Source organism: Dendrobates tinctorius, unplaced genomic scaffold, assembly GCF_039654945.1.
Source record: "Dendrobates tinctorius isolate UK_male_01 unplaced genomic scaffold, ASM3965494v1 ptg000095l, whole genome shotgun sequence".
NCBI lineage: Eukaryota > Metazoa > Chordata > Amphibia > Anura > Dendrobatidae > Dendrobates > Dendrobates tinctorius.
The window spans coordinates 26,921,297-26,993,385 of NW_027361763.1; positions in this window are offsets into that span (position 1 = coordinate 26,921,297).

Genomic DNA, 72,089 nt, shown 5'->3' on the forward strand with positions numbered 1-72,089 from the left:
AGCACTCAGGTATATTCTGAAGACAGAGCAAAAGATCAACAGATCAGAGACAAAAATGGAATTCAGCTCACCCCCGGCCGGGGATGGCAGAACTCCCAAAAAACAAGGCAAAACAAAAACAAAACTGAAGAGCACAAAGCAGAGCAGAAAAACTTAGCTTTGAGAAGCAGGAATCAGACTGGTCTCCAAGAATCCAGCAGGAAATTCACCAGCCAGGAAGAAGGGTGTCGGCAGCCTTATATCCAGTCCTCAATTCCAGCCACCCAGTCATCATCTAGCTGCCCAGGTGTTTGATAATCAGCCTCACTACCTTCCTTTACCAGAGGAGGGAGTTCATCAGACCTCAATGGTGAATGGAAAAATGAACTCACAACAGTTGGGGTCAATGTAAATCTCTGTATATATTTCCAGAGTCACAAACAGATTCTCACTGGCTCAGTATGGATTAGACCAGAGAGTAAAAAGCAGTAAATGGGTAATGTATCACAAGCGTACAGCTGTATACAGTGTTGGGGTAATCTTAAATCTCCAAATATATTTCCGGAGTAACAGACAGATGTTCACAGGTTCAGTGTTGTGAGCTCATTTTCTCATTCACCTTTGATGTCCAATGAACTCCCTCTGCTGGTGAAAAGAGGTGGTGAAACTGATTTGGATGGGAGAGACCTGTCACCTGAACAGGTGGATTGCGATTGGACATCAGGAATCTCTGAGTGGATATAAGGCAGCCGACGCCCTGCAGGGCTGCTGGTGATTTCTCCTGCTCTGAGTCCTGGCCTCCAGTTCAGTTCCTGTCTTCTAAAGCTAAGTTTTGTTCTTCTATTGTTCCATGAGATTTTGTCTGATTTACTTAGTTTTTTGTTCAGCAAGCCCCAACCGTGGCTTTGCTGAATTTCCATTTTGTCCCTGATCGGTTTAATCTCTTTTTGCTCTGTCTTCAGAATATATCGGAGTGCTGATATAGGGATTTTGAAGTCTAGTGACTTCAGGGCTGTTTTTCCTATCAGACGTGTTGGGACATTTTTGGTAGGGTTTTTCGCGGATTGCAGCCAGCATCTTTTCTGTCCTGTCCAATCTAGTTAGTTGGGCCCCATTGTTTGCTCTGCCGGTCTTTCTGTCTGTGTTTGTGTTTTCATCTTTTTTCACCGACAATACATATTGGGGGCTGTCTATTGCTTTGGGGTCTGCTGTGGGGCAGCTTAGATTTCCCCTTTCTTTCTTTAGGCTTATTTAGCTCTCTGGCTGTGACGAGGCGTCTAGGACCACCGTAGACACGCTCCACGGCTACTGTTAGTTGTTGTGAATAGGATCAGGGGTCTGCAATCCGCTAGCTACCAACCTCTCCGGTTTTCTGGACTTAGCTTGCATTTTTGTTTTTTCCTCCTCCGGTGAATCACCAGCCATACCGCAGACTCTAGGGTACTCAATAGCAGGAAAGAATTGTAAAAAAAAAAAAAAGAAAAAAAAAAGGTGTCAGAATTTTTTTTAGTATGTATATTTTTTCCTCTTTTTCTCTGGGGCAGTAGGAGGAATTTTTTCTTAATGGAGATTAACCCCTTCACCCCCAAGGGTGGTTTGCACGTTCATGACCGGGCCAATTTTTACAATTCTGACCACTGTACCTTTATGAGGTCATAACTCTGGAACGCTTCCATGGATCCCGGTGATACTGACATTGTTTTCTCGTGACATATTGTACTTCATGTTAGTGGTAAAATTTCATTCAAACAACTTGCGTTTATTTGTGAGAAAAACGGAAATTTGGCGAAAATTTTGAAAATTTCGCAATTTTCCAACTTTGAATTTTTATGCCCTTAAATCACAGAGATACGGCACACAAAAAACTTGATAACTAACATTTCCCACATGTTTACTTTACATCAGCACAATTTTGGAACCAAAATTTTTTTTTGTTAGGAAGTTATAAGGGTTAAAAGTTGACCAGCGATTTCTCATTTTTACAACACCATTTTATTTTTAGGACCACATCACATTTGAAGCCACTTTGAGGGGTCTATATGATAGAAAATACCCAAAAGTGACACCATTCTAAAAACTGCACCCCTTAAGGTGCTCAAAACCACATTCAAGAAGTTCATTAACCCTTTAGGTGCGTCACAGGAATATTTTTTGAATATTTTAAAAAAATGAACATCTAACTTTTTTTCATAAAAAAATACTTCAGGTTCAATTTTTTTTATTTTACCAAGGGTAACAGGAGAAATTGGACTGCAAAAGTTATTGTGCAATTTGTCCTGAGTACGCTGATACCTGATATGTGGGGGGGAACGACTGTTTCGGCACATGGCAGAGCTCAGAATGGAAGGAGCGCGTTTGACTTTTTCAATGCAAAATTGGCTGGAATTCAGATTGGACGCCATGTCACGTTTAGTGTTGAGCATTCCGATACCGCAAGTATCGGGTATCGGCCGATATTAGCGGTATCGGAATTCCGATACTTAATTCCGATACTTTTTTCATATCGGATTCCGGGATCGGAATCGGAATCGGAAGTTCCCATCATGCTATGAGCCTGCTTGCTTTGATTAAGCCAATGGGAATCCTCCGAAGTGTGGGCACATCCTGTTAGGCATGTAGGCATGTTAACTATTGGCATGGCTGTGATTGGCTGCCGAAATGATGTCATGATGCACTATAAAAGCCACCGCAGCCGCCATTTCTGGTCACTCTGCTGTGAATTCAGTTAGGGACAGGCTGCTGTAGAAGACTGTGAGGGACAGTTAGAAATAGCGATTCCACCAAACATCTAGTGCTTTACCCAGGCTACATAAACCACCACTGTAGCGTTCTTTGCCCTAGCAGCAGTGTTCACAGCTGTCTGCAAGGGCTGTGTGAGTGCAGCTCACGCTGTGGAGTGGGTCCTGCAGCCACGTCAGGCTGTAGGCCACCCAGTGTGATCACTGCTGCCTCATACATCTTTTATTTTTTGAGCTGCATTTTTTACATAATTTCAATCTAGTGTGCTTCCATCCGTATCCATATACGTTGGTTGCAAACACTAGTAGTAGACAGCGGAGCCTTTCTGCAGCCTTTCAGTGCTAGTGTCCACTTTGCTGCACTGTTCACGGCTGTCTGAGAGGTCTCTGACTGTGTGTGAGTGCAGCTCACGCTGAGTAGTGTGTCCTGCAGCTACGTCTGGCTGTAGGACGCTCAGCGTGCGTCACTGCCTCACACATATTTTTATTTGAGTGCAGCTCATTTTTTCTTCTATTAGTGTGCATCCATCCGTCTCCATCTACGGTGGTTGCAAACACTATATAGGAGTACACAGCGGAGCCTTTCTGCAGCCTGTCAGTGCCAGTGCCCACTTAGCTGCACTGTTGACGGCTGTCTGAGAGGTCTCTGACTGTGTGTGAGTGCAGCTCACGCTGAGTAGAGTGTCCTGCAGCTACGTCTGGTTGTAGGACGCTCAACGTGCGTCACTGCCTCACACATATTTGTCTTTGAGTGCAGCTCATTTTTTCTTCTCCTATTAGTGTGCATCCATCCGTATCCATCAACATTGGTTGGTTGCAAACACTATATAGGAGTAGATAGAGGAGCCTTTTTTTCTGGCTTGTGCCCTGCCGGCGCAGCCAGATTAGTATTACCCAATTTTTTGGGAGCCTCATCTTTTGCATTGTAGGTTACCTGCCTGCATTGTAATAGCTCCAAAAAGTTGGTGATACTATCAGTTTAAATTCTTTGTTCACATACTTTGAGTTTGTTTCAAACAAAGAAACCACATAAAAAGTTCACCAAACACTACATTTTGAACTTGTGTAGGCCACATCAGCTCCTATTAAAGTCTAGTCCACACACACACACTTCATAAAATTAGTGTTTCTTGTACCTGTAACCAGCTGTTCAGGAATAAGCACACTAAGGCCCCCCTTTGTACTTTTTTGCCTATCTTAAGCAGTCTTGCAAGATGAAGAAGGCAGGGAGTAAGGCGCGGGGGCGTGGGCGTGGGCGTGGAGTTTCAGCAGGGAGAGGACGTGGGGATTCTGCAGGGAGAGGATGTGGGGATTCTACAGGTAGAGGACGTGGGGATTCTGGGCCTGCTGCGGGCACCAGTGGATCAGCATCCCCCAGTTTTAGCAGGCAACAGTCCTTTATGCGCAGCTTTGTAGGACCTCAACGTACCCCACTGCTGCGGGAGGAACAAATTGAAGCCGTTGTCGGATGGATGGCAGCTAACGCATCGACTTCAATTACTTCCGCATCCTCTCAGGGTCAGAGCACCGAAGAGCAACCATCTGTCTCTTCACCACCTGCCAAAGTGCCCAGGCAGTCAGAGAGACATGGACAGGAGCCATCACAGTCTCTACTTCTGTTCTCGGAATCTGTTGGCTTGGAAAGAGGGGGCCAGCCAAGCAGCATTCCTGAATGTGAAGAAGAGGGAGTATGCAGTGATGCGCAACTTCTTTGTCCCTCTGAATCTGAAGAGGCGAGTGGGCCAGTGCCTATGGTCAGCACACCTCAGTACGCATCAGATGATGACGAGACTCAGTTGCCACTTTCTGGTGCGTACGGTGCTGGCGAGACAACCCCGGAGAAGCAGCTGTTTGAAGAGGGGAGGGAAGATGATGAGGTCCTTGACCCATCATGGCGTGAGCAACAGGAAGGTGGTGGGAGCAGCTCGGAGGAAGAGATTCCCCTACCGGCCAAAACAGGAGGCAGAGGGAGGGGGAAGACTTGGTTGCCTGTACCCTCCACTTCGGCACCCGTTAGGAGCATTCCTCCTTCCAAAGGCAAACCGGGCGCTCACAAGAGTTGCAGTGCGTGGTCCTTTTTTGACACAGTTGCAGATGACATTTGCTTTGTCAAATGCAAGCTGTGTCATCAGAGAGTCAAAAGAGGGAGAAATGTCAGCAACCTCAATACCACAAATATGTGGAAACATGTGCGCACCAAGCACGAGTTGGAGTTGCAGAGACACCCTGAAGACGTAGGCCAACGTACAGCACCACCTACCACCTCTTCAGTTCGTGTTGGGCCCTCTTCCTCCAGCTTACACACTGCTGGTTCGGCTTCCTCACAGGATCGCCAAGGAAGAACCTCTGCCACTGTTGTCCGGAGACCCTGTCAGATTACACCCATAGCAGCACGTTCCCATCCATCACAGCCATCGGTAGCACAGGCATGGGATAAAAGGCGCCCTTACTCGGCAAACCATCCCCGAGCACAGTCTCTGAATGCTGGCATTGCCAAACTTCTGGCAGTTGAAATGCTGTCATTCAGGCTGGTGGACACTGACACCTTCCGGGACTTAATGGCATTGGCAGTCCCCCAATACAACGTGCCCAGCCGCTTTTATTTCAGCAGGCGAGCCGTCCCTGCCCTGCAGAAACATGTTGAGGGCAAAATAAAACATGCGCTACTAAACGCCGTTAGTAGCAAGGTCCACCTGACCACCGATGCGTGGACCAGTAACCATGGACAGGGACGATACCTTTCCCTCACTGCCCACTGGGTCAATGTTGTGGAGCCGGGTACGGATCTGGAGAGTGGCGCTGTACGTGTTCTTCCAACGCCACGGATTGCAGGACTCCAGTCTGTACACATAGACTCCTCCTCCTACTCAAGTTCCTCAGAAACAGCAGAGCAGGAGCCTGTTACGACCGATATGAGCACAGCCGTGGCCAAACGTCAACAGGCTGTACTCAAATTAATTTCTTTGGGGAATCGAAGCCACACAGCGCAGGAGCTCTGGAATGCTATCAAGCTGGAGAGCGATGTGTGGTTTGGGCCAGCGAATCTCCAGCCGGGCTTGGTAGTGTGTGACAATGGCCGAAATCTGGTGGCAGCTCTTGGCCTAGGCAACCTCACACACATCCCATGTCTGGCACATGTTCTTAACTTGGTCGTGCAGAGCTTTCTGAGGGACTATCCGGATCTTGCTGCACTGTTGCACAAGGTCCGCATAGAGTGCGCTCACTTGCGACGTTCCAGCACGGCAAGATCGCGCCTCGCTGCTCTGCAGCGACGATTTGGCCTTCCGGAACATCGCATCATATGTGACCTACCCACCCGGTGGAATTCAACGTTACATATGTTGGAGCGGTTGTGTGAGCAGCAGGCAGCAGTCATGGAGTACCAGCTGCATCAGGCGCAAACAAGTCGCACTGTGCGCCGTTCACACTTCAGCACCATTGAGTGGGCCTCTATGAAGGACATCTGCCTCGTTTTGCGTGCCTTCGATGAATCCACGCGGATGGCGAGTGCAGATGATGCACTAGTCAGCATGACTGTCCCCCTTATCTGCCTGCTTCAACAAACACTGCAAGCACTAAGGGATGAGGTTTCAGAAGAGGTGGAGGATGAGGAGTCCCAAATGCCATCTGCTTCTGGACAGTCTGCGCTACGTGTTTCCTCACAAAGGCCTAGGCAGGGGACACTTTGTGAGGAGGATGAGGAGGAGTCGATGGAGGAGGAAGACATCTCTCCAGAGGAGGGAGGTACACAAACCTCTACTCAGTATGTACAGCGAGGGTGGGGTGATGCAGAGCAGGCCGAGGTCACGCCTCAAACAGGGGACAGCGGTTCTTTGGCAGTTGGGAGTCTGCAGCACATGGTTGATTTCATGCTGCAGTGCCTGAGAAACGACCGCCGCATCGCCCACATTCTCGTCTCGGCTGATTATTGGGTGTACACCCTCCTAGATCCTCGCTACCGGGACAGCGTACAAAGGCTCATACCAACGTTGAACCGGGAGCGTAAAATGCGGGAGTACGAAGAGTCACTGGTGCAGTCCATAATGTTTTCCATTCCACCCGACAGCATTGTTGCTAGTGCTTTACAAAGCAGCTCTGTGCGTCGAGGCAGTGGAGGAAACTCTGCACAAAGAGGGAGCAGAGGCAGTGCCGCAGCACAAGGCAAGACCACTATGGCCCAAATGTGGCAAAGTTTTGTGTGTCCACCACAATTGTCTACACCATCAGCGACGCCTCGAGTCAGCAGGAGGCAACGCTTCCGTCAGATGGTGTCAGACTACATGTCTTGCCCTGTCGCTGTACTCCCAGATGGCTCTTCCCCCTTCAAGTTTTGGGTCTCTAAGCTGGATACATGGCCAGAGCTTAGCCAGTATGCATTGGAGGTGCTGGCTTGCCCTGCTGCCAGTGTATTATCGGAACGTGTCTTTAGTGCCGCAGGTGGTGTACTAACAGACCGTCGCACGCGACTATCTTCCGATAATGTTGACCGGCTGACTTTTCTGAAAATGAACAAGGCCTGGATCTCCAAAGACTTTGCCATTCCTCTTACAGACTAAATTAGTGGTTGGCAACTGTATCCAGGTCTGCTGGTGTGTTCATTTTTCTACCACCTGAACTATAATCCCTGTGCTTCAACACAGCCAGTTGTCGGTCAGATGTGTCGTCTGCACAGAGAAACACACTAGCTCCTGTGTTAGTGGGGTTCAGTAATGCCAGCTGATCCCCTGCTGTGTGGACGGCAGAGTCACCAGCTCCATCAACATTCAAACCACTACTGATTTTTAACCGTGCCCAACTTAGGTCTCTGGCTCCACTGTCTCTACTATTTCCCCTGACCTCCAACCCCGCCATCTACATCTCTGAAGTGGCGTCAGCACAATCTACACTTGTTCCTGTGTTCCTGTGGCTCAGTCCCATCAGTTTATCCCCTGATGTGTGTCCGGCAAGGTCTCCTGCTCTGTCCACATTCCCATAACCAGTAGTGGGAATGAGGACAGAGCTGGCGAACTTGCCGGACAAACATCAGGGGATCAACTGATGGGACTGAGCACCAGTAACACAGGAACGAGTGTAGATTGTGCTGACGCCACTTCAGAGATGTAGCTGGCGGGGTTGGAGGCCAGGGTAAATAGTAGAGACAGTGGAGCCAGAGGCCTAAGTGGAGCATGGTTAGAATCAGTAGTAGTCCACAACCTCCATAAAAACCGATGCCCATTGGCCTCTGCATGCGGCATGCGTAATCCTGGGCTCCAACAGCGTCAGTTGGTGTTCAGAAGTGTCGTCTCCACAGAGCCAAACACATTCGTTCAAGTGTTAGTGGGGTTCAGCACTGCCAGCTGTTCCCCTGCTGTGGAGATGGCAAGTCTCCTGCTGCCTTCACCTGCCAAAATCCAGTAGGCCCCAGCCTGCTCCTCGCCTAATCCTGGGCTCCAACAGCGTCAGTTGGTGTTCAGAAGTGTCGTCTCCACAGAGCCAAACACATTCGTTCAAGTGTTAGTGGTGTTCAGCACTGCCAGCTGTTCCCCTGCTGTGGAGATGGCAAGTCTCCTGCTGCCTTCACCTGCCAAAATCCAGTAGGCCCCAGCCTGCTCCTCGCCTAATCCTGGGCTCCAACAGCGTCAGTTGGTGTTCAGAAGTGTCGTCTCCACAGAGCCAAACACATTCGTTCAAGTGTTAGTGGGGTTCAGCACTGCCAGCTGTTCCCCTGCTGTGGAGATGGCAAGTCTCCTGCTGCCTTCACCTGCCAAAATCCAGTAGGCCCCAGCCTGCTCCTCGCCTAATCCTGGGCTCCAACAGCGTCAGTTGGTGTTCAGAAGTGTCGTCTCCACAGAGCCAAACACATTCGTTCAAGTGTTAGTGGTGTTCAGCACTGCCAGCTGTTCCCCTGCTGTGGAGATGGCAAGTCTCCTGCTGCCTTCACCTGCCAAAATCCAGTAGGCCCCAGCCTGCTCCTCGCCTAATCCTGGGCTCCAACAGCGTCAGTTGGTGTTCAGAAGTGTCGTCTCCACAGAGCCAAACACATTCGTTCAAGTGTTAGTGGTGTTCAGCACTGCCAGCTGTTCCCCTGCTGTGGAGATGGCAAGTCTCCTGCTGCCTTCACCTGCCAAAATCCAGTAGGCCCCAGCCTGCTCCTCGCCTAATCCTGGGCTCCAACAGCGTCAGTTGGTGTTCAGAAGTGTCGTCTCCACAGAGCCAAACACATTCGTTCAAGTGTTAGTGGGTTTCAGCACTGCCAGCTGTTCCCCTGCTGTGGAGATGGCAAGTCTCCTGCTGCCTTCACCTGCCAAAATCCAGTAGGCCCCAGCCTGCTCCTCGCCTAATCCTGGGCTCCAACAGCGTCAGTTGGTGTTCAGAAGTGTCGTCTCCACAGAGCCAAACACATTCGTTCAAGTGTTAGTGGGTTTCAGCACTGCCAGCTGTTCCCCTGCTGTGGAGATGGCAAGTCTCCTGCTGCCTTCACCTGCCAAAATCCAGTAGGCCCCAGCCTGCTCCTCGCCTAATCCTGGGCTCCAACAGCGTCAGTTGGTGTTCAGAAGTGTCGTCTCCACAGAGCCAAACACATTCGTTCAAGTGTTAGTGGGGTTCAGCACTGCCAGCTGTTCCCCTGCTGTGGAGATGGCAAGTCTCCTGCTGCCTTCACCTGCCAAAATCCAGTAGGCCCCAGCCTGCTCCTCGCCTAATCCTGGGCTCCAACAGCGTCAGTTGGTGTTCAGAAGTGTCGTCTCCACAGAGCCAAACACATTCGTTCAAGTGTTAGTGGGTTTCAGCACTGCCAGCTGTTCCCCTGCTGTGGAGATGGCAAGTCTCCTGCTGCCTTCACCTGCCAAAATCCAGTAGGCCCCAGCCTGCTCCTCGCCTAATCCTGGGCTCCAACAGCGTCAGTTGGTGTTCAGAAGTGTCGTCTCCACAGAGCCAAACACATTCGTTCAAGTGTTAGTGGGGTTCAGCACTGCCAGCTGTTCCCCTGCTGTGGAGATGGCAAGTCTCCTGCTGCCTTCACCTGCCAAAATCCAGTAGGCCCCAGCCTGCTCCTCGCCTAATCCTGGGCTCCAACAGCGTCAGTTGGTGTTCAGAAGTGTCGTCTCCACAGAGCCAAACACATTCGTTCAAGTGTTAGTGGTGTTCAGCACTGCCAGCTGTTCCCCTGCTGTGGAGATGGCAAGTCTCCTGCTGCCTTCACCTGCCAAAATCCAGTAGGCCCCAGCCTGCTCCTCGCCTAATCCTGGGCTCCAACAGCGTCAGTTGGTGTTCAGAAGTGTCGTCTCCACAGAGCCAAACACATTCGTTCAAGTGTTAGTGGTGTTCAGCACTGCCAGCTGTTCCCCTGCTGTGGAGATGGCAAGTCTCCTGCTGCCTTCACCTGCCAAAATCCAGTAGGCCCCAGCCTGCTCCTCGCCTAATCCTGGGCTCCAACAGCGTCAGTTGGTGTTCAGAAGTGTCGTCTCCACAGAGCCAAACACATTCGTTCAAGTGTTAGTGGTGTTCAGCACTGCCAGCTGTTCCCCTGCTGTGGAGATGGCAAGTCTCCTGCTGCCTTCACCTGCCAAAATCCAGTAGGCCCCAGCCTGCTCCTCGCCTAATCCTGGGCTCCAACAGCGTCAGTTGGTGTTCAGAAGTGTCGTCTCCACAGAGCCAAACACATTCGTTCAAGTGTTAGTGGTGTTCAGCACTGCCAGCTGTTCCCCTGCTGTGGAGATGGCAAGTCTCCTGCTGCCTTCACCTGCCAAAATCCAGTAGGCCCCAGCCTGCTCCTCGCCTAATCCTGGGCTCCAACAGCGTCAGTTGGTGTTCAGAAGTGTCGTCTCCACAGAGCCAAACACATTCGTTCAAGTGTTAGTGGGTTTCAGCACTGCCAGCTGTTCCCCTGCTGTGGAGATGGCAAGTCTCCTGCTGCCTTCACTTGCCAAAATCCAGTAGGCCCCAGCCTGCTCCTCGCCTAATCCTGGGCTCCAACAGCGTCAGTTGGTGTTCAGAAGTGTCGTCTCCACAGAGCCAAACACATTCGTTCAAGTGTTAGTGGGGTTCAGCACTGCCAGCTGTTCCCCTGCTGTGGAGATGGCAAGTCTCCTGCTGCCTTCACCTGCCAAAATCCAGTAGGCCCCAGCCTGCTCCTCCCCTAATCCTGGGCTCCAACAGCGTCAGTTGGTGTTCAGAAGTGTCGTCTCCACAGAGCCAAACACATTCGTTCAAGTGTTAGTGGGTTTCAGCACTGCCAGCTGTTCCCCTGCTGTGGAGATGGCAAGTCTCCTGCTGCCTTCACCTGCCAAAATCCAGTAGGCCCCAGCCTGCTCCTCGCCTAATCCTGGGCTCCAACAGCGTCAGTTGGTGTTCAGAAGTGTCGTCTCCACAGAGCCAAACACATTCGTTCAAGTGTTAGTGGGGTTCAGCACTGCCAGCTGTTCCCCTGCTGTGGAGATGGCAAGTCTCCTGCTGCCTTCACCTGCCAAAATCCAGTAGGCCCCAGCCTGCTCCTCGCCTAATCCTGGGCTCCAACAGCGTCAGTTGGTGTTCAGAAGTGTCGTCTCCACAGAGCCAAACACATTCGTTCAAGTGTTAGTGGTGTTCAGCACTGCCAGCTGTTCCCCTGCTGTGGAGATGGCAAGTCTCCTGCTGCCTTCACCTGCCAAAATCCAGTAGGCCCCAGCCTGCTCCTCGCCTAATCCTGGGCTCCAACAGCGTCAGTTGGTGTTCAGAAGTGTCGTCTCCACAGAGCCAAACACATTCGTTCAAGTGTTAGTGGGGTTCAGCACTGCCAGCTGTTCCCCTGCTGTGGAGATGGCAAGTCTCCTGCTGCCTTCACCTGCCAAAATCCAGTAGGCCCCAGCCTGCTCCTCGCCTAATCCTGGGCTCCAACAGCGTCAGTTGGTGTTCAGAAGTGTCGTCTCCACAGAGCCAAACACATTCGTTCAAGTGTTAGTGGGGTTCAGCACTGCCAGCTGTTCCCCTGCTGTGGAGATGGCAGTCTCTCCTGCTGTCTCCGCATTACAAAGACAGTAGGCCTCTGCCTACACCCTCCTATTTCCTGGGCTTCAACACAGCCAGTTGTAGTTCGGAAGTGCCGTCCACACGGAAAGAGATACTTGCTCCCGTGTCTCAGTGGGGTTCAGTAACGTCAGCTGATCCCCTGCTGTGTGGATGGCAGTCTCTCCTGCTGTCACCTCATTCAAAATACAGTAGGCCTCTGCCTACACCCTCCTATTTCCTGGGCTTCAACACAGCCAGTTGTAGTTCGGAAGTGCCGTCCACACGGAAAGAGATACTTGCTCCCGTGTCTCAGTGGGGTTCAGTAACGTCAGCTGATCCCCTGCTGTGTGGATGGCAGTCTCTCCTGCTGTCACCTCATTCAAAATACAGTAGGCCTCTGCCTACACCCTCCTATTTCCTGGGCTTCAACACAGCCAGTTGTAGTTCGGAAGTGCCGTCCACACGGAAAGAGATACTTGCTCCCGTGTCTCAGTGGGGTTCAGTAACGTCAGCTGATCCCCTGCTGTGTGGATGGCAGTCTCTCCTGCTGTCACCTCATTCAAAATACAGTAGGCCTCTGCCTGCACCCTCCTATTTCCTGGGCTTCAACACAGCCAGTTGTAGTTCGGAAGTGCCGTCCACACGGAAAGAGATACTTGCTCCCGTGTCTCAGTGGGGTTCAGTAACGTCAGCTGATCCCCTGCTGTGTGGATGGCAGTCTCTCCTGCTGTCACCTCATTCAAAATACAGTAGGCCTCTGCCTACACCCTCCTATTTCCTGGGCTTCAACACAGCCAGTTGTAGTTCGGAAGTGCCGTCCACACGGAAAGAGATACTTGCTCCCGTGTCTCAGTGGGGTTCAGTAACGTCAGCTGATCCCCTGCTGTGTGGATGGCAGTCTCTCCTGCTGTCACCTCATTCAAAATACAGTAGGCCTCTGCCTACACCCTCCTATTTCCTGGGCTTCAACACAGCCAGTTGTAGTTCGGAAGTGCCGTCCACACGGAAAGAGACACTTGCTCCCGTGTCTCAGTGGGGTTCAGTAACGTCAGCTGATCCCCTGCTTTGTGGATGGCAGTCTCTCCTGCTGTCACCTCATTCAAAATACAGTAGGCCTCTGCCTACACCCTCCTATTTCCTGGGCTTCAACACAGCCAGTTGTAGTTCGGAAGTGCCGTCCACACGGAAAGAGACACTTGCTCCCGTGTCTCAGTGGGGTTCAGTAACGTCAGCTGATCCCCTGCTGTGTGGATGGCAGTCTCTCCTGCTGTCACCTCATTCAAAATACAGTAGGCCTCTGCCTACACCCTCCTATTTCCTGGGCTTCAACACAGCCAGTTGTAGTTCGGAAGTGCCGTCCACACGGAAAGAGATACTTGCTCCCGTGTCTCAGTGGGGTTCAGTAACGTCAGCTGATCCCCTGCTGTGTGGATGGCAGTCTCTCCTGCTGTCACCTCATTCAAAATACAGTAGGCCTCTGCCTACACCCTCCTATTTCCTGGGCTTCAACACAGCCAGTTGTAGTTCGGAAGTGCCGTCCACACGGAAAGAGACACTTGCTCCCGTGTCTCAGTGGGGTTCAGTAACGTCAGCTGATCCCCTGCTTTGTGGATGGCAGTCTCTCCTGCTGTCACCTCATTCAAAATACAGTAGGCCTCTGCCTACACCCTCCTATTTCCTGGGCTTCAACACAGCCAGTTGTAGTTCGGAAGTGCCGTCCACACGGAAAGAGACACTTGCTCCCGTGTCTCAGTGGGGTTCAGTAACGTCAGCTGATCCCCTGCTTTGTGGATGGCAGTCTCTCCTGCTGTCACCTCATTCAAAATACAGTAGGCCTCTGCCTACACCCTCCTATTTCCTGGGCTTCAACACAGCCAGTTGTAGTTCGGAAGTGCCGTCCACACGGAAAGAGATACTTGCTCCCGTGTCTCAGTGGGGTTCAGTAACGTCAGCTGATCCCCTGCTTTGTGGATGGCAGTCTCTCCTGCTGTCACCTCATTCAAAATACAGTAGGCCTCTGCCTACACCCTCCTATTTCCTGGGCTTCAACACAGCCAGTTGTAGTTCGGAAGTGCCGTCCACACGGAAAGAGACACTTGCTCCCGTGTCTCAGTGGGGTTCAGTAACGTCAGCTGATCCCCTGCTTTGTGGATGGCAGTCTCTCCTGCTGTCACCTCATTCAAAATACAGTAGGCCTCTGCCTACACCCTCCTATTTCCTGGGCTTCAACACAGCCAGTTGTAGTTCGGAAGTGCCGTCCACACGGAAAGAGATACTTGCTCCCGTGTCTCAGTGGGGTTCAGTAACGTCAGCTGATCCCCTGCTGTGTGGATGGCAGTCTCTCCTGCTGTCACCTCATTCAAAATACAGTAGGCCTCTGCCTACACCCTCCTATTTCCTGGGCTTCAACACGGCCAGTTGTAGCTCGGAAGTGCCGTCCACACGGAAAGAGATACTTGCTCCCGTGTCTCAGTGGGGTTCAGTAATGTCAGCTGATCCCCTGCTGTGTGGATGGCAGTCTCTCCTGCTGTCACCTCATTCAAAATACAGTAGGCCTCTGCCTACACCCTCCTATTTCCTGGGCTTCAACACAGCCAGTTGTAGTTCGGAAGTGCCGTCCACACGGAAAGAGACACTTGCTCCCGTGTCTCAGTGGGGTTCAGTAACGTCAGCTGATCCCCTGCTGTGTAGATGGCAAAGTCTCCTGCTGCCTACACAGTCATACCACTACTGATTTTTAACCGTGCTCCAATTAGGCCTGTGGCTCCACTGTCTCTCGTATTTCCCCTGTCCTCCAACCCTGCCAGTTACAGCTCCGAAGTGGCGTCAGCACAATCCACACTTGTTCCTGTGTTACAGGTGTTCAGTCCGGTCAGTTAATCCCCTGATGTGTGTCCGGCAATGTCGCCTGCTCTGTCCACATTCCCATTATGGGAATGTGGACAGAGCAGGCGACATTGCCGGACACACATCAGGGGATTAACTGACCGGACTGAACACCTGTAACACAGGAACAAGTGTGGATTGTGCAGACGCCACTTCGGAGCTGTAACTGGCGGGGTTGGAGGACAGGGGAAATACGAAAATCAGTGAAGCCACAGGCCTAAGTGGAGCTTGGTTCAAATTAGTAGTCTACAACCGATCTTAAAATTTCTTCAATGCAGCCTCAGCCTGCTCCGTGCTTGTCCCTGGGCTTCAACACAGCCAGTTGTTGCTCGGAAGTGCCGTCTTCACAGAGTAAAACACTAGCTCCTGTGTTTGTGGGGTTCAGTAACGTCAGCTGTTCCCCTTTTGTTTTGATGGCAATCTGTCCTGCTGCCTCCCAATTGACAGCACATCAGGCCTCAGCCTGCTAAGTGCTTGTCCTGGGCTCCAACATCGCCAGTTGCTGCTCATAACTGACTTTGGCACGGGTACTCCCTCCTGCCCAGCTTGGTTCCAGCCCTGCCTGCTGTTTCCGGGAAGTGTCAATGTCAGTTTGCCACCCAAAGTTGCCATGTCGTGTTGCGGTTGGGTTAGCCGAGGCTAGGGTGCCAGCAGTTTAGGTGCTTCCTATGTGGACTGCGGGTTCTGGTAAGAAAGGCTTGTTCCATAGTGCCAGTAGGACAAGCACCCCCTGTAGGACTGTGTGATTCGGTAACTGCGGCCAGCTTGCGGCATGCCAACTTTGCTTTTCAGGGGTAACTTCTGATACCCCTCCGTGTTCCAGCACCGTCAGCTGGTTCTCGTCAGAGCCTTTGGCCTAGGTGCCTCCATCTCGGTATCCGAGTTCCGGCAACGTCTGCTGGTCCTTGGTAGTGCTTTGTAGCACAGGTACCTCCTGCTTAGTAACCGGGTTCCAGCACCGTCAGCTGGTCCTCGGTTGTGCCATTGGCTCTTATTCCTTCTGCTGCCCCTCCGGGTGCCAGCACTGTCAGCTGGTCCTCGCTATTTCCATTTGCTCTTGCAGCTTATGCTACCCCTCCGGGTTCCTGCACCGTCAGCTGGTTCTCGTCAGAGCCTTTGGCCTAGGTGCCTCCATCTCGGTATCCGAGTTCCGGCAACGTCTGCTGGTCCTTGGTAGTGCTTTGTAGCACAGGTACCTCCTGCTTAGTAACCGGGTTCCAGCACCGTCAGCTGGTCCTCGGTAGTGCCATTGGCTCTTGTTCCTTCTGCTGCCCCTCCCGGTGCCAGTACCGTCAGCTGGTTCAAGAGGACAAAGAACAGGAAGACAACCACCAAGATGCAGAACAACAAGAGAGAGAAGACAAAGAAGCATAAAAAAAACAAAGCAGAAGAACATTAAGCATAAGACTAATACTCTGAGCAAATGATATTATCTTATTTATAAGCAGAAGAAGACTAAGCAGTGTATGGGGGTGAGTCCGTTCCTCCTCGTGGTGCCCCTGGAAAAGGCCTGCTGCTGCAGGCCAAACTGAACGCGGACAAATCCTGTTGTAAATCTTTTGTGACAGGCAGAACGGAAGGTGTAAACTTCTAACTTTTCCAGATAACAACTACAGGAATGCCTGACACAAACAAGAATATGATGAAGAAGAATAGGAAGAAGATGAAGAAGTTGAATATGTAGAATAATAATTGTTGAATAAGAAGAATATGAAGAATGTAAGAAAAGGAAGAAGAAGAAGAAGAATGTAAAAAAAGGAAGTAGAAGAATTTAAAAAAGGAAGAAGAAGAAGAATGTAAAAAAAGGAATAAGAAGAAGAATGTAAAAAAAGGAAGAAGAAGAATGTAAAAAAAGGAAGTAGAAGAATGTAAAAAAAGGAGGAAGAAGAAGAAGAAGAATGTAAAAAAAGGAATAAGAAGAAGAAGAAGGTAAAAAAAAGGAAGAAGAATAAGAAAGAAGAAGAAAGAAGAAGAAGACATACATGTCTGGCAAAATATAAATGAGGCTAACATAGTCAATATCTTTGTAACTCCTAACATCTTTAAAAAAAAAGTTTAATTCCTGCTATTCCATTTGATTGGGCTAAACCTCTATGGCTTTAATGTCTCCTCCACCTCCCACAATACATTCTACATTATTCTTAGTTGTTTTTCTTCATGTAGAATTAACCTACAAGGAAAGAAAGGGTTTTTTTTAATTCCGATATTTTGGCCCCATTGACTTGCATTGGTTGCCGGTATCGGAATCGGCGATACCGATACTTTTTTTTAAGATCGGCCGATCCATTCCGATCCGATATTTTCAAGTATCGGCTGGTATCGCTCAACTCTAGTCACGTTTGGAGAGTCCCTGATGTACCTAATCTGTGGAAACCCCCTATAAGTGACCCCATTTTGGAAACTAGACCCCCCAAGGAACTTATCTAGATATGTGGTGAGAACTTTGAACCCACAAGGGCTTTACAGAAGTTTATAGCGTACAGCGGTACAATTAAAAAATCATATTTTTTCCACAAAAATGATCTTTTCACCCCAATTTTTATTTTTCCAAGGGTAACAGGACCCTAAAAGTTATTGTGCAATTTGTCCTGAGTACGCTGATATCCCACATGTGGGGGTAAACCACTATTTGGGCGCATGGCAGAGCTCGGAAGGGAAGCAGCGCCATTTGACGTTTTTGGCTGGAATTGAGATCGGACATCATGTCGCGATTGGAAAACCCCTGATGTACCTAAACAGTAGAAACCCCCCACAAGTGACACCATTTTGTAAACTAGACCCCCCAAGGAACTTATCTAGATGTGTGGTGAGAACTTTGAACCCCCCAGTGCTTCACAGAAGTTTATAACGCCCGGGCATGAAAATAAAAAATTCGTATTTTTTCCCCAATCATGATCTTTTGTCACCATTTTTTTTATTTTCCCAAGGGTAACAGGAGAAATTGGACCCCAAAAGTTGTTGTCCAATTTGTCCTGAGTATGCTGATGCCCCATATGTGGGAGAAAACTACTGTATTGGCACACGTCGGGGCTCGGAAGGGAAGTAGTGACGTTTTGGAATGCAGACATTGATGGAATGGTCTGCGGGTGTCATGTTGCCTTTGGAGATCCCCTAATGTACCTAAACAGTGGAAACCCCCACAAATGACCCCATTTTGAAAACTAGACCCCCTAAGGAACTTATCTAGATGTGAGGTGAGCACTTTGAACCCCCAAGGGCTTCACAGAAGTTTATAATGCCAGGGCTTGAAAATAAAAAAATCGTATTTTTTCCACAAACATGATCAATTAGTCCCCAATTTTTTTATTTTCCCAAGGGTAACAGAAGAAATTGAACCCCAAAAGTTGTTGTCCAATTTGTCCTGAGTACGCTGACACACCATATGTGGGAGAAAACTACTGTATTGACACACGTCAGGGCTCGGAAGGGAAGTAGTGACGTTTTGGAATGCAGACATTGATGGAATGGTCTGTGGGTGTCATGTTGCCTTTGGAGAGCCCCTAATGTACCTAAACAGTGGAAACCCCCCACAAATGACCCCATTTTGAAAACTAGACCCCCTAAGGAACTTATCTAGATGTGAGGTGAGCACTTTGAACCCCCAAGGGCTTCACAGAAGTTTATAATGCCAGGGCATGAAAATAAAAAAATCGTATTTTTTCCACAAACATGATCAATTAGTCCCCAATTTTTTTATTTTCCCAAGGGTAACAGGAGAAATTGAACCCCAAAAGTTGTTGTCCAGTTTGTCCTGAGTACGCTGACACCCCATATGTGGGAGAAAACTACTGTATGGACACACGTCAGGGCTTGGAAGGGAAGTAGTGACGTTTTGGAATGCAGACTTTGATGGAATGGTCTGCGGGTGTCATGTTGCCTTTGGAGAGCCCCTAATGTACCTAAACAGTGGAGACACCCACAAATGACCCCATTTTGGAAACGAGAACCCGTAAGGAACTTATCTAGATGTGTGGTGAGCACTTTGAACCTCCAAGGGCTTCACAGAAGTTTATAATGCCCGGGCTTGAAAATAAAAAAATCGTATTTTTTCCACAAACATCATCAATTAGTCCCCAATTTTTTCATTTTCCCAAGGGTAACAGGAGAAATTGGACCCGAAAAATTGTTTTGCAATTTGTCCTGAGTAGGCTGATACCCTACATGTTGGGGGTAAAACACTGTTTGGGCGCATGGCAGAGCTTGGAAGGGAAGGAGCACCATATGACTTTTTCAACTCAGAATTGGCTGGAATTGAGATCAGACGCAATGTTGCATTTGGAGAGCCCCTGATGTGCCCAAACAGTGGAAACCCCCAATTCTAACTCCAACCCGAACCCCAACACACCCCTAACCCTAATCTCAGCCCTAACCCTAACCTTAGCCCTAACCCAAGCCCTAACCCTAGCCCTAACCCTAACCCTAGCCCTAACCCTAACCCTAGCCTAACCCTAACCCTAACCCTAGCCCTAACCCTAGCCCTAATGGAAAAATGGAAATAAATACATTTTTTTTTATTTTATTATTTGTCCCTAACTAAGGGGGTGATAACGGGGGGTTTGATTTACTATTTATGGCGGTTTTTATGTTTGGCAGCTGTCGCACGCTAAAAGATGCTTTTTATTGTAAAAATAGTTTTTGCATCACCACATATTGAGAGCTATAATTTTTCCATATTTTGATACACCGAGTCATGTGAGGTCTTATTTTTTGCGGGACGAGTTGACGTTTTTATCGGTACCATTTTCGCTTTTTATTCCGATTTTTGGGACGCAGAATAAACAAAAACCAGCGTTCCATGAATTTCTTTTGGGGGAGTGCGTTTACACCGTTCCGCGTGTGGTAAAATTGATGAAGCGGTTTTATTCTTCAGGTCAGTACGGTTACAGCGATACCTCATTTAGGTCATTTTTTTATGTTTTGTCGGTTTTATGCAATGAAAACTATTTTATATAAAAAATAATTATTTTTGCATCGCTTTATTCTGCGAGCTATAACTTTTTTATTTTTTCGCTGATGATGCTGTGTCGCAGCTCGTTTTTTGCGGGACAAGATGACGTTTTCAGCGGTACCATGGATATTTATATGCGTCTTTTTGATCGCGCGTTATTACACTTTTTGTTTGGCGGCATGATAATAAATCATTATTTTTTGCTTCGTTTTTTATTTTTATTTTTTAAGGGGTTCAATAAAGGGGTTAACTAATGGGACAGTTTTATAGGGCGGGTCGTTACGGACGCGGCGATACCTAATATGTGTACTTTTATTGTTTTTTTTTTTATTTTCAAAAAATGAATTTATTGGGGAATATTTTTTTTTTTTCAATGATTTATTTAGCGATTTTTTTAAATTATTTTTACACTTTTTTTTTTTTTTTTACTTTATTACATAGTCCCAGGTGGGACATCACTGTCCTGTGACAGATCGCTGATCTGTCACATCACAGATCACTGTGACAGATCAGCGATCTGACACAGGCACTGCAAAAGGCTTCCTCATGCCTGCGCTTTGCAGGCAGTGAGGAAGTCAGCTCCCTACAGGCCCCCGAAGGCCCCCGTCGCCATCTTGGATCCGGGGGCCTGTAGGGAAAGAGTCCCCCGCAGCATCGTTGCACATTGCGCTGCCGTGGGGGGCTCAGGGAAGCACGGAGGGAGCCCCCTCCCTGCCGATGCTTCCCTTTAACTCCCGGTACACCGCGATCGTGTTTGATCGCGGTGTGCAAGGGGTTAACGTGTCGGGGGCGGTCCGTGACCGCCCCTGACACATTGTGCCGGGTGTCAGCTGTGATAATCAGCTGACACCCTGCCGCGATCAGCGGCGCTCACCACGTGGGCACCGCTGATCGCTGAGACGTACTATCCCATCCATGGGCATAGGGGCCCAGGTCCCATGGACGGGATAGTATGTCGGATGGCAGGAAGGGGTTAAGCAATTGTATGATCATGTGGAGCAGCTCACTGCTGAAGTGTGGGTAATTTCTGCCTATCTTGCTCATTCACATGCTGCTGAACCAAATATCCCTACTCCTGATGTGTTTTTTGGGGATCGATCTAAATTTTTGAATTTTAAGAATAATTGTAAATTATTTCTTGCCTCGAAGCCTAACTCATCGGGGAGCCCTGCGCAGCAGGTTAAAATTGTCATCTCTTTGCTGCGCGGCGATCCCCAGGATTGGGCGTTTTCTTTGACATCTGATAATCCTATTCTAACTAATGTGGATGCATTTTTTCAAGCCTTGGAGTTGTTGTATGATGAACCTAATGCTATTGATCAAGCTGAAAAAGCCCTGTTGGCATTAAGCCAGGGTCAGGATTCTGCAGAGATGTACTGTCAAAAATTCTGAAAGTGGGCGGTCCTTACTACCTGGAATGATGGTGCCTTGGCAGCTCTCTTTCAGAAGGGTTTGTCAGAAGCCGTAAAAGATATTATGGTGGGATTTCCTGTTCCCTCTGGTCTTGACGATTCCATGTCATTAGCCATTCAGGTTGATTGGCGTTTACATGAACGTAAAATTACACGAGAAATGTCACCACTTGTTGAACAAATGTCTGAACCTATGCAATGTGATAGAGTTTTGTCTAGGGCGCAACGTCAGGAGTTCAGAAAGCGTAATAAGCTGCGTTTTTTCTGTGGAGATGCCTCTCATATTATTTCTGTCTGCCCTAAACGAGAGAAATGTTTTGCACACACATTTGCTGTGGGTAACATAGTAACATAGTAACATAGTTATTAAGGTTGAAGGGAGACTTTGAGTCCATCTAGTTCAACCCATATCCTATCCTAACTTGCCCTAACATGTTGATCCAGAGGAAGGCAAAAAAAACCCATGTGGCAACAGTAAGCTTCACATTGGGGAAAAAAATTCCTTCCCGACTCCACATACGGCAATCAGACTAGCTCCCTGGATCAACGCAATATTAAGGAGACTAGTGTATATACCCTGTAATATTATACTTTTCAAGAAAGGCATCCAGTCCCTTCTTAAATTTTAGTAGTGAATCACTCATTACAACATCATATGGCAGAGAGTTCCATAGTTTCACTGCTCTTACAGTAAAAAATCCACGTCTGTGAGTATGCTTAAACCTTCTTTCCTCCAGACGTAGAGGATGCCCCCTTGTCCCCGTCACAGGTCTAAGAGTAAAAAGATCATTAGAAAGGTCTCTGTATTGTCCCCGCATATATTTATACATTGTAATAAGATCACCCCTAAGCCTTCGATTCTCCAAACTAAATAACCCCAAGTGTAATAACCTGTCTTGGTATTGCAGACCCCCTAGTTCCCTAATAACCTTGGTCGCTCTTCTCTGCACCCGCTCCAGTTCAGCTATGTCTTTCTTATACACCGGAGACCAGAACTGTACACAGTATTCTAAGTGTGGTCGCACTAGTGACTTATATAGAGGTAAAATTATGTTCTCCTCATGAGCATCTATGCCTCTTTCAATGCATCCCATTATTTTATTTGCCTTTGCAGCAGCTGCTTGACTCTGGCCACTAAATGTGAGTTTGTCGTCCACCCATACACCCAGGTCTTTTTCAGTGACTGTTTTGCCCAGTGTTTTACAATTAAGCACATAATTATACAACTTGTTCATTCTACCCAAGTGCATGACCTTACATTTATCCCCATTAAAGCTCATTTGCCATTTATCAGCCCAAGCTTCTAGTTTACATAAATCCTCCAGTAATATAAAATTGTCCTCCTCTGTATTAATTACCCTGCAGAGTTTAGTGTCATCTGCAAATATTGAAATTCTACTCTCTATGCCCCCTACAAGGTCATTAATAAATATGTTAAAAAGAAGCGGGCCCAAAACTGACCCCTGTGGTACCCCACTGCTAACCGTGACCCAGTCCGAGTGTGCTCCATTAATAACCACCCTTTGTTTCCTATCCCTGAGCCAGCTCTTAACCCACCTACACATATTTTCCCCTATCCCCATTGTTCTCATTTTATGTATCAACCTTTTGTGTGGCACCGTATCAAAAGCTTTTGAAAAGTCCATGTACACCACGTCCACTGCATTCCCTCGGTCCAGTCCGGAACTTACCTCTTCATAAAAGCTTATCAGATTAGTCTGACAGGAACGGTCTCTTGTAAACCCATGTTGATATTGGGTCATAAGGTTATTCTTCTCCAGATACTCCAGTATAGTATCTCTTAGAAAACCCTCCAGGATTTTACCCACAGTTGAGGTTAAACTTACTGGCCTATAATTTCCAAGTTCAGTTTTTGTCCCCTTTTTGAATATTGGCACCACATTTGCTATACGCCAGTCCTGTGGTACAGACCCTGTTATTATGGAATCTTTAAAGATTAAAAATAGTGGTCTATCTATGACTTAATTCCTGCAGTACTCGTGGGTGTATCCCATCCGGGCCCGGGGATTTGTCAATTTTAGTGATTTGTAGACGCCGCCGTACTTCCTGCTGGGTTAAGCAGGTGACATTTAATGGAGAATTTTTATCCCTGATCACGTTATCCGTCATGGGATTTTCTTGTGTAAATACTGTTGAAAAAAAGTCATTTAGCATATTGGCTTTTTCCTCATCCTCATCCACCATTTCACCCAGACTATTTTTAAGGGGACCAACACTATCATTTTTTAGCTTCTTACTATTTATGTAGTTAAAGAATATTTTGGGATTATTTTTACTTTCTCTGGCACTGAGTCTCTCTGTCTCTCTCTTTGCTGTCTTGATTTGCTTTTTACAGAATTTATTTAATCTTCTGTATTTATTTAATGCCTCATCGCTACCTACTTGCTTTAATTCTCTAAATGCTTTATTTTTATCTCTTATTGCGTCCCTTACAGCTCTATTTAGCCATAGTGGTTTCTTCCTATTTCTCGCATGTTTATTCCCATACGGTATATATTGTGCACAGGTCTTATTCAGGATGCTAATAAACGTCTCCCATTTTCTTTGTGTATTTTTATGTCTCAGGATATCGTCCCAGTTAATTACACCAAGATCATCTCTCATCCATTGGAAATTTGCCTTGTACAAATTTGGGTGGTGTACAACCTAAGTTTCTTCTGGCAATTACTCTGATCTGCTCCATGTCCACATTTTCCGCTAAGGCTTTTGTGGATTCAGGCGCGGCTCTGAACCTGATGGACTTTGATTTTGCTAAACGTTGTGGGTTTCCTCTGCGGACGCCTATCCCTTTGAGGGGTATTGATGCTACTCCTTTGGCGAAGAATAAACCTCAGTTTTGGACCCAGGTGGTAATGCGGGTCACTCCAGACCATCAAGAAAATTGCAGATTTTTGGTGTTGCATAATTTGCATGATACAATTGTTCTGGGGTTTCCCTGGTTGCAAATCCATAATCCAGTCTTGGATTGGAAATCTGTGTCTGTGGTGAGTTGGGGTTGTCGGTGTGCTCTTAGTGACGCTCCTGTTTTCTCCACCTCTCCCCAGTCGCATGATGTTCCTGACTATTTGGCTGATTTTTATGATGTATTTAGTGAGAATAAGTCTGCCTCTTTGCCTCCTCATAGGAGTTATGACTGTGCAATTGAGCTGAGCCCTGGGTGTAAATTTCCCAAGGGTCGACTTTTCAATTTATCTGTACCCGAGCACGAGGCTATGCGATCTTAAATTAAGGAGTCGTTGGAGAAGGGTCATATTAGACCATCTTCTTCACCCTTGGGTGCTGGTTTTTCTTTCGTGGCCAAGAAAGATGGTTCATTAAGGCCTTGTATTGACTATCGTTCCCTCAACAAAATTACTGTTAAATATCAGTATCCATTACCCCTGATTTCTGATCTATTCTCCAGAGTTAAAGGTGCTTGCTGGTTTACCAAGCTTGACCTCAGGGGGGCGTATATTCTTATTCGCATTAAGAATGGGGATGAATGGAAGACGGCGTTTAATACTCCGGAGGGACATTTTGAGTTCCTGGTGATGCCTTTTGGGCTCACTAATGCCCCTTCTGTCTTCCAGTGCTTCATGAACGATATTTTCCGGGACTTTGTGGATAAATTTTTGATCATCTATCTGGATGATATTTTGATCTTTTCCAGGGATTAGGACTCTCATATGGAACATGTTCGGACTGTGTTCCGGATTTTGAGGGAGAATTCCCTGTATGTTAAGGGATCGAAATGCCTTTTTGGTGTACAGAGGATTTCATTTTTGGGATTTATTTTGTCTCCGTCAACTATTGAAATGGACCCGGCCAAGGTACAGGCCATTTATGATTGGGTTCAGCCCACTTCTTTGAAGGCCCTCCAGAAGTTTTTGGGTTTGGCTAATTTTTATCGTAAATTTATAGCTAATTTTTCTGGTATTGCCAAACCACTGACTGATTTGACTAACCCTAGAACGCATACCTGGGGCCTCGCAGGCCCGCTATGTTAATTGTTTTCTATTTTCTGCAAGATTACTTTAGTTAGAATTTTGAAACTCTAGGTATTCCTCAGGTATATAGTTGTTTGTCATTTCCAGTTGTTCACTTATTTTTATGTTACAGGCATTTTGGTATAACAACTCTTTTTTGTGAATACCCCATATTCACATTCCTGGGGCCTCTTAGGCCCGTACTAGGTTTACATGTGATCCTAAGTCTTTTTGTCTTCACTGGGAAGACTTTGACTCAGTCTTTATGACTCTGCTGTTGCTATGAAGAGTGTGAATTCTGCCTGACTACATGGTCATGTGATCTTGGGAAGGAGGCTCCATCACAACGTCATGCGTCTCTGACATCATCATTTCTCTGACGTAGTAAAAACACTTGCAAAACCATTTCCATTCTGGAAAAAATATAACAATGGACAACTACTTCACCAATCTTGAACTGGGCAATTTTTTGCTTCAGAAACAACTTACACTTGTTGGTACAATGAAGCAGAACCGCTGAAAAATTCCTCCAATCATGAAGCACAATCAACATCGACTACTTTATGATAGTGTATTTGGTTTCTGCAATCAAGCGACAATGGTGTGTTATAAAGCTAAGAAAGAAAAATCTGTGATATTACTGAGTACAATACACCATGATGGAAGTACAGACACCAATAACAGGAAACAGAAACCCGAAATAATCTTGCATTATAATAAAACAAAAGGAGGAGTGGACAAGATGGACGAAATGATTGGAGAGTATACGTGCAAGATTCAGACAAAACGTTGGCCTTTAGTTCTTTTTATAATATGCTAGATGTGTCAGCCCTCAATACCTATATTGTTTATAGTGAGACTCATCCAGAATTCCATGCCAACAGAAAGGACAAGAGACGTCTATACTTGACAGAACTTTGCTATGAACTTTTAATGCCTAACATGATGGAAAGAAGCAGAACAAAATGCGTACAAAGGCAAATGACAGAAGCTATGATCCGATGTGGTATACGTTTTCAGGAACATCCAGAGCCAAGAGATAAAAAAAGAAAGCGATGTTATATTTGTCCAGCAAAGAAGGACAGGAAATCCGAGCATGTCTGTACTACTTGTGAACAAAATGTCTGCAAGGAGCATTCTTCCGAACAGATAACGTGTGAAAGTTGTTGCGGTCATTAGTAGAGTTGAGCGAAACGGGTCGAAAAAATTCAAAAGTCGCCGACTTTTGGCAAAGTCGGGTTTCATGAAACGAAACCTGACCCTAGGATGAGGTCGGCCACGAGGTCGGCGACTTACGCGCCAAAGTCGCGTTTCAAAAGTTTGTTTTGCGCTCTTTTTCAGCCAATCAGGATCCACGGACACTGTGGGCAACGTGATGACATAGGCACGGGTCACCACCATCTTTCAGAAGGGCATGCAAGTGATTGGCTTGCTTTGGTGGGCGTCACAGGGGGTATAAAAGGGCGTGCACACCGACTGCCATGTTACTCATGCTGATCTCAGAATAGGGAGAGCTGCTGCTGATGATGATTTTGTAGGGAGAGCGTTAGGCAGGGAAGAAGACACCAAAAACTGCTTCTGCTGCTAGCGATTTTGCCTGTACAACACACCAATCACTGTGCAGTGCAAGGGGAGGCTATATAGTGGTGTATCAGTGGTGTTGGTTGTTGGGCTGCCTTCTAAGGCTTCCTGACATTCCTGCATTGCTGTTTACCCACTGCTCCGCAAACTGCTTTTTTAAAAGCAATCACAATTTTTTTTTTTGTCCTGCTGAGAAGAAGAAAAAAAACTGCTTCTGCTGCTAGCGATTTTGCCTGTACAACACACCAGTCACTGTGCAGTGCAAGGGGAGGCTATATAGTGGTGTATCAGTGGTGCTGGTTGTTGGGCTGCCTTCTAAGGCTTCCTGACATTCCTGCATTGCTGTTTACCCACTGCTCCGCAAACTGCTTTTTTTGAAAGCAATCACAATTTTTTTTTTTTGTCCTGCTGAGGTACTGAGCGTGCATTTTTTCACACCATACAGCGGTGTACGCTCCTCACACAGTACCGTGTAACGGCTGTTATCACAGCCACAGTGAAGCTATCAGTGAGTCACTCTGTGAGAATAAGTCGGGGACATGTTCCGTTCTTACAGACCTGCACTCTAGGGAGATTCCAATTTTGCCCAATTCTACATACACCTTGTAGTTTGTGATACACTAGCCAATTTCTGCCTGTGACATAGCGCTCAGATATTCAGTGGGCCTCACACAATCCATAAGTGTCCAGTGTCCACAAGTGTGTGCAGAAATTAAAAATCTCCCTTATCCTCTAGTGACTTTGGTCACAGCTCTGCCATCGAGCCTGTGACAGAGCGCTCAGATACTCAGTGGGCCTCACACAATCCATAAGTGTCCAGTGTCCACAAGTGTGTGCAGAAATTAAAAATCTCCCTTATCCTCTAGTCACTTTGGTCACAGCTCTGCCATCGAGCCTGTGACAGAGCGCTCAGATACTCAGTGGGCCTCACACAATCCATAAGTGTCCAGTGTCCACAAGTGTGTGCAGAAATTAAAAATCTCCCTTATCCTCTAGTCACTTTGGTCACAGCTCTGCCATCGAGCCTGTGACAGAGCGCTCAGATACTCAGTGGGCCTCACACAATCCATAAGTGTCCAGTGTCCACAAGTGTGTGCAGAAATTAAAAATTTCCCTTATCCTCTAGTGACTTTGGTCACAGCTCTGCCATCGAGCCTGTGACAGAGCGCTCAGATACTCAGTGGGCCTCACACAATCCATAAGTGTCCAGTGTCCACAAGTGTGTGCAGAAATTAAAAATCTCCCTTATCCTCTAGTGACTTTGGTCACAGCTCTGCCATCGAGCCTGTGACAGAGCGCTCAGATACTCAGTGGGCCTCACACAATCCATAAGTGTCCAGTGTCCACAAGTGTGTGCAGAAATTAAAAATCTCCCTTATCCTCTAGTCACTTTGGTCACAACTCTGCCATCGAGCCTGTGACAGAGCGCTCAGATACTCAGTGGGCCTCACACAATCTATAAGTGTCCAGTGTCCACAAGTGTGTGCAGAAATTAAAAATCTCCCTTATCCTCTAGTGACTTTGGTCACAGCTCTGCCGTCGAGCCTGTGACAGAGTGCTCAGATACTCAGTGGGCCTCACACAATCCAAAAGTGTCCAGTGTCCACAAGTGTCTACAGAAATTAAAAATCTCCCCTGTCCTATAGACACCTTGTACCTTGTTTTACATTACTATATAGTTTGTTGGATTTTGTCTACATTTCTACCAAAAATGAGGAAGGCTGGTGGAAGAGGCCGTGGAATTGGGCGGGGGTTGGCAGCTGGTAATGATGGTGTTGGTGGTGGATCTGATGGTAGTGGCAAGAGCAAAATAGGACCGAATGCAGGAGGTGTTGAGCCTGCGTCATCGTCTGGCTACATAAGGCCTCGAACGCTTAGTTTTCTAGGAGTTGGCAAACCGCTTTTAAAGCCAGAGCATCAGGAAAAAGTTTTGTCTTACATTGCTGACTCAGCCTCCAGCTCTATCGCCTCCTCTTCTGAAGTTGTAAAAAGTAAAAGCACTGAGTCGTCATTGGAGGCTCATGTTCATGAACACACCTTTCCTTGTGTCCTTCACACCAACCAAGATTGAAGGATGACGCAGGCCATACTACTGATTACTCCATGGAGCTGTTTTCACATACCATGCCTGGATTATCAAGTGAAATGGTGAATTACCCAGGCCAAGATGAATCTGACATGGAGTGCACTGATGCACAGCCGCTGATAGATGATTCTGCTGGTACATTCACTCAGAGCACCACATTGTCCTCGCAGTGTACAGAGCCAGATTCTGACCCTGATGAGACTCAGGTGCCCCTTCCCGCACACTATACCACCATACACGGTGACACAGAGGAAGGTGCATATGACATAGATTAGGAGGTGATGGATGACCCAGTTGTTGACCCAGATTGGCATCCATTGGGGGAAGAGGGTGCTGCTTCCAATAGCTCAGATGAGGAGCATCCACAGCAGACATCGACATCGCAACAGCTGTTATCTGGCAGGCCCGGAGCACTCCAAAGACAGGTTCCAAAAATCAAAAGAGTTGCTGGACAGCTTGTCCACAGGGTCAAAACATCACAGCGTGCTAGGCCGCAAAATGTCTGCCAAAGTAGGAAGAGTGCAGTGTGGCACTTTTTTGAACAAAATCCTCATGATCAGACCAAGGTTATCTGTAAGAAGTGCGCAAAGACCTTTAGCCGAGGGAAAAATCTGAAAAATTTGAATACCAGTTGCATGCTTAGACATTTAACCACCATGCACTTGCAAGCGTGGACACAACACCAAACCTCAAGTGCCACATGTGCAACTGATCACAACGAAGGTAGTCAGCAATGCTACATTGTTTCCCCCACTGTAAGCCCACCGGTTAGCACAGCAGCAAATGTTGAGGTGTCGTTGCAATGCCACAGCAGTCAGGGAATCCCACTGTTATATCAACAAAAGACTGATTCTAGGCCATCAGAAAGAACAACAACTCCATCACCATCATCAACCCTCTCTCAGTCCGCCCTGTCCACCGCTACTTCCACCATATGCAGCTCTCAAGTCCAGCTCACCCTCCCAGACACTATGAGTAGGTCAAGAAAGTACTCAGTCTCTCATCTGCGTACACTGGGTTTGAACGCCCACATTGCCAAACAAATTAATCTCGTTTGAGATGATGCTATTTCGGTTGGTGGAAAGCGCAGCTTTCCGCGAACTCATGGCCTATGCAGTACCACGCTATGACCTACCCAGTCGCCACTTCTTCTCTCGCAAAGCCATCCCAGCCCTCCACCATCATGTGAAAGACCGCATTGTCCATGCACTCAAGCAGTCAGTGAGCGGAAAGGTGCACCTCACAACTGATGCATGGTCCAGTCGGCATGGCCAGGGCCGTTACGTGTCCATCACTGCGCACTGGGTTAATGTGGTGGATGCAGGGTCCACAGGGGACAGCGGTGGTGGGACAGTGCTGCCTAGCCCACGGTATAGGAAACAGTTGGCTGTAGGCGTTCCACCCTCCTCCTCCTCCTCCTCCAGAAGCGAAAGCTCGTCCACGGAGCGCAGTCGTACGAGCACTCCATCTGCAGCTGCCACTGTTGCACACGATGTGTCCCCCTATCGAGCAGCTAGTGGAAAGCGTCAGCAGGCTTTGTTGCAGATGATGTGTTTGGGCGACAGACACACCGCCGAGGTGCTGGCCGAGTACTTTCAGCGACAAACTGAGTCATGGCTGGGCAGTGTACAACTTGAGGCAGGCAAGGTAGTTAGTGATAACGGCCGTAATTTTGTGGCAGCCATAGCCCTTTCAAAACTCAGCCACATACCTTGCTTGGCTCACACCTTGAACCTGGTGGTGCAGTGCTTCCTCAAAAATTATCCGGAGTTAACAGCCCTGCTCCAGAAGGTGCGAAGACTGTGCGCGCACATCCGCCGGTCGCCTGTACACTCCATTCGTATGCAGAAGCTGCAGCGATTGCTCCACCTTCCCAACCACCTCCTCATTATCGACATTGCAACAAGGTGGAACTCCACCCTGCACATGGTGGAGTGGCTGTGCGAGCAGAGGCAGGCCATAATGCATTTGTGGGAGGATACACGGCCAGGCACTTTGAGAGCAGACATGGAGTTGACAGTTGTGCAGTGGTCGAAGCTGAAAGACCTCTGTAAAGTCCTTCAGTGTTTTGAGGAATGCACACGGTTGGTAAGCGCAGACGACGCCATCCTAAGCATGAGCATCCCACTTATGCGTCTGCTCATGCAAACTTTGACGCACCTTAAGGAGCAGGCATCTGCAGCCAATGTTGACGAGGAGGGAATCCTTGATGACATTCAGCCATTGTCTGCTTGGGGACCTCTCCTGGACGAGTTGGAGGAAGAAGAGGAGGAGGAGGATGATGATGTGGATGATTACTTAGGGGAGGAGGATGCATCTCGTGGGGCAAGTGAAAATGTTGGTGTGGCAAGGTCTGGTACAGGGTTTGTGCGTGACTGGAGGGATGTGGATTTGCCAGAAAGTGCTCCTCCAACCAGCACTCGCAGTGCATCATTGACACCGGGAACATTGGCCCACATGTCAGATTATGCCTTGCAGATCCTAAAAAGGGACCCCCGCATTGCCAAAATGATGAACGATGACGACTACTGGTTGGCCAGCATCCTGGATCCACGCTATAAAGGCAAATTACAAAACATCATGCCACAGGAGAACCTTGACCTAATATTGGCTAATAAACAAGAAACTCTGGTAAATCGGTTGCTTGAGGCATTCCCAGCACACAGCAGCGGTGATGGTTCTCACACGAGCCGTACTGGCCGGGGGCAGCTTGGCAGAGGTGTTCGTGGTGCACACAGCAGAAGTGGCGTTGGAGACAGGGGTTTCATGACAATGTTGTGGACTGATTTTTCAAGTACCGCTCACACAACTGGTAATACTGCATCGATGGAAAGTGACAGGAGACAGCAGTTGTCAACTATGGTTACAAACTACTTTTCCTCCCATATCGATGTTCTCCCACACAGGTCATTCCCCTTTGACTATTGGGCCGCTAAACTGGACACCTGGCCTGAATTGGCACAATATGCCTTACAGGAGCTCGCTTGCCCAGCTGCAAGTGTGCTATCGGAAAGAGTCTTCAGTGCAGCTGGATCAATCCTGACAGAAAAAAGGACCCGTCTTTCAACCCAAAATGTGGATGATCTAACCTTCATTAAAATGAACCATGCATGGGTTTCCAAGGATTTTGTCCCACCTTCCCCTGATGACATATAGGGTGACAGAAAAATGGCTTGCTTTGGTCCACCTCTTTCTGGGACTTGACCTATTTCACCTTTTGCATCAGCTGAATGTCCAACATCAACATATGCCACTTTCTAAAACTCCCTAACTGTGCTGCCTCCCCCCCCCATGTCCGGGGTCACCACCTAGCGCACGACACCGTGCGAGTGCCGTTGCCCTGGACAGGTGGGTAGGCCGACTCTTGGGCGCGGGCACTGGCACAGGGTCCCTCATAGTGCAATCAAGTGTCTCTGACGGTGGTGGTGCACACCCGCCGTCAGACACACCGCCGTACTATGAGGGGCCCAGTGCCAGTACCGACGCCCACGAGTGGGCCCCCCTTGCTTGGGCAGGGCCCCAGCATTTGCAATCTTTACCTCTCCATGCTCCCCCGCTGTGTAGTCTGGGCCGTCAAATCCATACTGTGCCTGACACCATTTGAGCCTGCCTCCTGATGTATAGACATATCTTTTGAATGTGTACGCTATCCATACATGTGTTCTGGGGATACGGTACCCTTTCAAACCTTTGTGCAATCACGTGCAATCCATACTGGGCCTAACACCGTCTGAGCCTGCCTCCTGATGTATAGACATATATTTTGAATGTGTACACTATCCATACATGTTATCTGGGGATACGGTACCCTTTCTCACCTTTGTGCAATCATGTGTAATCCATACTGGGCGTGAGAACGGCTGGTGAGCTGTTAAGCAAGCTACAGCACCTGTGGTTTGCATACGTAAGTTTTTCATTTTTTCAGGAATGACGGTTAGGCCTAATTCCGGAACTGCGGTTGACCTGCACTTACTGGGAAATCATTGTTCGCGGATAATAATTGTAATTAGTGATCCCCATCACTAACGTTGTTCAGCGGGTTATCTGCACCTGTAAGCGACAAACGCTGGCCTTTTCAGTGTAGCGCACATGCAGCCACGGACATGTAAGGGCATGACACACCAGTTATTGGCCAATCTCATGTGCCAGAGGCTCACGTGTCCCTCTAGTAAGCCGGACTCGGACCGCGGGGCATGACGGAGTCTCGTTCGTTAACGGAATTAAGCTTGCAATGTGTGCATCTGTTCTGTAGCTGGCATGGTTGAGGTTTCCCAGGTGGAGTCGAATTTAACCGTAGGCTCCACTCCTGGTGGTGCCCTTCTGGACATTCCTTTATGGTTCAGCTTTGCAACCATACTGCCCACGTTAAAAAAACACTTTGCCTTCATGAACCCTGTTTGGAGGGTCATGACTCGTGGGAATAACGCCGCCCAATCAGTTAACCTGCTAGAGAGATCGTTCGTTGCTCCCAAGCATGACATCACACTCCCTAGGAAGAAGGTAATGCCACTGTGGTGACCGTACTCCTGGGGGCGACACAAGTGCACTGATGCCCAGCCACTGCTCGATGAATCTGCTGGTACATTGACCCAGACCACTACATTCCCCTCGCACGCTACACGGCCTGAATCTGACCCTGATGAAACTCAGGTTACCCTTCCCATATACAGTTCCATCTTACACGGTGACAAAGAGGAAGCTGCAGATGAAAGTGCAGGTTCGGCCCACCCGCCATCAGACACACCACCGTACTATCAGGGGCCCTGTGCCAGTGCCGTCGCCAACGAGTGGGCCCCCCCTGCTTGCTCAGGATCACAGCACTTGCAAGGTTGAAATACTGTGCAGTGAGATGGAAGATGGGGACGACGAGGAGTCCAGACTAGTACAGGGATTCCCTAGCAAGGAGACTTATTTGATTGTTTTCAATGTTGGGACAGCAATTTTTGGGGAGCACTATACTCTGGAGAATGATAGATGGGGCCCACCATACACTGGAACATTCCAAAGGTGGACATCAGACACTGGAGCAGCATTTACAGGGCCCATTATACACTAGAGCATTAGAAACAGGGCCCATTATGTTTGGAGCATTATTTGGGCCCATAAGACAGTGGAGCTTCATCCATGGGGACCAACATATACTGTAGCATTATGTGGAGCTCATCATATACTGTTTCAAACATTATATGGGACCAATGATTCTGTATGGAGAAATAGATGGGCCTTGTCATGAGATGTAAAAAGTGAAGTATTTTTCATTGTACTATACCGCTATTTCTCTGCCGTATTGGAGCATGATGAGTTGTGGTATGTGTTAAAGGGGCGCTCTTTCGCCCAGGGCACATGAAAACCTGGAGCCAGCCCTCCCCCCCACAACTTTAGCCAAATAACCCCCATTTTTCAGTGCGTAACTTGTATTATGAAGTTAATTAAGGTTGACAAGCTTAAGTAAGAAGAATTGATGCTTTTGGCATTCAAATGGGCACTGTAGGTGTGTTTCCTGTCCTCCTCTCACTGCCGACTTTTATTCCCCATTGACTTACATTGGGTTTCGTGTTTCGGGACGACCCCGACTTTTCCCTATAATCGGACGATCTTGCTCGACCCGACTTTTGGAAAAGTCGGGTTTCATGAAACGAAACTCGACCCTAAAAAACCAAAAGTCGCTCAACTCTAGTCATTAGTAAAGTAGAAAAGGAACCTTTGAAAAGTTTACTGCAACTTTTATATAAAAAACTTTTAGACAAAAAAACATTATTATAAAGAGTTATATTGAATGCGTATATTGGGCGTTTTAAGCCCATTAAGTTACTTTTTTGTGGTTTTTTTGGACATAATAATGTTTTGAATTATTCACATCCTCGGCTGCGTTCCCACTGGCGCTGGGGTCTGCCAGGAGGTGATCCGTAATGGATCTGATCTCTTGGTAACTCCAGTTAAGGCTGCTGGAATGCCGAGATTCCGCCAGCCTTAGCTGGGGTCACCAGGAGGTCAGATCCATTACAGGTCTCCTCCTGGCAGACACCAGCGCAAGTGGGAATGCATCCTTACTTTGCAATTTTCAAATAAACTTTGAAAATTATTTTTGTTTGAGTTATTCCATGTTATTTGCACACGGGCCTAAAAGGCCCCAGGTATGTGAAAGTGTAGATTTTTTTGGTCATGCGTTCTAGGGCTAAGAAGGGTGCTGATGTGCTGAATTGGTCTCCAGAGGCTGTTTCTTCCTTTCAGGAGCTGAAGCGGAGGTTCACTTCTGCTCCGGTTTTGCGGCAACCTGATGTCTCACTTCCGTTTCAGGTAGAGGTGGACGCTTCAGAGATTGGTGCAGGAGCTGTTTTGTCCCAAAAAGATCTGGTAACATCTAAAATGAATCCCTGTGTTTTCTTTTCCCGAAAGTTCTCACCATCTGAACGCAACTATGATGTGGGGAATCGGGAACTGTAAGCCATGAAATGGGCATTTGAAGAGTGGAGACATTGGTTGGAGAGAGCTAGACATCAAGTCGTGGTCCTCACTGACCACAAGAATTTGATTTACCTGGAGTCGGCCAAACGCTTGAATCCTAGACAGGCTAGGTTGGCCTTGTTTTTCACACGTTTTGATTTTGTGGTCTCTTTTCTTCCGGGCACAAAGAATGTTAAGGCAGATGCCCTCTCTAGGAGTTTCTTTGCTGATCCTCCTATTGTGACCAAGCCTGCTACCATCTTAGTTGAGGGGGTAGTTTTTTCTGCCATCTCGCCCGATTTGAGATGTGCTCTGGAAGAGTTTCAGGAGGACAAACTTGAGCGTTGTCCCATTGAAAAATTGTATGTTCCTGACTAGAGTTGAGCGAAACGGGTCGCCAAAGTCGCGTTTCAAAAGTTTGTTTTGCGCTCTTTTTCAGCCAATCTGGATCCACGGACACTGTGGGCAACGTGATGACATAGGCAGGGGTCACCACCATCTTTCAGAAGGGCATGCAAGTGATTGGCTTGCTTTGGTGGGCGTCACAGGGGTTATAAAAGGGCGTGCACGCCGACCGCCATCTTACTTCTGCTGATCTTAGCATAGGGAGAGGTTGCTGATTCTGTAGGGAGAGCGTTAGGCAGGGAAGAAGACAAAAAAACTGCTTCTGCTGCTAGCGATTTTGCCTGTACAACACACCAGTCACTGTGTGTGCAGTGCAAGGGGAGGCTATATTGTGGTGGATCAGCGGTGTTGGTTGTTAGGCTGCCTTCTAAGGCTACATTCACACATCAGGTTTTCGGCGTCAGGCGCGATCCGGCGTCGTGCCGGAATACCGGATCCGGCAAATGTTTTGTAAAACCTGATGTGCCGGATCTGGTTTTCTGCCGGATCCGTCTTTTTCTTGACAGAGAAAACCGGATCCGTCTCATCCGGTTCATCCGTTTTTCTATCCGTTTTTCGACGGATTATGCCGGATCCGATTTTTAAAATTGACCCTTGTGGCCTTCCGAACGGGATTGGCTACTGGAAAACTATATATAGCATGTTCCTACAGCCCTTCTTTGACAGGTTGTAGAGGAGAAAGTGCAGGTTGGAGAGAAGAGCAAGTTACTGGCGAAGATGGATGTTGTCATTGGAAATATTTTGAAGAATTTGGCAGATTTTATAGCGGAGGCGAATCGTTTGAGGGTGATTGTTCTGGAGAAGGAGAGAGCGAGACAGCAGCGCATCAGGCATCGTAGACGACGTTTGTGGATCCACCCCATCACAGCCAAGAGAATGACACGTGGGGTCTATTCTACACTCTGCATGGACCTTCGACGAAACCCGGATAAATTTTTTGGATATGTTCGGATGAAAATGGAGAATTTTGATTACTTGGTGGAGCGCATTGCACACCTCATAAGAAAAGCGGACACCTATTGCCGCTTCTCTGTTTCACCCGCAGAGCGTCTGATGGTGACTTTAAGGTAAGCCACATTTATTGGATGTGATCGCATCAGAGCACACTTTCACTGCAATCTTGTTGGTGGTAGTTTGTATCTCCAAGTGTTATAGCTCAGTTTTGGTATGTAATGCTGTGATTTAAAACTAATTTATTGTTTTTTAATTCCCCACAGATTTCTTGCAAATGGAGAATCCCTTTCGTCACTGCATTTCCAGTACAGACTCGGGATTTCCACCATATCTGGAATTGTGAAGTACACATGCCGTGCACTGTGGGACTCCTTAGCTGAAGAGTTTTTACCAGAGCCCACAACAGAGAGGTGGATTGAAATTGCTGACAAGTTTCAACAGATATGTCAGTTTCCCAACTGCTTGGGCGCTGTGGACGGGAAACATATCCGCATTGTAAAGCCAGCTGGATCGGGATCGGAATATTTCAATTACAAGAAATATTTTTCAATTGTCCTCATGGCCATCGCTGACGCGGAATACAAATTTATTGCGGTTGATATTGGGGCCTATGGCCGCTCCAATGACTCTCAAGTTTTCAAACTGTCTGCCATGGGGCGTAAACTGTATGGAAACACCTTCCAGTTCCCACCACCTAGACCGCTGCTGCAAACATCTGGTCCACCTATGCCATTTGTCTGTGTAGGGGATGAAGCCTTCCAGCTGTCAGAACACCTTTTGAAACCGTACTCTAGCAGAGGATTGACAAGACCAAAACGCATTTTTAATTACCGCCTCACAAGAGCAAGAAGAATGGTTGAATGTACCTTTGGTATTCTGACAGCCAAATGGCGGGTCCTATTGACTGCGATCAACCTCAAGACAGAAACTGTGGACGAGGTGATCAAAGCTTGCGTGGTACTCCACAATTTTGTTATCTGCAAGGAACCCATTTCCATTGAGGACACCTCTGAAGAAACCACCTTGCAAGATTACCATGACATTACCACTAGAAGTTCTGTGACGGTTTCAGTAATGAGGGACAATTTTGCACTATACTTTATGTCACCTCAAGGCAGAGTACACTGGCAGGATGACAGAGTGTGAAAGATTTGTGCCCTAACCAAACTTGTGTACCTTCTGTACCAACAGTATATACCTTTGCCAACCAAAGTTGGCTATCTTGTCATGGTCTCTATTTTTAGCTTTAGGCCACAGGTGTGTACCTGGTTGTGTTTTATGCAAAGTATTTCACCTTTTAACAAAAGTTGTGTACATTGTTAGGAAATCACCAACAATAAACACAACTTTTCAGGTGAAATACTTTGCTTCAAACACAACCAGGAACACAACTGTGGCAAAAAGCTAAAATTTACCCACAGTTATATACCTGGTTTTGAATACCATTTCACCTTTTAAATACCCTGTATTTAACCTTTTTTTTTAAACATATTTAGCCGCAGAAAGAAATGACAGACAACCAGTGTAAACAATAATTTAACTTTTATTTAAAATATTTTTTTTTTGTAAACTGTTTTTAAAGTTAAAAAAAACTTTTTTAATAAAGGTTTGAAACCAACCAAATGGGCATTTTTATTACAAAAAAAACATTATAACTCGGTGTAGTGTGGGGTGGAAATACTGCTGGAGGGGCTGCGGGACACTTCGACAATGGGAGTGTGGAGAGAGGACTGGGATCGTGGTGGGGAAGGAACAGTTAGAGGTGATGGTGTGGAAAAAGCTACATAATGGGTGGACATGTGGGAGGCAGAAGAGGTGGTGGGCGGTGGAGTGGAGGGTTGGGCAGGGACTGTAGGAGCAGATGATGTTGATGGAAAGTTGTATGGGGAAGGAGTTTGGTACGGGGAAGGAGTTTGGTACGGGGAAGGAGTTTGGTACGGGGCAGGTTGCTGGAAGTGGGGAGATGTCTGGTACTGGGGAGGTTGCTGGTACTGGTGAGGTTGCTGGTATGTAATAGGAGGGGGAGGATGGAAAGTAGCTGGAGGGGGTGCAGATGTAATAGGAGGGGGAGGACGGAAAGTGTCTGGAGGGGGTGCAGGTGGAGGAACTACAGTGGTGGGAGGTGGAGGTTGGGAGGTAACCTGCTGTAGAGCACCGTGGCACGAATGCATTACATGCATCTGCTGGGTAGGAGATAGTGTTGCCATGCGCTCCACAACAGACCTGAAAAAGGTGTGGTTTGGCGAAGATCTTGCTTCTGAATGCATGGTTTGCAGAAGTGTCTTCACCTCCAGAATGCTGGAGTTGATCTGCTGATAGCCTGCGGAGATTTGCTCTGACAAGACTTTTAGACAGTTCTGGAAAGATGCATTCAGATGCAAGAACTCTGGCGCATAACTCTTTTCCTGACCCCTCTGCCGCTGCCGCCCAGTACCCGCAGGTGTACTAGAGGTGGCAGGGGCAGAAGGGTGGGGTAAAGGGAAAGCGATCTCCTCACCAGCAGCTTCATGTAATGTAGGCGGCCACGATGCTCCTGTGCTGGTGGATGGGACAGATGGGTCGAATGTGTGGGAAGGCTGGGAAGGTGCAGATGTACCGGGGCGGTCGAAGTGTCCCTCGGTGCCGGTCTCCTCAGGGATCGCCTCAGAAGGGTCCAATCGTGCAGGCTCCCGAGTGCTGCTCACCGTGCTGTGGAATAAAGAGAAAAAAAAACAATTAAAATACTGACATGGTATGGCCCTGGCTGAAAAAAAAAAGTTACATCTAACATTTTTTTTCACATGTGGTGTGTAATATTTACCTTCTGGTGACCATTGTTTCCCGGAGGAACGACAGGGCTTGTGCGTACTTGTACTTGCTCCTGCGTCCTCCAGATCCACTCGGGGCCCGCATCTCTTTATTGAACTCCTTCTTGAAACGATCCCTCACAGACCGCCACCGATTCACAATTCTGTTCCCTGAAACGAGAAAGGAGTGGTTAGTATACAACATCAGTGTTTCCCAAACTCCAGTCCTCATGGTCCCCAGGGGTCATGTTTTCAGGATTTCCATAGTAAATAGAAATCCTGAACACATGATCCGTGGGGACCACGAGGACTGGAGTTCGGGAAACACTGGTTTACATCAAGCAACCGGTACTGTATATACTTACGCTCTTTAATCTGGGCCCGAGCATCGAGGTCCTCCCAGAGGCCCACAAGGAGCGAACAGATTTCCTCCCAGAGTCGTCGGGTAACAATAAGGTCAGCATGGCGGCGGTCAGCCATATTCCAGAGCGGCTCCCTTTCTCTGACGAGATCGATGAGGTGGTCCACATCGAGTCCTCCATCCTCACCGTCAGAGTCGGGAGCGCGCTGTGAAGGCTGTTAAAGAAAAAGACAAAAATAACATAATTAGCCTCCACAAAAGAAATGAAATAAAAAGTGCAAAAAAACAAAGCAAAAATATTTATACTTACACGCTGGTGACCGCCGCGTTGCTGTCGCCGACGACCCTGGGAGGCACTGCGAGGACCTCTTGGCCGAGCACCAGATTGGGAAGACTAGAGAAGAAAACAAAAAATGTTATGTCTTTGGATGTAGGCATTTGTTTGCTGTGTGTGGTCTGCAGAACATTGTTTTCTATGTGTTGTGTGTAGTGTGATGTTGTGTTTCTGCGTTTGATGCAAAAAACTTACCAATTGTGAGCCCACTCCAAGTGTCTGTCCACCCCTTCCTTCTTCTTCTGGGAGCTCCTCTTCATCTTGTGAATCCTGTTTTGAAATAAAAGGCAATGAATAGACATATATTTACAGAGATGATGGATTTTGGAAATAAAAACTTACCGTCAAACGCTGACGATGCGAGGGAGGGCTCCCAGAAGATGATGTGCTGTCTTCCTGGTGGCCACACTCCATGCCTGTGAGTGGTGTTCCAGCTGCTGCCATTGCTGCTGCTGCTGCATCTATTGGGCGGCTGTTGAATAAAGAGAAACAAAGGGCCAATGAATATCTTGATATTCAATAGCCCTGGTTTGGAGGAATGGGGGATTTGATAATTACCGTCTCTCATCTGCTGCTGGCCTCCCCTCCTCAGCATGTTCCATTTGCTGCTCCATTTGGGGTGGTGGTGGTGCTGATGGTGCTGCAGTGGTCTCCTGCCTTCTCCTGCGCTTGGTTGGTTTCTTGGGTGGCATGTTGGGTGTGGCTGTGGGTCCCACTGTCTTGCTTTTATATATGTCTTGTGGGCAGAGCTACTGAGCATGCTCAGACCAAAAAAACCGGATCCGACCACCGGATCCGGCTTTCGCCGGATCAGGCGCATTGCGGCGCTCATAGGCTTTCATTGTGTGAAAAAGCCGGACGCGCCGGATTCGGCGTGTCTGGCTTTTTCGCCAGAGACAAAAAACGTTACAGTAGCCGTTTTTTCCAGACGCCGGATCGCGACACATTGCCGGATCCGGCGAAAACCGGATGAAACGCATGGCAATCCGGCGCGATCCGGCGCAAATGCAAGTCAATGGGGGGGAAACCGGATCCGGCATTGCATTTCGCCGGATCCGGTTTTTGTCAAAAGCGCCGGATCGCGCCTGACGGCGAAAACCTGATGTGTGAAAGAGGCCTAAGGCTTCCTGACAGCTGCATTGCTGTTTACCCACTGCTCTGCAAACTGCTTTTTTAAAAGCAATCCCAATTTTTTTTTTGTCCTGCTGAGGTACTGAGCGTGCATTTTTTCACACCATACAACGGTGTACGCTCCTCACACAGTACCGTGTAACGGCTGTTATCACAGCCACAATGAAGCCATCTGTGTGTCACTGTGGAAGGATAAGTGGAGGACTTTTTCCATTCTTACAGACCTACACTCTAGGGAGATTCCTATTCTGCCCAATTCTACATACACCTTGTAGTTTGTGATACACTAGCCAATTTCTGCCTGTGACATAGCGCTCAGATATTCAGTGGGCCTCACACAATCCAAAAGTGTCCAGTGTCCACAAGTGTCTGCAGAAATTCAAAATCTCCCTTATCCTGTAGTCACTTTTTTCACACCTGTGCCATCGAGCCTGTGACATAGCGCTCTGATATTCAGTGGGCCTCACGCAATCCAAAAGTGTCCAGTGTCCACAAGTGTCTGCAGAAGTTCAAAATCTCCCTTATCATGTAGTCACTTTTTTCACACCTGTGCCATAGAGCCTGTGACATAGCGCTCTGATATTCAGTGGGCCTCACACAATCCAAAAGTGTCCAGTGTCCACAAGTGTCTGCAGAAATTCAAAATCTCCCTTATCCTGTAGTCACTTTTTTCACACCTGTGCCATCGAGCCTGTGACATAGCGCTTTGATATTCAGTGGGCCTCACACAATCCAAAAGTGTCCAGTGTCCACAAGTGTCTGCAGAAATTCAAAATCTCCCTTATCCTGTAGTCACTTTTTTCACACCTGTGCCATCGAGCCTGTGACATAGCGCTCTGATATTCAGTGGGCCTCACACAATCCAAAAGTGTCCAGTGTCCACAAGTGTGTGCAGAAATTCAAAATCTCCCTTATACTGGAGTCACTTTTTTCACACCTGTGCCATCGAGCCTGTGACATAGCGCTCTGATATTCAGTGGGCCTCACACAATCCATAAGTGTCCAGTGTCCACAAGTGTGTGCAGAAATTCAAAATCTCCCCTGTCCTATAGACACCTTGTACCTTGTTTTACATTACTATATAGTTTGTTGGATTTTGTCTACATTTCTACAAAAAATGAGGAAGGCTGGTGGAAGAGGCCGTGGAATTGGGCAGGGATTGGCAGCTGGTAATGATGGTGTTGGTGGCGGATATGATGGTAGTGGCAAGAGCAAAATAGGACCGAATGCAGGAGGTGTTGAGCCTGCGTCATCGTCTGGCTACATAAGGCTTCGAAGGCTTAGTTTTCTAGGAGTTGGCAAACCGCTTTTAAAGCCAGAGCATCAGGAAAAAGTTTTGTCTTACATTGCTGACTCAGCCTCCAGCTCTATCGCCTCCTCTTCTGAAGTTGTAAAAAGTAAAAGCACTGAGTCGTCATTGGAGGCTCATGTTCATGAACCACACCTTTCCTTGTGTCCTTCACACCAACCAAGATTGAAGGATGACGCAGGCCATACTACTGATTACTCCATGGAGCTGTTTTCACATACCATGCCTGGATTATCAAGTGAAATGGTGAATTACCCAGGCCAAGATGAATCTGACATGGAGTGCACTGATGCACAGCCGCTGATAGATGATTCTGCTGGTACATTCACTCAGAGCACCACATTGTCCTCGCAGTGTACAGAGCCAGATTCTGACCCTGATGAGACTCAGGTGCCCCTTCCCGCACACTATACCACCATACACGGTGACACAGAGGAAGGTGCACATGACATTGAAGAGGAGGTGATGGATGACCCAGTTGTTGACCCAGATTGGCATCCATTGGGGGAAGAGGGTGCTGTGTTGTGAGTTCATTTTCCCCTCCGTCACTGAGGCCTGGTGAACTCCCTATTCTAATGAAGGAAGGTAGTGAGCCTGATTATCAGGCACCTGGGACTAATGAAGACGATTGGCTGAGTGGAGTCTCTGACTGGATTTAAGGCAGCCTACGCCCTTTCTGCCCTGCGGGTGATTTCTCTGTGGACTCTTGGACACCAGTCTGATTCCTGCTCTCCTAAAGCTAAGTTTTCTGTTTTGCCTTTTTGCATTTAAGATTTTTTTTTGTTTTTCTTGCTTTTTGGATTCTGCCACTCCCTGCTGGAGTGTGCAGTGTTCCGTGAGCTCTGTCTTCTGAAAGTACCTGAGTGCTGATTTAGTTTTTGAAGCTTAGTTGCTTCAGGGCCATTTTTATATCAGCTTGTTGGCTTTTGTCTCTGATAGGGTTTTGGCAGATTGCAGACAGCAGCCTTCCTATCCGTTCCTATCTAGGTAGTTTTGGGCCCCGTCTTTGCTCAGCCTGTCTTTCTGTCTGTGTAAGTGTTTTCATCTTGCTTTACCGTCATTATATGTGGGGGGCTGCCTATTGCTTTGGGGTTTGCTCTGGGGCAGTTAGATTTCCCCTTTCCTACTTTAGGCCTATGTATCTCTCCGGCTGTGATCGAGGGGTCTAGGTCATCGTAGGAACCCCCCACGGCTACTGCTAGTTGTGTTGATAGGTTCAGGGGTCTGCAATCTGATAGTTGCCAACTTCTCTGGTTTTCTGGACTTAGCTAGCATTTCTGTTTTTGCCTCCTACGGTGACTCAATCATAACAGTGCTGCTTCCAATAGCTCAGATGAGGAGCATCCACAGCAGACATGGACATCGCAACAGCTGTTATCTGGCAGGCCCGGAGCAGGTTCCAAAAATCAAAAGAGTTGCTGGACAGCTTGTCCAGAGGGTCAAAACATCACAGCGTGCTAGGCCGCAAAATGTCTGCCAAAGTAGGAAGAGTGCAGTGTGGCACTTTTTTGAACAAAATCCTCATGATCAGGCCAAGGTTATCTGTAAGAAGTGCGCAAAGACCTTTAGCCGAGGGAAAAATCTGAAAAATTTGAATACCAGTTGCATGCTTAGACATTTAACCACCATGCACTTGCAAGCGTGGACACAACACCAAACCTCAAGTGCCACATGTGCAACTGATCACAAAGAAGGTAGTCAGCAACGCTACATTGTTTCCCCCACTGTAAGCCCACCGGTTAGCACAGCAGCAAATGTTGAGGTGTCGTTGCAAGGCCACAGCAGTCAGGGAATCCCACTGTTATATCAACGAAATACTGAATCTAGGCCATCAGAAAGAACACCAACTCCATCACCATCATCAACCCTCTCTCAGTCTGCCCTGTCCACCGCTACTTCCACCATATGCAGCTCTCAAGTCCAGCTCACCCTCCCAGACACTATGAGTAGGTCAAGAAAGTACTCAGTCTCTCATCCGCGTACACTGGGTTTGAACGCCCACATTGCCAAACTAATGTCGTCTGAGATGATGCCCTATCGGTTGGTGGAAAGCGCAGCTTTCCGCGAACTCATGGCCTATGCAGTACCACGCTATGACCTACCCAGTCGCCACTTCTTCTCTCGCAAAGCCATCCCAGCCCTCCACCATCATGTAAAAGACCGCATTGTCCATGCACTCAAGCAGTCAGTGAGTGGAAAGGTGCACCTCACAACTGATGCATGGTCCGGTCGGCATGGCCAGGGCCGTTACGTGTCCATCACTGCGCACTGGGTTAATGTGGTGGATGCAGGGTCCACAGGGGACAGCGGTGGTGGGACAGTGATGCCTAGCCCACGGTATAGGAAACAGTTGGCTGTAGGCGTTCGACCCTCCTCCTCCTCCAGAAGCGAAAGCTCATCCACAGAGCGCAGTCGTACGAGCCCTCCATCTGCAGCTGCCACTGTTGCACACGAGGTGTCCCCCTATCGAGCAGCTAGTGAAAGCGTCAGCAGGCTGTGTTGCAGATGATGTGTTTGGGCGACAGACACACCGCCGAGGTGCTGGCCGAGTACTTGAAGCGACAAACTGAGTCATGGCTGGGCAGTGTACATCTTGAGGCAGGCAAGGTAGTTAGTGATAACGGCCGTAATTTTGTGGCAGCCATAGAACTTTCAAAACTCAGCCACATACCTTGCTTGGCTCACACCTTGAACCTGGTGGTGCAGTGCTTCCTCAAAAATTATCCGGAGTTAACAGCCCTGCTCCAGAAGGTGCGAAGACTGTGCGCGCACATCCGCCGGTCGCCTGTACACTCCGTTCGTATGCAGAAGCTGCAGCAATTGCTCCACCTTCCCAACCACCTCCTCATTATCGACATTGCAACAAGGTGGAACTCCACCCTGCACATGGTGGAGCAGCTGTGTGAGCAGAGGCAGGCCATAATGCATTTGTGGGAGGATACACGGCCAGGCACTTTGAGAGCAGACATGGAGTTGACAGGTGTGCAGTGGTCGAAGCTGAAAGACCTCTGTAAAGTTCTTCAGTGTTTTGAGGAATGCACACGGTTGGTAAGCGCAGACGACGCCATCCTAAGCATGAGCATCCCACTTATGCGTCTGCTCATGCAAACTTTGACGCACCTTAAGGAGCAGGCGTCTGCAGCCAATGTTGACGAGGAGGGAATCCTTGATGACATTCAGCCATTGTCTGCTCAGGGACCTCTCCTGGACGAGGTGGAGGAAGAAGAGGAGGATGATGATGGGGATGATTACTTAGGGGAGGAGGATGCATCTCGTGGGGCAAGTGAAAATGTTGGCGTGGCAAGGTCTGGTACAGGGTTTGTGCGTGACTGGAGGGATGTGGATTTGCCAGAAAGTGCTCCTCCAACCAGCACTCGCAGTGCATCATTGACACCGGGAACATTGGCCCACATGTCAGATTATGCCTTGCGGATCCTAAAAAGGGACCCCCGCATTGCCAAAATGATGAACGATGACGACTACTGGTTGGCCAGCATCCTGGATCCACGCTATAAAGGCAAATTACAAAACATCATGCCACAGGAGAACCTTGACCCAATATTGGCTAATAAACAAGCAACTCTGGTAAATCGGTTGCTTGAGGTATTCCCAGCACACAGCAGCGGTGATGGTTCTCACACGAGCCGTACGGGCCGGGGGCAGCTTGGCAGAGGTGTTCATGGTGCACACAGCAGAAGTGGCGTTGGAGACAGGGGTTTCATGACAATGTTGTGGACTGATTTTTCAAGTACCGCTTACACAACTGGTAATACTGCATCGATGGAAAGTGACAGGAGACAGCAGTTGTCAACTATGGTTACAAACTACTTTTCCTCCCATATCGATGTTCTCCCACACAGGTCATTCCCCTTTGACTATTGGGCCGCTAAACTGGACACCTGGCCTGAATTGGCACAATATGCCTTACAGGAGCTCGCTTGCCCAGCTGCAAGTGTGCTATCGGAAAGAGTCTTCAGTGCAGCTGGATCAATCCTGACAGAAAAAAGGACCCGTCTGTCAACCCAAAATGTGGATGATCTAACCTTCATTAAAATGAACCATGCATGGGTTTCCAAGGATTTTGTCCCACCTTCCAGTGATGACACATAGGGTGACAGAAAAATGGCTTGCTTTGGTCCACCTCTTCCTGGGACTTGACCTATTTCGCCTTTTGCATCAGCTGAATGTCCAACATCAACAAATGCCACTTTCTAAAACTCCCTAACTGTGCTGCCTCCCCCCCCATGGCCGGGGTCACCACCTAGCGCACGACACCGTGCGAGTGCCGTTGCCCTGGACAGGTGGGTAGGCCGACTCTTGGGCGCGGTCACTGGCACAGGGTCCATCATAGTGCAATCAAGTGTCTCTGACGGTGGTGGTGCACACCCGCCGTCAGACACACCGCCGTACTATGAGGGGCCCAGTGCCAGTACCGACGCCCACGAGTGGGCCCCCCTTGCTTGGGCAGGGCCCCAGCATTTGCAATCTTTACCTCTCCCTGCTCCTCTGCTGTGTAGTCTGGGCCGTCAAATCCATACTGTGCCTGACACCGTCTGAGCCTGCCTCCTGATGTATAGACATATATTTTGAATGTGTACGCTATCCATACATGTTATCCGGGGATACGGTACCCTTTCTCACCTTTGTGCAATCACGTGCAATCCATACTGGGCCTAACACCATCTGAGCCTGCCTCCTGATGTATAGACATATATTTTGAATGTGTACGCTATCCATACATGTTATCCGGGGATACGGTACCCTTTCTCACCTTTGTGCAATCACGTGCAATCCATACTGGGCCTAACACCGTCTGAGCCTGCCTTCTGATGTATAGACATATATTTTGAATGTGTACGCTATCCATACATGTTATCCGGGGATACGGTACCCTTTCTCACCTTTGTGCAATCACGTGCAATCCATACTGGGCCTAACACCGTCTGAGCCTGCCTCCTGATGTATAGACATATATTTTAAAGGTGTACGCTATCCATACATGTTATCCTGGGATACGGTACCCTTTCTCACCTTTGTGCAATCACGTGCAAGCCATAGTGGGCCTAACACCGTCTGAGCCTGCCTCCTGATGTATAGACATATATTTTGAATGTGTACGCTATCCATACATGTTATCCTGGGATACGGTACCCTTTCTCACCTTTGTGCAATCACGTGCAATCCATACAGGGCCTAACACCGTCTGAGCCTGCCTCCTGATGTATAGACATATATTTTGAATGTGTACGCTATCCATACATGTTATCCTGGGATACGGTACCCTTTTTCACCTTTGTGCAATCACGTGCAAGCCATACTGGGCCTAACACCGTCTGAGCCTGCCTCCTGATGTATAGACATATATTTTGAATGTGTACGCTATCCATACATGTTATCCGGGGATACGGTACCCTTTCTCACCTTTGTGCAATCACGTGTAATCCATACTGGGCGTGAGAACGGCTGGCGAGCTGTTAAGCAAGCTACAGCACCTGTGGTTTGCACACGTAAGTTTTTCATTTTTTCAGGAATGACGGTTAGGCCTAATTCCGGAACTGCGGTTGACCTGCACTTACTGGGAAATCATCGTTCGCGGGTAATAATTGTAATCAGTGATCCCCATCAATAACGTTGTTCAGCGGGTTATCTGCACCTGTAAGTGACAAACTCTGGCCTTTTCAGTGTAGCGCACATGCAGCCACGGACATGTAAGGGCATGACACACCAGTTATTGGCCAATCTCATGTGCCAGAGCCTCACGTGTCCCTCTAGTAAGCCGGACTCGGACCGCGGGGCATGACGGAGTCTCGTTCGTTAACGGAATTAAGTTTGCAATGTGTGCATCTGTTCTGTAGCTGGCATGGTTGAGGTTTCCCAGGTGGAGTCGAATTTAACCGTAGGCTCCACTCCTGGTGGTGCCCTTCTGGACATTCTTTTAAGGTTCAGCTTTGCAACCATACTGCCCACGTAAAACAAACACTTTGCCTTCATGAATGCTGTTTGGAGGGTCATGACTCGTGGGAATAACGCCGCCCAATCAGTTAACCTGCTAGAGAGATCCTTCGTTGCTCCCAAGCATGACATCACACTCCCTAGGAGGAAGGTAATGCCACTGTGGCGACCGTACTCCTGGGGGCGACACAAGTGCACTGATGCCCAGCCACTGCTCGATGAATCTGCTGGTACATTGACCCAGACCACTACATTCCCCTCGCACGCTACACGGCCTGAATCTGACCCTGATGAAACTCAGGTTACCCTTCCCATATACAGTTCCATCTTACAAGGTGACAAAGAGGAAGCTGCAGATGAAAGTGCAGGTTCGGTCCACCCGCCATCATACACACCACCGTACTATCAGGGGCCCTGTGCCAGTGCCATCGCCAACGAGTGGGCCCCCCCTGCTTGCTCAGGATCACAGCACTTGCAAGGTTGAAATACTGTGCAGTGAGATGGAAGATGGGGACGACGAGGAGTCCAGACTAGTACAGGGATTCCCTAGCAAGGAGACTTATTTGATTGTTTTCAATGTTGGGACAGCAATTTTTGGGGAGCACTATACTCTGGAGAATGATAGATGGGGCCCACCATACACTGGAACATTCCAAAGGTGGACATCAGACACTGGAGCAGCATTTACAGGGCCCATTATACACTAGAGCATTAGAAACGGGGCCCATTATGTTTGGAGCATTATTTGGGCCCATAAGACAGTGGAGCTTCATCCATGGGGACCAACATATACTGTAGCATTATGTGGAGCTCATCATATACTGTTTCAAACATTATATGGGACCAATGATTCTGTATGGAGAAATAGATGGGCCTCGTCATGAGATGTAAAAAGTGAAGTATTTTTCATTGTACTATACCGCTATTTCTCTGCCGTATCGGAGCATGATGAGTTGTGGTATGTGTTAAAGGGGCGCTCTTTCGCCCAGGGCACATGAAGACCTGGAGCCAGCCCTACCCCCCCAAAACTTTAGCCAAATAACCCCCATTTTTCAGTGCGTAACTTGTATTATGAAGTTAATTAAGGTTGACAAGCTTAAGTAAGAAGAATTGATGCTTTTGGCATTCAAATGAGCACTGTAGGTGTGTTTCCTGTCCTCCTCTCACTGCCGACTTTTATTCCCCATTGACTTACATTGGGTTTCGTGTTTCGGGACGACCCCGACTTTTCCCTATAATCGGCCGATCTTGCTCGACCCGACTTTTGGAAAAGTCGGGTTTCACGAAACGAAACTCGACCCTAAAAAACCAAAAGTCGCTCAACTCTATTCCTGACCAGTGCAGGAAGAGAGTGATGTCTGAAGTTCATTGCTCCGCATTGGCTGGTCATCCAGGTATTTTTGGTACTAGAGATTTATTGAGTCGGTCTTTTTGGTGGCCCGCCTTGTCTCGTGATGTCAGGAATTTTGTGCAGTCCTGCGGGACTTGCTCCCGGTCTAAACATTGTTCTCGCTCTAGTGGGTTGTTGATGCCTTTGCCGGTGCCCAGGAGGCCATGGACCCATATTTCAATGGATTTTATTTCTGATCTGCCTGTCTCTCAGAGAATGACTGTTACGGGTGATTTGTGATAATTTCTCTAAGATGGTCCATCTTGTACCACTCCCTAAGTTGCCATCTTCCTCAGAGTTGGTGCCCTTGTTTTTGCAACAGGTGGTTCGCTTGCATGGGATTCCTGAGAACATTGTGTCGGACAGAGGAGTTCAGTTTGACTTTGAGGATTTTTTGTTCCAAGCTGGGAATTCAGTTGTTCTTCTCCTCTGCGTTTCACCCTCCGAACAATGGGCAGACGGAGAGAACAAACCAGACTTTGGAGTCTTATTTGAGATGTTTTATCTCTGCTGATCAGGATTATTGGGTCTCATTTTTGCCCATGGCCGAATTTGCTTTAAATAATAGAGCTAGTTCTGCCACTTTGATGTCACCCTTTTTCTGTAACTTTGGGTTTCATCCTCGATTCTCTTCAGGGCAGGTGGAGTCTTCTGCCTGCCCAGGTGTTGACACTGTGGTGGAGAGAATGCACCAGATTTGGGACCAAGTGGTGGATAAGTTGTCTCTCTCCCAGGAAAAGACCCAGCGGTTTTCCAACCGGCATAGGACCATTGGTCCCCGGTTTAAGGTGGGTGATATGGTTTGGTTGTCATCAAAGAAAATCTCTATGAAGGTGGCTTCTCCAAAGTTTAAACCTAGATTTATTGGACCTTACAAGATTTTGGAGATTCTTAATCCGGTCTCTTTTTGATTGTCTCTTCCTGTTACATTTAAGATCCATAACGTGTTTCATAAGTCTCTGTTAAAGAGGTTCGTTGAGCCAGTACTTCCGGTGGTGGCACCTCCTGACCCTGTATTGGTTGAAGGCAATGTGGAACATGAGGTTGAGAAGATACTGGATTCTCGTCTGGCTAGACAGAGACTCAGTATTTGGTTAAGTGGAAGGGTTATGGCCAGGAGGATAATTCTTGGGTCTCTGCATCTGATATTCATGCCGAAAGATTGGGTCATGCTTTTCATCGGGCCCATCCTGATCGGCCTGGTGGCGTGGATGAGGGTTCGGTGACCCCTCCTCAAGGGGGAGTTACTGTTGTGAGCTCATTTTCTCATTCACCTTTGATGTCCGATGAACTCCCTCTGCTGATGAAAGGAGGTGGTGAAACTGATTTGGATGGGAGAGACCTGTCACCTCAACAGGTGAATTGCTATTGGACATCAGGAATCTCTGAGTGGATAAAAGGCAGACGACGCCTTGTAGGGTTGCTGGTGATTTCTCCTACTCTGAGTTCTGACCTCGTGAACACAAAACTACACAAGAGGCGCTGCCACCTTTTGGACAAATGTCTGAACCATGCAATGTGATAGAGTTTTGTCTAGGGTGCAACATCAGGAGTTTAGAAGGCATAATAAGCTGTGTTTTTCTGTGGAGACGTCTCTCATACTATTTCTGTCTGTCCAAAACGAGAGAAATGTTTTTCACTCACATTTGCTGTGGGCAGTATACAACCTAAGTTTCTTTTGGCAATTACTCTGATCTGCTCCTTATCCACATTTTACACAAAGGCTTTTGTAGATTCAGGAGCAGCATTGAATCTGATGGATTTGGACTTTGCTAAACGTTGTGGTTTTTCAATGACGCCTCTGTGGACGCCTTTCCTTTGAGGGGTATTGATGCTACTCCTTTGGTGGAGAATGAACCTCAGTTTTGGACCCATGTGACGATGCGAGTTGCCCCAGACCACCAAGAAAATTGTAAATTTTTGGTGCTGCATAATTTGCATGATACTATTGTTCTGGGTTTTCCTTGGTTGCAAACTCATAATCCAGTTTTGGATTGGAAATATGGGTCTGTGGTGAGTTGGGCTTGTCAGTGTGTTCTTAGGGACGCTCCTGTTTTCTCCACCTCTCCTCAGTCTCATGATATTCCTGATTATCGAGCCGATTTTTCTGATGTATTTAGTGAGAGCAAGTCTGCGTCTTTGCCTCCTCATAGGAGTTATGACTGTGCAATTAATAATAATAATAATATTTATTTATATAGCGCCAACATATTCCGCAGCGCTTTACAGTTGAACAGTTTCAAACACAACAGTCATAAGTAACAACGTTAACAATACAATAATTAAAGCGAAATAAGACGACCCTGCTCGTGGAGCTTACAATCTACAATGAGGTGGGGGAGATACAAAGCACAGGTTTGTATTTACAATGATGTATTTACAATGACGGTCCAGCCATCTTCAGGGGGTGGGGGTTAGATGGAGATAGTGAATGGGCTACACACACACAAACATGACTTTGATTACTGAATGTGATAGGCCGCTCTGAATAAATGTGTTTTGAGCGAGCGCCTAAAACTATGCAAATTGTGGATGGTCCTAATATCTTGGGGTAGAGCATTCCAGAGGATTGGCGCAGCACGGGAGAAGTCTTGGAGTCGGGAGTGGGAGGTACGGATTAGGGCAGAGGTTAGTCGAAAGTCATTTGCAGAGCGCAGCGGTCGGTTAGGCCGATAGACAGAAATGAGGGAGGAGATGTAAGGGGGTGCCGCACTGTGGAGAGCTTTGTGGGTGAGAACAAGTACTTTGAATTGTACCCTGTAATGAATTGGCAGCCAGTGTAACGACTGGCGAAGAGCGGACGCGTCTGAGTAACGATTAGCCAGATGGACAACCCTGGCTGCTGCATTAAGGATAGACTGGAGAGGGGAGAGTCGAGTGAGAGGGAGGCCAATTAATAGAGCATTACAGTAGTCTAGGCGGGAGTGGATCAGGGCAACAGTGAGAGTTTTTGTTGTTTCCATGGTGAGAAAAGGGCGGATTCTAGAGATGTTCTTTAGGTGTAAGCGGCATGAGCGGGCAAGAGATTGTATATGGGAGGTGAAGGAGAGATCGGAGTCGAACATAACACCCAGACAGCGCACCTGCTGTCGGGGTGTTATTATGGTGCCACCCACAGAGAGGGAAATGTCAGATTTAGGGAGGTTAGTAGATGGTGGGAGCAGAAGAAGTTCAGTTTTAGAGAGGTTGAGTTTCAGATAGAGAGCAGACATGATGTTGGAGACTGCAGACAGACAGTCAGTGGCGTTCTGTAGTACAGCGGAGGTAAGGTCAGGGGATGATGTGTACAGTTGTGTGTCATCAGCATAAAGATGGTACTGAAAGCCAAATCTGCTGATGGTCTGTCCAATTGGGGCCGTATAGAGAGAGAAGAGAATTGAGTTGATGCCTGGGTGTAAATTTCCCAAGGGTCAGCTTTTCAACTTATCAGTACCCGAACATGATGCTATGCGATCCTATATTAAGGAGTCATTGGAGAAGGGTCATATTAGACCATCCTCGTCACCTTTTGGTGCTGGTTTCTTTTTGTGGGCAAGAAAGATGGTTCATTAAGACCATGTATTGATTGTCGTTCCCTTAACAAGATGACGGTTAAATATCAGTACCAATACCTCTGATGTCTGATTTATTCTCCAGAGTTAAGAGTGCCTGCTGGTTTACTAAGCTTGACCTCAGGGAGGCGTATAATCTTATTTGCATCAAGCACGGGGATGAATGGAAGATGGCGGTTTAATACTCCAGAGGGACATTTTGAGTACCTAGTGATGCTTTTTGGACTCAATAATGCTCCTTCTGTCTTCCAGTCCTTTATGATTGATATTTTCAGTGACTTTGTGGATAAGTTTTTGATTATCTATCTGGATGATATTTTGATCTTTTCTAGTGATTGGGATTCTCATGTGGAACACGTCGGGACTGTGTTCCGGGTTTTGAGGGAGAATTCCCTGTTTGTTAAGGGATAGAAATGCCTCTTTGGTGTACAGAGGATTTCATTTTTGGGATTTATCTTATCTCCATCGACTATTGAAATGGACCCGGCCAAGGTACAGGCCATTTATGATTGGGTTCAGCCTGCTTCTTTGAAGGCCCTCCAGAAGTTTTTGGGTTTTGCTAATTTCTATCGTGAATTTATAAGTAATTTTTCTGGTATTGTCAAACCACTGACTGATCTGACCAAGAAGGGCGCTGATGTGCTGAATTGGTCTCATGAGGCTATCTCAGCATTTCAGGAGCTTAAGCAGAGATTTACTTCAGCTCCAGTTTTACGGTAACCTGATGTTTCACTTCCATTTCAGGTGGAGGTAGATGCTTCTGAGATTGGTGCAGGAGCTGTTTTGTCCCGAAAAGACCCTGTGACTTCTAAGACAAATCCCTGTGCCTTCTTTTCTCGAAAGTTCTCCCCATCTGAACGCAACTATGACAATGGAAATCGGGAATTGTTGGTCAAGAAGTGGGCATTTGAGGAGTGGAGACATTGGTTGGAGGGAGCTAGACATCAAGTTGTGGTCCTCACTGATCACAAGAATTTGATTTATCTGGAGTCGGCCAAACGCTTGAATCCTAGACAGGCTAGATGGGCCTTGTTTTCACACGTTTTAATTTTGTGGTTTCTTTTCTTCCGGCACTAAGAATGTTAAGGCAGATGCCCTTTCTAGGAGTTTCTTTGCCGATTCTCTTAGTGTGACTGAGCCTACTACTATCCTAGGTGAGGGGGTAGTTCTTTCTGCCATTTCACCCGATTTGAGACACGCCTTGGAGGAATTTCAGGAGGATAAACTTGAGCGTTGCCCTATGGGAAAATTGTATGTTCCTGACCAGTGGAGAAAGAGAGTGATGTCTGAAATTCATTGCTCCGCATTGGCTGGTCATCCAGGTATTTTTGGTACCAGAGATTTGGTGAGTCGGTCCTTTTGGTGCCCTGCCTTATCTCGTGACGTCAGGAATTTTGTACAGTCCTGTGGGACTTGTTCTCGGTCTTACCCCTGTTCTCGTTCTAGTGGGTTGCTGATGCCCTTGTCGGTGCCCAAGAGGCCATGGACCCATATCTCAATGGATTTTATTTCTGATCTTCCTGTCTCTCAGAGAATGACTGTTATCTGGGTGATTTGTGATAGATTTTCGAAGATGGTCCATCTTGTACCACTCCCAAAGTTGCCATCTTCCGCTGAGTTGGTGCCCTTGTTTTTACAACAGGTGGTTCGGTTACATGGGATTCCTGAGAACATTGTGTCTGACAGAGGAGTCCAGTTTGTTTACAGATTCTGGAAAGCCTTTTGTTCCAATCTGGGAATTCAGTTATCCTTCTCTTCCGCATTTCATCCCCAGATCAATGGATAGACTGAGCGAACAAACCAGACCTTGGAGTCTTATTTGAGATGTTTTATATCTGCTGATCAGGATGATTGGGTGTCATTTTTGCCCTTGGCCGAATTCGCACAGAACAATAAAGCTAGTTCTGCCACTTTGATATCACCCTTTTTCTGTAATTTTGGGTTTCATCCTCGATTCTCTTCAGTGCAAGTGGAATCCTCGTCCTGCCCAGCTGTGGACACTGTGGTTGAGAGAATGCAGCAGATATGGGACCAAGTGGTGGATAAGTTGTCACTCTCTCAGGAAAAGGCCCAGTGATTTTCCAACCGGCATAGGACCATTGTTCCCCGGTTTAAAGTGGGTGATATGGTTTGGTTGTCGTCTAAGAATATTCCTATGAAGGTTGCATCTCCTAAATTTAAACCAAGATTTATTGGTCCTTATAAGATTTTGGAAATTCTTAATCCTGTTTCGTTTCGATTGGCTCTTCCAATTCAAGATCCATAACGTATTTCACAAATCTCTGTTGAAGAGGTTTGTTGAGCCACTGGTTCCTATGGCGGCACATCCTGACCCTGTGTTGGTCGAAGGCAATGTGGAATATGAGGTAGAGAAAATATTGGATTCTCGTTTGGTTAGACGGAGACTCTAGTATTTTGTCAAATGGAAGGGTTATGGTCAGGAGGATAATTCTTGGGTCTCTGCCTCCGATATTCATGCAATAGATTGGTTCGGGCTTTTTACCGGGCCCATCCTGATCGGCCTGGTGGCGTGGATGAGGGTTCGGTGACCCTTCCTTAATGGGGGTTCTGTTGTGAGTTCATTCTCGGGTTCCCCTTCTGAACTCCCTCTGGTGGTGTCGGGAGGTGGTGCGGCTGGTTTGATCGGTGGAAATCTGCCACCTGAGGATGGGGTTGATGATTGGATCTCGGGATTCTCAGATTGGATTTAAGACAGCCGACTCCCTATTCAGTTGCTGGTGATTCCTTCCTGGTTGTCAGCTTTTGGTTTTCAGCTCTATTCCAGTCATCTAAAGCTAAGTTTTTCTGCTAATGTTCACACTTGATTTTGTTGGTCTATTCAGTTTTTTGTGTGGCCTGCCAGCCCCGGCTGGGGGCTGAGCTGAATTTCCACTCTTATTTATCAGTATTTTGCCAATTGGCTTTTTGTCCCTTACTAGTTCGGTCTCTTTTTGCTCTGCCTTAGAATATTCCAGAGTGCTGATATAGTGGGAGAAGTCTAGTGACTTCAGGGTTAATTCTGCTATCAGAAGTGTTGGACATTATTTTTGTAGGGTTTTTTGCAGGTTGCAGACAGTGACTTGCCTTTCCTTTCCTGTCTAGTTAGTTTGGGCCCCATCATTTGCTCAGCCTATTTTCCTGCCTGTGTTTGTGCCTTCATCTTTTTTCACCATCAATACATGTGTGGGGGCTGTCTATTCCTTTGGGGTCTGCTCTGGGGCAGTTAATTTTCCCTTTCCTTGCTTTAGGTTTATGTAGTCCTCCGGCCGTGACGAGGCGTCTAGGAACCTTGTAGGCACGCTCCACGGCTACTGCAAGTTGTGTGATAAGATCAGGGATCTGCAATCTGCATAGTTACCAACTTCTCTGGTTTTCTGTGGCTTAGCTTGTTTTGTTTTTTTTCTCCTCGGTGACCCATTCATAACTGTTGGGCTAATTTTAAATCTCAGTATATATTTCTGAAGTCACCATCAGACGCTCACTCAGTCTGGATTTGACCATGATACAAAATGTTGAAAAAAGGTACTGGACAACAAGATAGCAAGTATATATATTATAGGGTACAATTTAAATCTCCATATATATTTCCGTAGTCACCCTCAGACGCTCACCCAGTATGGATTTGACCGTAATACAAAATGCCGAACAAAGGTACTGCATCACAAGATAGGAGGTGTATATAGTATAGGGTAACATTTTTATCTCCGTATATATTGAAGGAGTAAACCACAGACGCTCACTCAGTATGGATTACACTGTAATAAAACATTTAGGACAAAGGTACTGTATTAGCAGATACCAGTTGTATATAGTATAAGTGAAAATGTAAATCTCCCTATATATTTCTACATGTATTTCTCCGTGATACCAGCCGGTACACGGCAGTGTGTGAGGAGCGTACAGCTCTATACGGTGTGGGAAATAATGAACGTTCATTCACTGTGCAGAAAAAAAGAATAAAAGTATTAGTGCTGTGTAAAAAGCAGTCTGCACAGCAGTGTATACACAGCAATACTGCTATAAGGCAGCCTAATAACTAGCACTGCTGCACCCAAGAAAATTCTCCCCTGTCACTGCACACTAACTGTACACAACAATTGCGTTCAGCACAGGCACATAAGAACTTCTGTTTACAGGCCTAAGTGTCTCCCTAATGATAAACAGCGTCAGCAACCTCTCCCTACTGTAAAAATGGGCAGAAGAAAAATGGCGGTCGGCGGTGAGGGCTTTTATACACACTCTGTATATACAGTATTTCCGGAGTCACCCTCAGATGCTCACTCAGTTAGTATGGATTTAAATTTAATCTAAAATGTTGAAAAAAGGTACTGTATCAGCAGATACCAGGTGTATCCAGTCTAGGCATAATTGTAAATCTCAGTCTATATTTCCAGAGTCAGACAAAGACACTCACAGGCTCAGTATGATTAGACAAGAATATAAAAAGTCAAAAAAGGGTAATGTATTACAAGCGTACAGCTGCATACAGTGTTGGGGTCATTTTAAATCTCCTTATATTTTATCAGAGTCAGACACAAACTCTCACAGGCTCAGTATGGATTACACCAGAATATAAAAAGTAGAAAAAGGGAAATGCATTCAAAGCGTACACCAGTATACAGTGTTGGGGTACTTTTAAATCTTCGTATATATTTCAGTCTCAGTAAGCCAGTCCAGACTCTCTGCTACAGGAAACTAGATGGATACAAGTACAGATGGAAAGTCGAGTGATTGCAGAAATTTGGGAATTACTAATCATGGGAAAACCTCCTGGGAGAATTCGCAGAGGTGATACTGACCCTCAATTACTTTGTCTGTGGAGACAGCGAAAACGGTTCTTTGTGAGGAAAGGGTTGCTGTAACTCATTAGCGTGGATCTCATCACCGTTACTCATCTCCATCAAATTGTGATCACAGGGAGAGATGTAGACCTGGTCCTCACTGCCTATCATAATCTGTCTGGTCACTTTGGAGTGCAAAAGACAGAAGCCACAGGCCGTAGGCGATTCTATTGGATTGGAATGAGAGGAGACACTGGAAAATGTTGGCAGGAATGTCACACGTCTGTGACTAGGAAAACTGTAAAAGCGGATCATAAAGCACAACTGCATCCGATTGTGATTCGACGTCCATTGCAAATGGTAGCCATTGAGCATCTGAAGGTAGAGCCCAGCAGGACAGGCCATAGTTACGTCTTAACCATAATCGATTAGTTCACCAAATTTGTAGTGGCCGTCCCTGTGAAGGATTTAACTGGCCAGACTACACAGCGGTGGAGCAGGGAGAGGTAAGTCTTGCAAGTGCTGTGGCCCTGAGCAAGCAGGCGGGGCCCACTCGTGGGTGCCGGTACTGGCACAGGGCACCTCATAGTAAGCTGGTGGGTCTGACGGCAAGTGGGCCCCCCCACCCTCAGAGACACTTTATTGTACTATGATGGGCCCTGTGCCAGTGCCGTCGCCCAAGAGTGGTCCCACCCACCTGTTCAGGGCAATGGCACTTGCCCAGGTGCGCCAGGTGGTGACCCTGGCCCTGGGGGGGCAGCCCAGTTAGGGAGGTTGAAAAAATGTCATATGTTGATGTGTAGGCTGGACATTCAGCAGCTGCAAATGGAGGAATTGGAGAAGTCCGAGGAAGAGGAGGACAAAAGCGAGTCATTTTTCTGGCAACCTATGTGTCATCAGGAGAAGGTGGGACAAAATCCTTTGAAACCCATGCATGGTGCATTTTAATGAAGGCTAGATCATCAACATTTTGGGTCAACAGACGGGTCCTTTATTCTGTCAGGATTGATCCAGCAGCACTGAAGACTCTTTCAGATAGCACAATACCAGCAGCGCAAGCGAGCTCCTGTAAGGCATATTGTGCCAATTCAGGCCAGGTGTCCAGTTTACAGGCCCAATACTCAAAGTGGAATGACCTGTGAGGGAGAACTTCGATATGGGAGGATGTTGTGAGTTCATTAATAATAATAATAATAATTTTTATTTATATAGCGCCAACATATTCCGCAGCACTTTACAATTAAGTGGGGACATGTACAGACAATAAATTCAATACAAGTTAAGACAATTCAAACAGTGACATTAGGAGTGAGGTCCCTGCTCGCAAGCTTACAATCTACAAGGAAATGGGGGGACACAGTAGGTGAGAAGCACTTGTTATTTCAGGTCTGGCAATTATAATAAATAGGGATTTTCATATAAAGCTGCATGATCCGGTCATCAGCCCGTGTGTTTAAGTGCAATAGACAAGTATCAAGTGCAGTTATCATGTGCATGAAGGGTGTGGAGACAGATGAATAGTAGGGTGCAGATTCAGAATAATATTTGGAAGGAGGGAACAGGGCAAAGTTAGCTTACTGAATAGTTGATGTGGTAGGCTTGTTTGAAGAGATGGGTTTTCAAAGCGCGCTTGAATAGGTCAGGGCTAGGTATCAGTCTGATCGTCTGGGGAAGTGCATTCCAGAGAGCTGGAGCAGCACGAGAGAAGTCTTGGAGACGGAGGTGCGAGGTTCGGATTAAGGGGGATGTTAGTCTTAGGTCATTTGTAGAACGGAGGGCACGTGTAGGGCGATAGACAGAGATGAGAGAGGAGATATAAGGCGGTGCAGAATAGTGGAGAGCTTTGTGGGTGAGAGAGATGAGTTTATACTGGACCCTGTAGCGAATAGGTAGCCAGTGTAATGACTGGCACAAGATGGAGGCATCGGTGAAGCGGCTGGACAGAAATATGACCCTGGCTGCCGCATTCAAGATGGATTGGAGAGGAGAAAGTTTGGTAAGAGGGAGAGCGATCAGAAGAGAGTTGCAGTAGTCCAGACGAGAATGAATAAGAGCGACAGTAAGAGTCTTAGCAGTTTCAAAGGTGAGAAAAGGTCGGATTCTGGAGATGTTTTTAAGATGCAGGTGACAAGAGCGACTGAGTGATCGGATGTACAGAGTAAAGGAAAGTTCAGTGTCGAATATGACCCCAAGACAGCGGGCATGCTGCTTGGGAGTTATGGTTGAACCCTCCAGGGTTATTTCGATGTTAGGTAGAATGAGGTTAGTAGAGGGGAGAAACACAAGAAGTTCAGTTTTAGAGAGATTTAGTTTCAGATAGAGGGAGGACATGATGCTAGAGACAGCAGACAGACAATCCTTGGTATTTTGAATTAGGGTAGGGGTGATGTCAGGGGAAGAAATGTATAATTGGGTGTCATCAGCATAGAGATGATACTGGAACCCAAATCTACTGATTGTTTGTCCAATAGGGGCAGTGTATAAAGAGAAGAGGAGGGGGCCTAGGACTGAGCCCTGCGGGACCCCGATAGTAAGGGGATGAGAAGAGGAAGAGGAGCCGGAAAAAGATACAGTGAAGGAGCGGTCAGAGAGGTAGGAGGAGAACCAGGAGAGGGCTGTGTCCTTGAGGCCTATAGAGCGGAGCATAGTGAGGAGGAGCTGGTGATCCACAGTGTCAAATGCGGCAGAGAGATCCAGGAGAATCAGCAGGGAGCAATGACCTTTCGATTTAGCTGTTATTAAATCATTAGAGACTTTAGTGAGGGCAGTTTCAGTAGAGTGTAAAGAGCGGAAACCAGATTGTAAGGGGCCGAGAAGAGAGTTATCCGAGAGATAGCGGATTAGACGGGAGTGGACCAGGCGTTCCAGGAGTTTAGAGATGAAGGGAAGGTTAGAGACAGGTCTGTAATTAGCAGTGCAGTTCTGGTCCAGGGATGGCTTTTTAAGTAAAGGGGTTATGATGGCATGTTTAAATGAGGAGGGAAATATACCTGAAGAAAGAGAGAGGTTAAATATTTTAGTCAGGTGAGTGGTGACCACTGGTGAGAGAGACTGCAGGAGCTGTGAAGGAATAGGGTCACTGTTGCAGGTTGTAGGCCGAGCAGAAGCGAGGAGCTTAGAAAATTCTTCTTCTGAAACAGGCTCAAAGATGTTTAGTGAGCTTGAGGTGCGGCAGGGAAGGGGATCCAGGCACTGAGGAGATAGGGCTGAGATATCCTGATGGATGTGGTTGATTTTTTCTAGGAAATAAGTGGCCAGATCCTCACCGCTGAGGTTGGTGATGGGGGCCTGTACTTTAGGTTTCAGGAGGGAGTTTAAGGTTTCAAAAAGTCGTCTTGGGATGTTGGATAGTGAGGTGATGAGGGTGGTGAAGTAGGATTGTTTGGCCAGATGAAGGGCAGAGTTATAGGTTTTGAGCATGAACTTATAGTGGATGAAGTCTTCTGCTAAGAGAGATTTTCTCCACTGCCGCTCTGCACACCTCGAGCAGCGCTGAAGAAAGCGTGTTTGCGTTGTGTGCCAGGGCTGCCGTTGTCTGTGTCGGGTCTTTCTGCGTATAGAAGGTGCTGCTTCATCTAGGGCATTCTTCAGTGTATTATTGAAGTGTGACAATGCTATGTCTGGACAGGAGAGGGTGGAGATGGGGGCTAAAGATGTGTGGAGATTGTCCCTAAGCTGTTGGGTATTAATGGTACGTGTATTCCGATAAGTGTGGTAAGTGGTGGTGTCCCGGGTGAGGAGACAATTCTTGACAGAGAAGGAAAGAAGGTTGTGGTCCGAGAGCGGGAGAGGTGAATTAGTAAAGTCGTGCAGTGAGCCGGGACTGGAGAAAACCAGGTCCAGAGTATTCCCGTCCTCATGTGTAGGAGAATTAGTAAACTGTGAGAGGCCGAATGAAGAAGTTAGAGAAAGAAGATGAGAGGCAGACTGGGAGAGCGGATCATTGATGGGGATGTTAAAGTCTCCCATGATGAGGGTGGGGATGTCACAGGATAGAAAGTGAGTAAGCCAGGTGGTGAAGTGGTCTAGAAACTGGCGGGAGGAGCCTGGAGGGCGATAAACGACCGCCACTCGTAAGGAGAAGGGCTTAAAGAGTCTGACGGCGTGGACTTCAAAGGAAGGAAATGTAAGTGAATTCATTCTCGGGTTCCCCTTCTGAACTCCCTCTGGTGGTGTCAGGAGGTGGTGCGGCTGGTTTGATTGGTGGAGATCTGCTACCTGAGGATGGGGATGATGATTGGAGCTCGGGATTCTCAGATTGGATTTAAGACAGCCGATGCCCTATTCAGTTGCTGGTGATTACTTCTGGCTTGTCAGCTCTTGGTTTTCAGCTCTGTTCCAGTCATCTAAAGCTAAGTTTTTCTGCTAATGTTCACACTTGATTTTGTTGGTCTATTCAGTTTTTTGTGTGGTCTGCCAGCCCCGGCTGGGGGCTGGGCTGAATTTCCACTCTTATTTATCTGTATTTTGCCAATTGGCTTTTTGTCCCTTACTAGTTCATTCTCTTTTTGCTCTGTCTCAGAATATTCCAGAGTGCTGATATAGTGGGAGAAGTCTAGTGACTTCAGGGTTAATATTGCTATCAGAAGTGTTGGACATTATTTTTGTAGGGTTTTTTGCAGGTTGCAAACAGTGACTTGCCTTTCCTTTCCTGTCTAGTTAGTTTGGGCCCGATCATTTGCTCAGCCTATTTTCCTGCCTGTGTTTGTGCCTTCATCTTGTTTCACCATCAATACATGTGTGGGGGCTATCTATTCCTTTGGGGTCTGCTCTGGGGCAGTTAGTTTTCCCTTTTCTTGCTTTAGGCTTATGTAGTCGTCCAGCCGTGACAAGGCGTCTAAGAACATCGTAGGCACGCTCCACGGCTACTGCTAGTTGTGTGGTAAGATCAGGGATCTGCAATCTGCATAGTTACCAACTTCTCTGGTTTTCTGTGGCTTAGCTTGTTTTGTTTTTTTTTTCTCCTCGGTGACCCATTCATAACAGGAGGAGAAGTAGTTTGTAACCATAGCTGACAACTGCTGTTTCCTGTCACTTGCAATCGATTCAGTATTACCAGTCGTGTGAGCGGTACTTGAGAGATCAGTCCACAACATGGTCATGAAACACCTCTTCCATTTTGCCCACTACGGCTCGTGGGAGAACCAGCACCACTGCTGTGTGCTGGGAATGCCTCAAACGGTTTACTTGTTGCTTGTTTGTTAGCCAATATTAGCTCTAGGTTCTCCTATGGCATGATGTTCTGTAATTTGCCTTTATAGCATGGATCGAGGATGCTGACAACCAGTAGCTGTCATCCTTCATTATTTTGGCAATGCAAGGGTCCCTTTTTAGGATCCGCAAGGCATAATCACACATGTGGGCCAATGTTCCAGGTGTCAATGAGGCACTTCCAGTGGTGGGTGGAGGAGCACTTTCTGGCAAATCCACATCCCTCCAGTCACGCACAAACCCTGAACCTGACCTTGGCATGACAATATTTTCCCTTGACCCCTGAGAACATCCTCCTCCCCAAAATAATCATCCCCCTCATCCTCCTCTTCCTCTTCTTCCTCCACCTCATCCAGGTCAGTAGCCCTCGCTGACAATGGCTGACTGTCAAGGCTTCCCTCCTCCTCTTGCTCCTCCTCTGCTGCAGACGCCTGATCCTTAATGTGTGTCAAAGTTTGCATGAGTAGACGCATAAGTGGGATGCGCATGCTTATGATGGTGTCGTCTGCGCTTACCAGCCGTGTGCATTCCTCAAAACACTGAAGGACTTTACAGAGGTCTTTCAGTTTTGACCACTGCACACCCAACAACTCCATGTCTGCCCTCAAACTGCTTGCCAGTGTATCCTCCCACAAATGCATTACAGCCTGCATCTGTTCGCACAGCCTCTCAACCATGTGCAGGGTGGAGTTCCACCTTGTTGCAACGTCTATGATTAGCCGGTGCTTGGGGAAGTGGAGCGATCGCTGCCGCTTCTGCATACGACTGGAGCGTACTGGCGAGTGACGGATGTGAGAGTACAGTCTTCGCACCTTATTAAGCAGGCCTGTTAACTCTGGATAATTATTTAGGAAGCACTGCACCACCAGGTTCAAGGTGTGAGCCAGGCAAGGTATGTGTCTGAGTTTTGCAAGGGCTATGGCTGCCACAAAATTCCAGCCGTTATCACTGACTACCTTGCCTTGCTCAAGATGTAGACTGCCCAGCCATGACTCAGTTTGTTGATACAAGTAGTCGGCCAGTACTTCCGCAGTGTGTCTTTTGTCGCCCAAAGACATCTTTAAAACAGCCTGCTGCCGCTTACCACTAGCTGTTCGATAGTGGGTCACCTCGGGTGCAACACTGGCAGCTGTGGATGTAGTGCTCGTGCGACTGCGCTCTGTCAATGAGCTTTCGCTTCTGGAGGAGGAGGAGGAGGGTCGAACACCTACAGCCAACTGTTTCCTATACCGTGGACTAGGCAGCACTGTTCCACCGCCGCTGTCCCCTGTGGAGCCAGCATACACCACATTAACCCATTGCGCAGTGATGGACACGTAACGGCCCTGGCCATGCCTACTGGCCCATACATCTGTTGTATGCCTGATAACCGCTGCTGTTATATCGATGCCTGCTGCGGATCCTTCTCCTCTTCTGAGCTATTGCCAGTGGCACTCGCTTCCACCAATGGATGCCAATCTGGGTCAACAACTGGGTCATCCATCACCTCCTCTTCAATTTCATCTGCACCTTCCTCTGTGACACCATGTAAGGTAGTATAGTATGCGGGAAGGGGCACCTGAGTTTCATCAGGGTCTGATTCTGGCTCAGTAGACTGCGAGGGAAATGCAGTGCTCTGGGTCAATCTACCAGCAGAATCATCTAGCAGTGGCTGTGCATCAGTGCACTCCATCTCTGATTCATCTTGGACTGGGCAATTCAGGATTTGACTTGATAACCCTGGCATGGTATGTGAAAAGAGCTCCATGGAGTAATCTGAAGTGTGGCCTGCTGCATCCTTCACTTTTGTTGTGGGTGAAAGACACAAGGAAAGGTGTTGTTCCTGACCAGAAGCCTGCAATGACAACTCAGTGCTTGCAGTTTTTGAAACTTCAGAAGAGGAGGCAATAGAGCTGGAGGCTGTTTTGGCAATGTAAGCCAAAACCTGTTCCTGATGCTCCGACTTTAAAAGCGATTTACCTACTCCCAGAAAAGGGAACCTTACAGGCCTTGTTGTGCTAGACGATGGTGCAGGCTCAACACCTCCTGCCTTAGCTGCCATTGTGCATTTGGTATAACCAGCAGATGCACCACCACCATCAGAACCAGCTGCTCCCCTGCTCACATCCGTGGCCTCTTCCACCATACTTCCTCATGTTTGGGAAAATGTAAAAAAAATACCAGCAGATATATGGTACTGTATGAGTTGTGTACAGCTGTATAAGGTGTAGGTAAAAATTTAAATCTCCGTATATATTTCCTTAGTCACAGACGCTCTCCCATTATGTATTTGACCGTAATTCAACCAGCAGATATATGGTACTGTATCAAAAGTGTACAGCTGTATACGTTTTTGGGGAAAATGTCAATCTCTGTATTTGTTTCCGGAGTCACTCAAAGACGCTCTCCCAGTATGTATTTGACAGTAATCCAACCAGCAGATAAACGGTACTGTATCGAAGCGGAAAGCTCTATTCGGTGTATGTATGGAAAAATGAAAATCTACGTCTATTTTTTTCCTATAATATAATAGTTTCATGGAAAATAACCCCATTTACATGAGTTAGACAGTTTTACAACTATGAAATACCATAGAGGATGGGTACATAAATGGACATAATAGGACTATCGCAAAAATATATAAAATATATGAAAAGAAAAAAGCTAAAGAAAGTCCAATGCAAAAAATTTGTACAAAAATACAAAGATAATTTTATTGAAATAAATCCAAGGTACAGGAAACAGTGAGATAAGAGTCAATAATGACCATAAAAAGCACATGGGCAAAAAATGGGGCACACAAAGGTGTATAGACACAGGGATAATAGTGATTACAGCAGTAAACAATGCAAAATTTAAGAATCCTACATCATCCCTTAGTAATACAAACAACCAGTCATAATGTATATTGAGGCACATAGGTATCATTACCCCCCGTGGTGGAACCTGCCACCACACATACTATACACTGAACATATGAGCATACAAGAAAAAGTTTTTACTACATAGTATTACCTCAGACTGGTCGATGGTGACGGTCCTGCCTGAGTGTACCCCCCCAACGCACGTTTCGGCCGAATGGCCTTTATCAAGGGGTGAAAAAACAGAGGAAGTAGTGAATATTTAAAATATGGAGCCACCAATGAAATTGTGAGAACTACACACCTGACCTGATAGACCAATCGTATGGTATATCAGATCACCCTCCCCGGAAGTGACATATGTTACCATAGAAATAGAAAGTGACTAACTCCTTATGTACAAAGGAATGTATCCAACACTCATGATCATGATAGAGTCCTAAAGTTTCATATTGCTAAGAATAATGATCAAAGAATGCCCCCACACATGATGTAATAGGTAGCGCTGCATAACCGCTCATATACACCTCAAGTAACTAAGGCTGCATCCTCAAGCAAAACATTCAAGAGTCCGCCCCTAGTAACACTAGTATGACAACAACGCCGCCCCTCATAACACCAAATGGCCGGCGCTGCATACTGAGGCTAACACTGGTTCCGCCCCCAATAGCGTCATATAGCTGTGGTATCAATGGGCGGGAACTTCAAGTGAACATCTCTCACACTATTTGCCCCATAGCGCGTCTCGTCCACCCATCGTGACGCAGGCGTCGCCGCGGCAACCCAGACGCGAGACGGCGTCGGCATCACATGACCGATGACGCCACGCGCACGTGACCAATCACTAAGCAACCCAGATGCCGAAAGCCGCCGAGCGCACAGGGAGCAGCGGCTCACATGCGTGCCGGGAGGATTAGAGTCGTTAGGGGGAAGAGAGGTAGACAGCAGGAGTGGGGAGCCATTAAGCAGAATAGTAGATCCGCAAATATAGGACACATCCATATCAATACATAAATGTATAAACCATATGGGGCATTATAAGATAAATCATAGGAAGGGCATAAATGTGATGACAGGACACATTACTATAATGCAAGGAATAATAAAAATAATAATGAAAAAATAAAAAATAACAAAATATAACAGCATTTGGAATATATGTTTTCTTGAGGGCAGCGTATACAATTGTGTATACCTACACTTAAATTATCCCATGGTCATAATCAGACAATGCTGACCACAGTAAACATAATCCATAGCATCCTCAATTGTATAAATAATAATAATGATAAAAAATAAAAATAAAACAAATAAAAATAACCACAGAAATAACTGCACTAAATAAAAATAAAAGTCAAAATAATAATGAAAATAAAAAATAATGAACAACAAATAACTGCATGAAATAAAAATGAAAATAATAATAAAAATGGATCCGCATCACAGATTTGCCACGCGCAGAATCTTCATCCTCATGTACGAACGGAAGATGGATAGCCACAATTCCTTATCATGTTTGTCCAAAATCATAGAGGGTGTTAACACAAAATATCAGTGGACACCACACTAAAATAAAATATAAAAACAATAATTAAAAACAAAGCACATGAGCAAGAAATGATCAATGATAAGGCCGCACAAGATGACTACAAAAATGGGGAAAAGCTAATAGCCTCATTAAGTCCTTAAGCATTGTTTATTGCTGTAATCACTATTATCCCTGTGTCTGTACACCTTTGTGTTCCCCATTTTTGCCCATGTGCTTTTTATGGTCATTATTGACTCTTATCTCACTGTTTCCTGTACCTTGGATTTATTTCAATAAAATGATCTTTGTATTTTTGTACAAATTTTTTGCATTGGACTTTCTTTCGCTTTTTTCTTTTCATATATTTTATATATTTTTGCGATAGTCCTATTATGTCCATTTATGTACCCATCCTCTATGGTATTTCATAGTTGTATAACTGTCTAACTTATGTAAATGGGGTTATTTTCCATGAAACTATTATATTATATGTTTGCTGTGTTATGAACAGGTGGTTTTTGTTCTGTGGATATGGACTTCAGAGCCCAAGACAAGGCTTGGCTCGGCCAAATTGATCAGGTATTTGGAGCAGGTGGGATGGAGTCCCAGCCGTTAATGGATCAAAGCTTCGATAGCCAGGTCCTAGAGATTGAAAGGTGACTGGTGAAACGGACGAAAATATGGTGGAATAGGGCCTTCCTGGAGAAGTATGTCTCGTCAAAAATGATTCCTAGAGGACTCAGAGTCCGGGTGACCCCATGCTTTCCAGTTGATGATAAGGAGTTCATCAGTCGCTGGGAGGAGGCATGTGGTAGTTGCTCCGCTTCTTTGATACAGTTATTAATTGAACATAATTCAAAAGCTATTGCAGATCTTGATAAAATCATAGATGTCTTGGAAAGCAAATTCAAGGCTGTCTGTCCATCTGATAAAATGACGGGTTATGAATCCCGAATTGAGAAGAATCTGGATGCCTGCGTTAGCAAGGTTCATAAGACACAATCTGCTAAATTACAAAGGGACAGCAAAGATTTTGCAAGTGGGAATGTTTATTTCTGGAGAAAGTATAATACCCGTACTCCTAAGATGCAGGAGGCACATTCAGTGAGTTCTCTTTCCTCAGTAAGTGACTCGTCTGATTAGTCCACACATCTAAGACAACAAGGTCTGGGCCTAGACCTAAAAGAGTGAGAGATGTGAACTTTCATCCCTACAAAAGGATGCAATTTAAATCACCTGAACATAAGAGAAATAGTCATAAGGTAATTAATCTAAGTTCCTATCAGCTAACTGACTCTGATTTGTCATTATTAAGTAGGGGGTTAACATTTTCTCCAAAATCTAATTTTAATACATTTGTGGCAATCAAGGACCTGCATCTGTTTGCTAGGTCCTTGATCTTTAAGAAACACTTTTTTGATCCTCACTTGCAAAATTTATTCCCTACAGAAGAGGAGCAACTAGCACTTCAAGACCTTGAGGACTTATCTACAGAACATGTTCTTGGTGAGGGAGGTAAGATCCCCCCATCTATCCGTATTAAATCGAGGAAATTCCCCCCTCTTACAACCTGTACAGCTGTTGATTTATTTGTGCAGGTGGTAACTAGAGATTTTTTGGATATTCCAAAAGGGGTGGGTAGAGACAACCTCAGTTGTGAGGAACGTAGGAGATTGGACGTCCTGAAGGGGCTTCCTGATATTGTTTTGAAGCCAGCAGATAAAGGGGGAAATATTGTCATATGGCCTAAGTCCCTCTATGAACAGGAGGCACTCAGGCAGTTGAATGACAAGGCTTGTTATAAGCGTTTAACATTCAATCCCCTTTTGTCTTTTACATCACAATTAACGAAAATTTTGAATTTGGCTGTTCAGAATTGTGTAATTACTAAACATCTAGCTTTGGCCCTTCAGGTACAGGAACCAACTATCTCTACATTATATTTGTTACCAAAGGTACACAAAAATCTCGAGGCCCCTCCAGGACGACCAATTATTTCCGGTACTGGTAACTTTTTGGAAAGGGTTAATCGCTGGATAGATTCAAAATTACAACCTTTGGTTGAGAGTTTACTGTTGTGAGTTCATTTTCCCCTCCGTCACTGAGGCCTGATGAACTCCCTATTCTAGTGAAGGAAGGTAGTGAGCCTGATTATCAGGCACCTGGGACTAATGAAGACGATTGGCTGAGTGGAGTCACTGACTGGATTTAAGGCAGCCTACGCCCTTTCTGCCCTGCGGGTGATTTCTCTGTGGACTCTTGGACACCAGTCTGATTCCTGCTCTCCTAAAGCTAAGGTTTCTGTTTTGCCTTTTTGCATCTAAGATTTGTTTTTGTTTTTCTTGCTTTTTGGATTCTGCCACTCCCTGCTGGAGTGTGCAGTGTTCCTAGAGCTCTGTCTTCTGAAAGTACATGAGTGCTGATTTAGTTTTTGAAGCTTAGTTGCTTCAGGGCCATTTTTATATCAGCTTGTTGGCTTTTGTCTCTGTTAGGGTTTTGGCAGATTGCAGACAGCAGCCTTCCTATCCGTTCCTATCTAGGTAGTTTTTGGGCCCCGTCTTTGCTCAGCCTGTCTTTCTGTCTGTGTAAGTGTTTTCATCTTGCTTCACCGTCATTATATGTGGGGAGCTGCCTGTTGCTTTGGGGTCTGCTCTGGGGCAGTTAGATTTCCCCTTTCCTTCTTTAGGCCTATGTATCTCTCTGGCTGTGATCGAGGGGTCTAGGTCATCGTAGGAACCCCCCACGGCTACTGCTAGTTGTGTTGATAGGTTCAGGGGTCTGCAATCTGATAGTTTCCAACTTCTCTGGTTTTCAGGACTAGCTAGCATTTCTGTTTTTGCCTCCTACGGTGACTCAATCATAACAGTTTACCATCATTTATCCTGGATACAGGGGAGTTCCTTAAATGGAGAGATGGTCTTCATGTAGGTCAAGATATGATGCTGGTGACAGGTGATGTTGAATCCCTGTACACCAGCATCAAACATACAGATGGTTTGGCTGCTACTCGATACTTTCTTAATATGTTAAATTTGCCAGATAATATAAGTGCCTTAATTCTTTAGTTACTTGAGTTTTCCCTGACACACAATTTTTTCACTTTTATGGGGTCCTTCTACCTACAGCTCCTGGGTACCGCTATGGGGGCTTCATTTGCCCCCGCTTATGCTAATTTATTCCTAGGACTGTGGGAGAGGGACCTCCCCCTGTCAGATCAGTGTCTGTCGATGGGTGCGGTACATCGACGACATTTTCCTGATCTGGCAGGGGAATTCTTCCCAACTTTGTGATTTTATGATGGGTATAAACTCAAATGATAAAAATATTCATATTACATATAATTGTGATGCAAATAAGATCAGTTTCTTGGATGTCACTGTATGGAGGGATGTGGATAATAATTTGCAAACTAGCATTTTCAGGAAGGAGACATCCTCCAACATGCTGTTGCATGCCTCTGCACATCCCAAACAGGTGATTAATTCTGTTCCGATAGGGCAGTTCCTGCGGTTGCGTAGGATCTGCTCTACCGAGCAGGAGTTTGAGCTTCAGGCAAGGGACCTTGCTGATAGGTTTCGGGAGAGAGGTTATAGTGGGCGAGTGATTAACCCCTTACCTACAATTGACGTAATATTCCGTCCATGTGACCCTGGACCTAATTTCCATGGACGGAATATTACGTCACCGCGATCAGCGGCGCCCACGTGGTGAGCGCCGCTGATCGCGGCCGAGTGTCAGCTAATTATCATAGCTGACACCCGGCACAATGTGTCAGGGGCGGTCACGGACCGTCCCTGACACGTTAACCCCTTGCACACCGCGATCAAACACGATCGCGGTGTACCGGGGTTAAAGGGAAGCATCGGCAGGGAGGGGGCTCCCTCCGTGCTTCCCTGAGCCCCCCACGGCAGCGCAATGTGCAGCGCTGCTGCGGGGGACTCCTTTCCTGCAGGTCCCCGGATCCAATATGGCGACGGGGACCTCCGGGGGCCTGCAGGAAGCTGGCTTCCTCAGTGCCTGCAAAGCGCAGGCATGAGGAAGCCTGTGCAGTGCCTGTGACAGATCGCTGATCTGTCACAGTGATCTGTGATGTGACAGATCAGCGATCTGTCACAGGACAGTTATGTCCCCCCTGGGACATTGTAATAAAGTAAAAAAAAAAAAAAAGTGTAAAAATAATTTAAAAAAAATCTCTAAATAAATTAAAAAAAAAAAAAATATTCCCCAATAAATTCATTTTTTGGAAATAAAAAAAAACACAATAAAAGTACACATATTAGGTATCGCCGCGTCCGTAACGACCCGCCCTATAAAACTGTCCCAATAGTTAACCCCTTAAGCGAACCCCTTAAAAAATAAAAATAAAAAACGAAGCAAAAAATAATGATATATTATCATACCGCCGAATAAAAAGTGCAATAACGCGTGATCAAAAAGACAAATATAAATATCCATGGTACCGCTGAAAACGTCATCTTGTCCCACAAAAAACGAGCCACCATACAGCATCATCAGCGAAAAAATTAAAAAGT